Source organism: Vanellus vanellus, assembly GCF_965231255.1.
Source record: "Vanellus vanellus genome assembly, chromosome: 11".
In the NCBI taxonomy this organism is placed as follows: Eukaryota; Metazoa; Chordata; class Aves; order Charadriiformes; family Charadriidae; genus Vanellus; species Vanellus vanellus.
This window is the reverse complement of record NC_138916.1, coordinates 21358155-21430243: the sequence shown is the minus strand read 5'-3', so window position 1 is coordinate 21430243 and position 72089 is coordinate 21358155. Positions and strand designations below refer to the sequence as shown.

At 41.5% G+C, this 72089-nt stretch overlaps 2 protein-coding genes across 2 annotated transcripts; one reads left to right on the top strand and one right to left on the bottom strand.

Moving 5' to 3' along the window:
- Positions 1 to 28600: 28600 nt before the first annotated feature.
- ASB7 (ankyrin repeat and SOCS box containing 7) lies at positions 28601 to 57632 on the bottom strand. The gene is made up of 5 exons (XM_082488706.1): positions 57578 to 57632; positions 52007 to 52103; positions 47473 to 47733; positions 39739 to 40344; positions 28601 to 29354 (listed from the first exon to the last, which is right to left on the bottom strand). The coding sequence occupies exons 3-5, from the start codon at positions 47681 to 47683 to the stop codon at positions 29215 to 29217; spliced, it is 957 nt and encodes a 318-aa protein (XP_082344832.1). The 5' UTR covers positions 47684 to 47733; positions 52007 to 52103; positions 57578 to 57632; the 3' UTR covers positions 28601 to 29214.
- A 1318-nt stretch (positions 57633 to 58950) lies between these two features.
- LINS1 (lines homolog 1) lies at positions 58951 to 71879 on the top strand. The gene is made up of 7 exons (XM_082488705.1): positions 58951 to 58992; positions 63134 to 63677; positions 63774 to 63863; positions 65075 to 65216; positions 65481 to 66071; positions 69361 to 69541; positions 70545 to 71879. Exons 2-7 carry the CDS (start codon positions 63270 to 63272, stop codon positions 71440 to 71442), a joined length of 2310 nt encoding a protein of 769 aa, XP_082344831.1. The 5' UTR covers positions 58951 to 58992; positions 63134 to 63269; the 3' UTR covers positions 71443 to 71879.
- The last annotated feature ends 210 nt before the right edge of the window (positions 71880 to 72089 follow it).

The window sequence follows — 72089 nt, the reverse complement described above, 5'->3', positions numbered from 1 at the left end:
AACGGCTATCCTTCCGAGTACTTCACTTTCTGCAGGGTCCCCCGCTACTTGAGCCTTTAACAGTACTTGAACCTAATCCCACTCCCTATCCATCCCCCCCTCCCCCCCAAAAAAGACAAAAAAGGGGAGAAAATCGAGCAGAATATTCAGCAGTTTTATACAGCCCTAGATGGGACCAATTTCATCCTCACTGGCATCCATGAATCCAGGTTCCTCACGCTGCAGGAATGATGGAAACTGATTCACTGCAGGTTTGTGTCTTGTGTCCCAAATTTTTCCTCCTCACGCTTCGTATTCCTACTCCCGTTGTCCCCGGTGTTCGCGGAGCGTGTGGCTGGGTCGCTGCAGCTTGCTCAGCGCTGTGTGCGAACCGACCGTCTCCAGCGTCCCGAGCTGACTGGCATTTGATGGTTGAGGTGACCATCTGTGACCACTCGAGCTCCTCCAACCTCGTCTGTGATGGAAACGCCACAGCTGGGTCCCCACGATTCACTCACGTGCCGGTTCGACTGAAATCTGCCAAGGATGTTTTATCTTTGGGACCTCCATCCCTTTCTTACGTTGTTGACCTGGGTTTGTGGGTCCAAACACATTGGGAGAACTGATGGACAGAAACAAGCCCATTTGAAATTGGTTTCATTTTAAGGGAAAACTCAGATCGTCTCCTCAGTTCTGCACGGGAACAGCAATGTGCTTTTTTCTGTTTCAGCCCAACTTCTTGTTACCACCGTGCGGCCTCAAGGAAATTGGGTCAACGACAGGGCCACTCTGCAAGCGTGACCGTGGCAAAAGGGCAACAACGAACTACTAACCAGGTCTCTGTATGCCAGAGGCTTCTCCAGAGGACCAGGGAGATACTGTCTTCTCCAGCAAAGCTGTGCTGAAAGGTGTTCCAAGTAATCCTCAAAACCATACATTAACTTGCCACAACAGAAGAATTTATTCTAACGCCGAAAGATACCAACTCCAGCCTCTGGAGACAAGGAGCACTGTTAACTGGACAACCCCAAACTAAGCAGCCCAACTTCCTTGGATTTCTGTTCATTTAGGAAGGATGCAAGGTTATCAAAAGAGCAACGAGATGACAGCTTCAACAGCACAAACCCTATGCACCCATAGGTTGCACATTACTGTGTTCTATATACAATGGGTCAAGAGATCACAACTATAAGCTCCCAAAATCTGCCGGTTATGCCCAAGGATTCATTCCATACCTCTAAACACAATGATTTAGAATTCCGAACTTAAAAAAAAAAAAAAAAGACTAAGTTACAAGAGAGAAAGTGAAGAGATGTTTGTGTTTACTTTGTTTCGAAGAAGAAAGCAAAGCTTAGCATTTGTACCCAGTGAGTGCTTCTGGATCTATTATTACATCTGTTCTACCAGATTTCCCGGCAACGGTTCCTCTTATTTCCCCAGAACAATAAAAACCACGAACTGGATGCCAAGTGGCGAGTGTCCCATGACCTTCTCCAGCTACTAAGTTTGAAGCTACTGAGAGGTTTTGACAACTACTATGAAATGATGCAACCAACTCTTTCCACGTGCTAACTTTCAAGGTATCAAAAGAAGAACCATCTTGCAAGTATCATAAGAAGAGTAAATAAGGATGATTTTTTTCAGCCTCATTACGTCTTTCCTGATGCTGGAACAGCGAGCTAAAGTGTTTCTACAGCTTCTTCTGTAAACTTCTGTGCCTTTGAACATACTCTTACACCACAGTGAGGCTTTGATGCTCCCACAGAGGTCACAGAGAGCTGAAAGCATTGCCAGGGTTATCTACCAGCGGCTACCTGAGCACTGCAGTGGTGATCCACACATTCAGCTGCATCCGAAAGGCCACCCTTCCCACGGACTGGAGCTCTGAGCTTCCATGCAAGAGGTGGCATCACCAGATCTCAACAGCTTCCATGCAAGAGGTGGCATCACCAGATCTTAACACTGTAGTTCTGCTTTCGAACAGCCCTTTGAATAAATTTCTGAACAGCCAGAGAAGAGATTCACTTTCCTTTCTTTCTCAGCCACAATCCAGCAGGTTGACTTTTTGAATGACACTTCTGCAAGCTGTCAACTTTCATTGGCACTGCAACTGGAGCCCCACATTCATTTTAAGCTCGTCTAAGTACTGCCTGCTGACAACCAAGGCCAATCCTGGCCTCACCTCCTGCCTCCCTCCCTTCAGCCAGCACCAGATCTCACACAGTTAGTCAAAAAAAAAAAAAAACAACCAACACCAACCCCCCCCAAAAAACCCCCAAACCCCAAGCCTAGTGCTTACCAGCCTTCTGATGCCGACATGGGTACATGGGGTTTAGTGCTGGTGAGAGAGCAGGTGGAAATCCATGACGGGGAGGAAGAGGGAAAGAGAAACCTTTCCATCCGGCAGCACCTTGCCTTTTTATTAACTTGAACTGCTCAGAAAATACCACCTGAGGGACCGCAGTCACCGCCTGCTTTTTGCGAACTCAACCTTCTGCGAAGTTATGCAAACAAGAAGGGAGCTGGAATGGAGATGTAAGCAGCAAGTTCATTTTTCCAAGCCGCCAAGTAAACAACAAATTGTTTATTTTTCTTCATGCTCCAAACCAAGACTCAAAAAGCATCCTCTTCCATCTGGTTAATCCATCCCTGTTGCTAGTATGAGGAGTTACGCCCTACGGGAAAGGCTGCCCTCAATCGGCACACACAGCCATTTTAATAATATCACCTTTTTTGAAAAAACAAAACAAAACAAAACAACCACCACCACCAAACAACAAAAACCCTAAATCAGGAATACCTGAGCAAGTTTTCTGCCCTGGATCATGGTTGCATGGCTTCTGTCAAAATTCCCAGTGGCTTTAGACCAGAAAGAAGACACAAAGCTATTTTCCCTCACTGCTGACTACCATCGGCCAAAAGTTACCATCTTATTTAGCAACAAAAACCCCCAATTCTCATCGTTTCAGTGGATAACAATCCTTTTCAGCTGCTGCATCAACATCATACGAGGTCCCTCTTAAAAACAAAGGACTTTCCATAATACCGATCACTGAACTATTTGAACGCTTGCGCATACAATTGTATATTAACAACCTATTGTTAATATAATCTTCATTTAGCGCTACAATCGCAAGTAGTAATGAAAAGTATCAGAGCAGTTGTTCGTCTGCAAGTCATCTGTATTTTTCCAAAATAAATGAAGCGTACTCTGCTCTCTCCCCCTCTCCCTTTCAGCTTCCCCTGCCACAACCCCCACAACCAACCTCACGCAGGGAAGAACAAGCCATAATGCAGAACAAAACCAAAATAAAATTGAAACCTGATAAGGCCACATTCTCCGGGAGAAGCCATGTGTGAGATATTTTTGCTTAATTATTTCAAGAAATGTATGGCCCCTTGGCTGTCACCAAGGTTGGTCTTGTCAGGCTAATATCACGACGAACTATTGTGCAGGCAATTGCTGGATACTTCAAGTATTTGAGACCCAGCTAATCAGCTCACGTTTCTTTTTTTTTTTTTTACCCCCCAACTTTTACACTGAAATAGAGCCCTTGCTGTTTTGTATCAAGTCATTTTTCTGCTCTTATAGGTGTTCGAGAGATGTTGAGTGGCGGAGATGTGTCGGTTCGCACGCACACACTGCCGTCGCTGCTTCGAGAGCAAGTTCTCCTAAGGCTTTTCAGTCTCACCGGGTCTATAGAAAATGCAGTATGAAGTCTGATTGCAGATAAATAGTGACTGTAGATGATGCCTAAAGAAATAACTCGGCAGGAGGGCATTCCAGCCCCCGGGTTTCAGCCGGTCATGCCTCAGTGCCTTGTACATCTGCTTGAGAAGACAGGTGCTTTCAGTCCTAAATTATACAGGATATTGAAAAAGCGCCCACTGATGATATTAGAAAGGGAGCTGTCGGCTTTCCAAATAGGTCACCTTTGAGCTGAACTTGGTTTTAATATCTAGAGGGAATAATGATGTGATTTTTTCCTCTGTTACACAGTGGAGTACATAATAGAGACTGTTCAAGTAACCTGCGGTATGACTCAACTCTGTGTCCACGACAGCTTCAGTGCTCATCCGATGGAGAAGGCGAAGGAAAGCCCAGCTGGAACGCGCCAGAACACCTTACTGCATGGAAAGTCTCCCGGTAACCAACTTCATAAATGCACTAGCAATGGCAAAAAAACCAAGCCGACCACCAAACCATCCCCAGTCTGAGCTCATTAATGAGCTTTAACGTTTCTCGGTGAAGCAAATGGGGAAAGCGTGGCACTAATGAACAAAACAGCAAAAGAGACTTTATCATGGAGTGAGACAATGCAGGCGCACGAATGGCAAAAAGAGTCGAGAGCACTCACCTCCTGGCGAGCCGGGAAGCGGCGTTGCTGAGCTGACCCTGGCTATCGACGCTTGGGATTCAAAAGTCAAGTCAAATCATGGCTTTAGAGCTTTAAAAATCCGTTCAGGAACACTGTTGCTCTGCAGAGGATCAAAAATTCTGCAGTAGGAGAGGCAGATGATCGCTGGGAATGAGTGCTGAAAGCCACGCAAACACCACTAAAAGTGCCTTAAACAAAAAGTTTGGTTTCCAGCCACTGACCCACTCTGTAGCTGCATGAACGGCAGAAGGAAGGGAGCGCAACAGGGCAGCGGGGGCAGAAACCCCCCCAGCCACACCAGCACACCCACAAACTGGATTCCAGCACATGGATTCCAACTCCAGAAGCTAGGGGATGTTATCGTGAACAGCAGTAACAGCACAGAGGTGTCAACACTGCACTTTCTTTGGTACAAACCTACCTGGGACCTTGGTGTACGCTACTGCTCGCCCACCCCAAATAGCACCGGTTACAAGAGACTCGTCCATAAATGCGTACCCAGATCTAGTCTGGTAACAGAGCCTTAGGTGACACGTTACGGTTTTTATTTTCTTGGCTCTTACGGTGTTCTGTCACGATAACTGCCCAAACTTCTGTGTGAAGCCACACAAACCCTGGTTTGTAGTGCGTACAGAAGGCGGATAAACGAAGGCACGCTCAGCTCTTTTCATAAACAGGCAAACCCCACCATAATAAGTACTTGTTTAAACCTTATCCTGTGACAAAAAGTAAGTGCTAGGTGACAGCCTGAGTTAGAATCATAGAATTGTCTAGGTTGGAAGAGACCCTTGGGATCATCGAGTCCAACCATCTACCCTACTCTACAAAGTTCTCCCCTACACCATATATCCCCCAACACCACATCTAAACGTCTCTTAAACACATCCAGGGATGGTGACTCAACCACCTCCCTGGGCAGTCTATTCCAATGCCCGACCACTCTTTCTGTGAAAAAGTCTTTCCGAATGTTCAGTCTAAACCTACCCTGTTGGAGCTTGAAGCCATTCCCTCTTGTTCTGTCATTAATTACCTGTGAGCAGAGACCAGCACCAACCTCTCTACAGGGTCCTTTCAAATAGTTGTAGAGAGTGATGAGGTCTCCCCTCAGCCTCCTCCTCCTCAAACTAAACAGTCCCAGCATATGTTAGGGAACATACGCATGAAAACTAAAAATATGGCATCTACTAAGCTGGCAAACAAAGCCATTTTGGGGTAGAAATCTGAGTTTAATTAAGAAAGACTGAAAGCAGTAGTTTGGGTATTTTCCCACTCTTACAATCACTGCAGACTTTATTATCGCTTTATACTTTAGAGGTAAGCGTTTGCCGTGAAGTCAAAGGCGGATACTTCATGGAACAGCCTTAAGATGCTGAAGTTCAACACAAAGACAGTAACAATACACCTTTACCGCTGCGACTTTTTCACCATAAGCGGTAACACTGCACACTTGCACTTCTTAGAAGGGTGCGATAAAGGGTACGCTGTCACCAAACCCCACTTCTATTACAACGATAAAAGGACACAACCGCTGCGCTGTCAGAAGCGATGCCCTCGCTCCCCGATGCACTGCTGTGCTAAGGTCGGTGTTAGTCCTGCGCAGCGCAATGCAGGAATAAATCACTTTATAGCGAATAAGGAGAGGCTGCACAGGGTAACAGCAACGATGAGATCCCACAAGTGAAAACCGGAAAATTGCAGGCGAGCCCCGAAATCCGGCAGCACTTTTAGATGGAGAAATATAAAAGCGGAATGAAGCTTTGGATGGCACGAAGATCCGTCCGAAGGAAAAGGAAAAGAAACCCAGAGCTCTGCTCTCTGCGAAAGCGTATTCCAGGCAGTCCATTCTGGGGAGGAAACATGCCTTGGCGGAGGGAAGCGGGGAAGTCTGCAGAGTTTACAAACAATGTGTGAAGAGGTAGCTTGTAACCGGAGCGGTGCGGAATGTCCCTTGAGGAAAGGAAGGGTGGGGAAAAATGAAGAAATTTGGTAAATTAACTTCCTGGAATAATGCTTTTTAAATCTTTCTTAACGAGGCAAAGATTCTGCCTTGTAAAATGCGAAAATAAGGCCTCTGACAGTAAAAGGGCTATGAATACCAAACTCATTCTTCTTACGAAGCGCTCGCTATGGCAGCTACGTAGCAGCTGCCGGTATCGCTGCGCACACTTGAACACAAAGCCAAACACAGCTGCCCTGGGTAAAAATTGCATCCTGTGTTGTATTTTCAAACCAAACATTTAAAGAGGTCGCAGTTTTGTGGATGTATTTCATTTCCTTTGCACCACAGTAGCAACACTGGCATTCCCAACCCCTACAAACCAAACAAAACAATTCAGTCTGGTATCTGTGTTTTGTAAAAAAACGGGTCCCTGGTTTAATGCAGGAGTGGGTTCTATCGCTCACCCTACAGGATTATATGAAGATAATAAACGGATCTTGTAGTTAGTCAAAGAGCAAAAGCATCTATCAACTGACAAAAGCAAAGCTTAGCAACTCGGGTAACCAATTCAGAAGGTTCAAGCAGCTCATTCAGCCCTGGCTGTGTCAGAGCGTCCTTGAGGTAAGACCTCAAAAGCTCAGGTGCAAAAGGAATACCCTCCATTATATGTTGGAAAATTCAAGATGTCCAACACCCATCTGCTTCCTTTCCAACACAAGGTCTAAAATTCTTCTATGCTGAAGCTACTCGCCACCGGCGTTATCCTTACTACCAGGAGCTGGAATAGGGATATGATAGTTACCTCTTCTTTTCTTTTTTTTTTTTTTTTTTTTTTTTGAGACTTCGTCATCCCTTAAGTTGGGACTTTCAAACATCTTAAGTCACGCAAATATTCCCATTAAAATGTTTATCTGAGATATGGATTGACCAGTTGTTTCTTCACTTTGAGGTTTCTTTAAGCGACATACACTCTTGCCTACCACTACGCTATCGGCTCAAGTGGCCATCCAGAAACTGGACGGGACATCCAGGCACTTACGTTCCAAGCTTCACTCCTTGTCACGTGTACACGTACTTTTCTTGTTTATATCGCAAAAGATGAATTTCCACCCCAATGTACATCTAGTTTGTTTACGAGAAACTCCTTCGGTCTGCATGAATTTCCTCGCAGAAGCGAAGAGGTCCTGCCCTCCGATCCAGCCTGCTGAACTGCCAGGGGTTAGAGATTCCATTACCCGAACCCTTCCCATTAAACTCCGACTGAAGCAAAACAAAACACCCCACCGGAACAGAGGCAATAGTGCTTGAAGGAGCAGATGGAGCCCCTGGATTCCAGAAAAGATCTTAACCTAGCAACTTTAGTGGCTGACTGTATCTGATGGAGGAAAACACAAACACAAAGAGCCAGGCATATCCATCACCAGAAGAGCCCATCCTCAGCAGCCGCTGAGGGAAATCGCCTCTATTTCTTCTCTACTTTCCATCCAAGTACGTTGGCCGGCCGAATGGCAGCCAGCTCCCAAAATAGCAATTAAAGCCACCCCCGGCGAGCGCTACTTCTGCCCCTTTCCCATGAGCTGTGCCGCTTGTTTCTGGCTCAAAGCACCTCCTCGATCCCACGGCTTCTTCAGAGGCTGGAAGTCCCTGCTCCACTCTGGTTGCTATGAACTTGGCAGCCCGTTCCTTTAGTATTGATGTGTTCTTACCGAAAGCCCAAGTCTTGGCCTTTCCCATCCTCAGTCATTGAGGATGAGACATTACGAATGGTCCCCGTTCATAACTGGCTTGTAAGAGGGAACGCAAGGGCAATTAATCTTATCAATAGCGCAAAATCCTTCAGGGTATTCAAAACTACTGGGAAGTGTTGCAAAAATTTACGATACAGTGAATTTCATCTGCCTTTGTGCCACAATGGTAACGCCGGCAAAGTAACGCACACGGGAAAAACCACTACAGACAGTGGCGGTGACCAAATTACCTATTGCCACTAGCAAAAGAAGTCTCGCCGTTACAATGAGTAACGCTTTAAAAAAAGCGTTCAACGGCTGTCACAAATGCACAGAGAACAGAGAATCCAGCAAAAGAAGTGATGCTGTTCCGCTTTATAAACCCACAGCTCACCTGTGCCCTGAGCGTGGCCTTCAGCTCTAGAATCGCCCTTCCCTACACCTCAGGAGTTTGTAGTAAAACCAGAAAAGGGGTTAAAAAACAGGCAATGCCCAAAGAAAAGAGTATGTGAACGGTGACTGGAACTGGAGCTGAAGCAAGAAGGCAGCTCATCACATGAATTGAATGGAAAAGATGAAGAAATAACTCACTTCTTTCTCATAACGTGAAAAAATTCGGGGAAAACCAATGAAATAATCAGGCAGAAAAGGAAAGTATGTTTTTCTGCACAACAGTCTTTCAGTTGGGGAACTCACTGTCACGGAACGGTTTGTGTGCCAGATTATACGGGGATTCAAAAAAGAGTAGGGGAAGCAAGGGCAGATCCTGCAGGGAGGGCTGTTAAAGCACTGGGATGGAGATGCAACGAATCAGCAAGAGCCCCGAGAAGGGATCAGAGTTGATGAATGCCCTCTTCTTATTTTTTTGCTAAGCAACAGCCACTAGCCACTGTGGAGTTGTGCCTACAGAAAAGCTCCCAGAAATCTTGACCTCGAGTCATATCTTGCTGTTACTCATTCTTAATCACGTTACACCTGGACTACTGAAATATCTGTTTAAAATATTCCAGGAACTCTCCAGCTCACTTAAGCACTCAGGGTCTGGAATGCTTTGGCCAGGAACATCTCATTTTCCAGGAAATAGATGATATCATCCCATTATCTGTCAGCTGCGCTGCACTGCCCATCACCCCGAGCTTCACAGCTCTCTGCTGATTTACTCCCTCATCCACCCGCTTGACTCCAACATGAGCAGACGCAAGAAGTTACGACAGTTTGGATAAAATCCTGCCATTTTAAAGTATTTAGCCGAAGGCATCAAAACCTACCCCTACGTATTATCTTTGCTTTCCTTGGAACAGAGGAAGGGTGAGCACTGACCTCCTTTGGGACTCTGGAACGGTTGTGGTGCCCCTACATGTTTGGTTGATTGAGCAAATTACCCACATTAGAACTTCAATAGATTAATTGCAACACGAGGTTATTGCGTGAACAGCTGCTAGTCGTAGCCAGAGTTCTGCTGAGCCAACTTCAGGCAAGGTTTGGGGAGAAAAGCAGTAATTTGGGGCCCGTTCCTTCCCCTCAAAACTATTTAAGCCAAACTATTCGGAGGAATCGCTTTCCCTACAAACCCTGCCTTGCCTAAAAGCTCAAGAGACGGTGACTGTGACCGTACTGCACCAAACGCACTTCGGTGCCTCTACAGCAAGAGACCTGGGAGACGCAATGAAAAGCCTGTAACGCTCTTGGCAGCCGTCTCTCGGGAACCGCGCGTGTTGCAAAGCTCACTTTTTGACCCCACCATGGCCCGGACAGCGAGGAGCTGAGACCAGTCCCAGTTTTCCAGCATGCAAACTCTCTGCCGGGCTGATGCATCCGAGAAGTTTCTGCCAAGAAGGGCTTTGCAAAGGCACAACTCCTGAAAATCCACTTGTGAGAAAGGCAAAGACACGGGAACAGATGAGCGAGAGCAGGAAGTGGGTTTCTAACTTCTTATCTCACAGGGCTTTGGGGTTTTTTTTTGGAAATAAATAGCTAAATAGAGTTCATGGATACTAAATTCAGGACAACTAAAATGCGGCATTACTCACAAGAAAGCCGAATGTTCTGGGCTTTCCTTACCTAGGAATAGCAGCAGCATCTGGATTCTTGCAAATACACAAGATGACAGGGAATAGTGGGGAAGCCTGTACATTTTTTTTTTTTTTTTTTGAAATTTGTGGACGAAATTCCAATTCTGCAGAAGTGTGCCCGTAGAGAAAAGCGTGCCCTTTGATTCGGGCGATAAAGCACTGCACGCTCGGGCAACGGAAGAGATCCCGAACTCCGGTTTTAGCAGGATCACAGATTAAAGTAAAATACAGCAAAACCTCACCAGAGCGATGAGAAAAATGGCAGTGTCGCCAGGCAGCCAAATCGGGTCAGCGGGGCTACTGCACCGACCCCACCGCCATCCTTCCAGAGAGGCTATGCAGGACAGGGGGAAAGTCTTGGGAAAGCCTCAAGGGAAGGATCGCAATGGGATAATTCGTTCAAAACCATCTGCTGGGAGCACACCGCGATCAAGTCCATCTCTGGAGACATTCCAAAGCCGCCTGGACAACCTGCTCTAAGGTGGCCCTGCTCTGGCAGGGGGGTTGGACTAGATGATCTCCAGAGGCCCCTTCCAACCCTATGATTCTATGAAGTGTACGGGGTTACATCAGTCACCAACACAGCCCCTGGCAGCTAACCACACGGATCAGAAACATCTCCAGCCCACAGCTACGTGTGGCAATGCCATCACCAGAGCATTCCCTTAAACGTCTCGTTTGAGATGACTGCACAACGACTACCAACAAACAGCAGACCATCACCACATTTCACACCACACCTAAGCCTCACGTTAGGACAATTTACCCAGCAGCTCTTTTTTTTTTTTTTTTAAGGACAGCTTGTTTAAATAATTATTTATGGGTGTTCACGTTTTTTCATTTCACCCTTTTGGAACAAATTCCTTATTTATGCTCCTACTGTCCGCAGCTTATCTGAAAAGCTCCCCTGCCACTTGAAGCCAGCTGGTGTGACTGTGAGCGAAACATAATGACTCCTATTCTGGATCAGCTTTTACAGTCCCACCCTGGAGGTCTTTCTCCTTTATCTCCAACTCTTCCCTTTTTTTCAACATCTGGGGAGCTCTCCTGAGGCTCCAGAAGTACGCACTCACTATACATCCTGTTTCTCCACCCCCCGTGACATATTGTAACGAATACAGAAAACACATGCTCGAGTATAATTTGTTATCTCATGCAGAGACATTAGCATCAGCTTCCTTCCCTAGATGGACTCAAGTCGAGCTCATAGACAAGTTTTCCAGGTTGCGCATGCCACATATCTCCTTGCTCCTTCTCTCCCCCTCCTCCCAGTAGGGACGATCCTTCCTGCTTATCAAGCTCAAGTAAGAAGAGCCAAACTCTAGAGACCTCTTGAGATACTGATCTGCCTATCCAACAATGCAGAGCTTATTAGAGTCATTAGAACAACTCAAAAGCCACATAAAACCAACCCAGATTTCACTCATTCTCCCCAGCACTCCAGCACCTTGTGATTCCCAGTAATAAAAACGTAACGGCACTGATGGGACATAGTTTGGAAGCTCTCCAGCCTGTCTCAGGTGAGGAACGGAGGGATAACCCAGGGCTCTCATAGCTCTCACCAGACACTACAGGCACGAGGGATGGTGGAGAAGGATGGAAATCACCTACTCTGCAAACTTGAGGGATAGCCTCACTGCGAACCCAACAGATTCATATCCTCTACGCAAGGAAACTGAGCTTTGACACACTGGTCAGCGTGCTTCCTGTCCTCTTTTTTTTGCCAGAAGCGACAAAAACCGTTAATCTCTTCCATTTCCAGCTAGAGTGGCTGGCTCGTTCCCACAGGCAATGCTTCCAGCTCCTGAGGTCACTAGATCAACATTGATGCAGACGACAACGCAAGAGTTTCCAAAGCTCGACGATACTTTGGCTCTTGCGAGTTGGTTTTATTCACAACATAGAAAGAGCCTTCCCAACACGGGGAAGCTCATGGTGAAATCGGAGTGGTTGGTAACATCTTGCTTCTCTCCTTTCTCAGACCCAAGTCAGAAGCCCACCAGTGGCAATGGGAAGACCCGTTGACTTCACCAGGCTTTGGCATAAAGCCTCAGTACGGAGAACCCACGGGGATGAAGTTTCGGAAGCACGGAGGCAGCTGACAGATCACAGAACATGACAAAGCACCCACAGCATTTGCATACAAATGCTATTTGCTTGCTTATTGCTTCATTTGCTGCTCATAAGTCTTTCTAACACACCCTTTAATTCTGTTATGACAAAAAGAGTGGATGCAAATAACTGCCTGAAGTGAACTCAGGCAGGGAACAATCCATTAACCGCTGTGCCTACGTTCAAAAAAAGCGCTAGAAACCCTCAATAAGACATGGTGGTTTGAGGGGAAAACCCTCCAGATTCAAGCAATCGGTAAGTACGCGGCCCTGAGTTACAGGAGCCGGAAGGCAGAATTCAAAATGCAAACGTTCCAATTAAAACAGCCTGCTAATTAAGAGCAGGCTTCGTTATGGAGATTATACATCTTTAAAGACTCTTACTAGGCACGCACATTTTCATCCCCATGCCCAAACTAGCAAGCTCCAGTAAAATACTCGCCGTCTGAACCCGTTCGTTTCTCGTCCCTCCTGACCCTAACGGCCATTACACATCTCTTCTGTTTAGTCTAGAAAATTCAGGGTCAGCCTTTGCGGGGGAGCCATGAGAAAGGACCAGCGGTGGCAGGGCCAGATGGCACCACGTCCCGTCTCCAGCATGGGCAAGGACCGCGCGGGCGGCTGCCAGCAGCAGTCCAGCGCCGGTTCCCAGGCTTCCACGGGGCTCCTCGTCGTATTTAACAGCGTGAGAGCTGCAAAAACAACTCGCTAAAAAAAAAAAAAAAACCAAAACAAACCAAAACAAAAAAACCCCAAACGACCTTGTCTAAAGATTATCTGCCAGATCTCCTCCATTCCCTGCATTTTTAATGAAAAAAAAAAAAAAAAAAAGTATTTTCAATAGTAGAAATGTCAGGATTTTGGCCAGATAAACAAGCTACGGAGTCAGAGTGCTGAGTTTCATGGACGCAGACTGGTATATAATTAGGAACAAGTACTGAAGTGACTTGTCAGATTTTAACCCTTGAGAAATAAACTCAAACGTTGACGTAAGAAAAAAGTATTTCTCAAGTCACAGCCTCATGTTACTGCCATTATTTGCCTTCCTATTGCCACCTGTTATTTTGAGAACTGTTTAAATACAAGAAACACATAACCAAGAGTTATATAAAGCAGTTCAATCATATATGACATTATTTCTCTACTACTAAAAATGTCTTTTAAAAACATACAGTTAGTCCAGTGTACAGAAACTTGATGTACTAAAATAACTCGGCAGCTTGAACTCAGAGAGATCTTTCCGAACTTCAGAGAATTTCCTTGCTGTTGAACATTGGGTCTCAGACCTCTATAACTCATGTCCAAAACCAGGTAGACATCTTTCATAGACACATTAGATTGCTCTTAAAACTTCTCTTCCAAGACAAGACAATCAATCAAAAGGGAAAAAAAAAAATAAAGACTTGTCACATCGCCCCAAGTTGTATTACCTGAAGAAAAACTGTTGGTATCAGCCATAGTTCAGCAGAACGAGTTACAGAGAACAAAGTTGGAATAACCCGTGCAATCTGTGAAGCGTGGGGCAGTCTGTCATTGCGAGAGCAGCACACAAACACCCGCACTGAAAGAAGCCGCTCACTATCACAGTTAATGAGGGAAAGGTTATTTATTTAAAAATTATTTCTTGCCCAACTAAAACTACGACATGCCAAGTGTTTTCTTCTGCACCGATCACTCCTCCGAGAGGAAGCTCAGCCCCAGCCTACACCTAATCCCATCTCCACCTTTATTGCCTAACACGTAGGACTCAGTTTGATACACTGATATTTTTCAACTAGAAGCCTCCAATAACCTTATAGAAGATGAAAAACACAGAAAGAGCTTTTCCATTCTAGCCTTCAGAGGAGGTGTTGGCCTTTGGGTGGGAAAGGCGAAGGCGGTGGCAGGGCTCAAACGCTCCTAGGCTGCGCAGGCGCCCAACGGCACGCACGCAAACATGGATGGCTACTTTTTGTGTACTTCACCGAGTGACTTAGGAAAAAAAAATCTGGTTGGATTTAAAGTAAAGAAAAAAAAAAATCTTTTCGGCTGAAGGAACCAATGTCCTCACTCTACAACTTCTCTTTCCTTGCACATTACGAAACAGTTCTGGTAACTGAGAATAGACCATATACCCTCTTTGGAGCAAGACCACGTATCTGTGATTTACACTGAATTTGGAACTAAGCTACAGCCAGATTTGCAATCATAAGAATAAAATTCGACAAGGGCAACCATGGCTTCCTTCCGTTGGCATAAAAAGCCCAGCGATGCCATCAATGACAGTTGTATTTGCACAGACACACCTACTCTATATTCCTAACATAGCTATAGAACTGCCGCTGGATTTCAGCACCACGCACCTTTTTCACATCGTGCTGAGAACAGGGAACAACCATTTTGTTAATGGTTTGTTAATGGTTTTGTTAATTGTTAATCAATTTTGCAGGCTGAGAGAGTTGGGGCTGTTCAGCCTGGAGAAGAGAAGGCTCTGGGGAGACCTTTTTGCGGCCTTCCAGTCCCTAAAGGGGGCCTACAGGAGAGCTGGAGAGGGACTTTTTACAAGGGCACATAGCGATAGGATGAGGGGGAATGGCTTCAAACTGGAAGAAGGGAGATTTAGATTAAATATTAGGAAGAAATTTTTCACTCCGAGGTTGGTGAGGCACTGGAACAGGTTACTCAGAGAAGTTGTGGAAGCTCCATCCCTGGAGGCGTTCAAGGCCAGGTTGGACGGGGCTTGGAGCAACCTGAGCTGGTGGGAGGTGTCCCTGCCCAGGGTAGGGGGGTTGGAACTTTATGATCTGCAAGGTCCCTTCCAACCTAAACCATTCTATGATTCTATGATTTTGCTCACGAAACACTTGCAGCATGGGACAGAGAATGGGCACATTTTCATCTCTGTATCTGCTGAAGACTTTTGATGGGGCATAACTCAGAAGAACAAAGAAACAAAATACAGGTCTCTCTTCTGAGTACATACAATCACCATTGAACACGCTACCAATAATGAAGGCTGAATGCACAAACTGGTACTAAGAAGAACATCAGAAATTTTGTAAAGGCACAGGGAAATAAGTCATCGTGTTCAGCCGGTTCCTTCTTCTCTTACCTCCAAAGAGAGTAAAGCACATTCCTGCTGGCTTTTTTTTTTTCTCCAATTAGCTAACAGTAATTTTTCCTTGTATGGTAGAGATTCTTACTATTACAGCTATCGAGGACTCGGATCACACAGCATACCCCCAAGAATGAGTAATGGTCTCATTTTCCATCTGCGATACGGCACAAGAGCCAAGGGCAAGCCACCGACGCCGGAGTATTTAGACTGGGAGTTTCGTTTTTGCCTTCTGCTCTTGTCAAAGGGGCACTGTTGAAAGCCTCCAAATAAAACTTTATAAAAGCAGCTTTTCAACGTTCAATAGAAATTCAAATGAACTTATTTCCTTTGTGATGGATTTCTGAGTCAACTTTTCCAAGGGAGGGAAGAGGAAATATAATCAGAAAAGGAGGTTATTCCTATTCTAAAAGAGGAAGCAGATCTACACTAGTCATCCTTTATCTTGTCATCTTCCTGACCGCAGTATTGTGAAAAGCCCACAAGCAGAAACAGCAACAAACATCAATGTGCTCTTTATACCATTGAGTCCTGCAGCAAGGAGGAAGGGAAATCATAGCATCTTTCAACTCTGCCTTGTTACTCACACCACGACTTCTGGAAGGGACAGCACGCAAAACATTATGCAAAACCAAGTAATTCCTGGTAGCTTAGGAAGAAGTATTCATTATAAGGCAGAAAACTTTCATGTCGGTGTCTCTTTGGTGACTGAGCTGCCAAAACCTGAAAGAATCTGCCACAAGACCACAGCTGTCCTACGGTGGGGGTAAACGTTACACGCAGCATCAAACAGTCCTGCTCTGCCCCCGCCATAAACTTCTTCGCCGGAGTACACCGTAGCTCCCAAGACCAGGAATTTAGATGCATGGGGAGATGGTGGTGGGCCTGAGGGAAGGTTGTATCTAGCCCTGGGTCCTACCAGGCATGCAGGTCAGGTGAAGTCACAACCCCCAAAACTCACTGGTGCCACTCTCCGCAACAGGTAACGATGCTGCTCTGCGCCGAAACTGGGGTTACCTCCACAGCTTCTGAGCTCTTCCCTTTAAGACACATGTTCCGGGAATCTGCCCATCTGGGAGCATCATCACACCAGATACTGGAAGAGCACAGTGCTTTCTAGTGAAAGTTTAAAAACAAAACCCACCCTCTCTCGATAACTGGAAGGAAGGCCGATTTGAATTTCTAGACTGCACATTTCCTTTACTTTCCTTCTAAAACAAAGAGTATTCAGATGCAAGGGTGTCAAGCGATATGAATCATCTTTAAAGTATTCAGTTTAATTAGACAAGGATAAAGAGGTTTAAACAATGCCACTGAAATCTAATTCTCTGTATTAACCTCTGTCATAAAGAAGAAGGGTGAAATCAGTAAGAGTGAAAAAGCGATGGTTTAGCTAAGCTTATTTGTTACAGCCACTGCTCTTGAACAAAGTGATTTTTATGGCCATGAACCTCCGTAAGAGCAGAAGTCAAGGTCACGATAGCAATACATCATTCTGGGGGAAGAACTGCACTGTAACCTCACATCTGTGCGCTGCAGGAATAAAAGGCAGCTGTGAGTAGCGACTTCCAGAATAAATCCTGCTTACAAAACATGACGTATCTACGCTGCCGTACGTTCTGGTAAGACGGATGAGTCAAGGGAACTTCACTGAGCGTCAGCTCATCTCCTGTCTTTACAAGGGCTCGCACTACACAGGGACCATCAGCAACCTGTGGAGCCGTATCCGGACTTCATTTACTCTCTATAATAAAAACCTAAATTTTTAATAGTATACAAAATAGATATTTAGGATTTCACTTCAAAGATGATTTTTTTTTTGTTGCAGAATAATTGGCTTTCCTGATGCTGTAGTACATTTGGGAAAAAGAGATGGGATAGGACACGGATGAGGACAGGAAACGAGAGATGAGGCTTCAAAAATGAGCTCTGTGTTTTCTTCTGTGTGGATAGAAAGAGACAGCACTTAAATGCTATTTCAATTCAAGATCAGAACAGCTTTCTGCTTCAACGAGAGTCTTCCAGCACCAGCTCTGAGCGTGGCTCTTATGCAAGGAAAAATTTTAGGGGTAAGAAATCAGAGCACCCTCCAAGATTTCTGCTTACAGGCGCACCTTTGCTTAGAGCACTTGATGTTCTCTTGACCTAGCAGATAGGCTGGAGGGGAAAAAAACCAAAACAAACCAAAAACAACCAAACACCCAAACCCAAAGTCCATCCATTTTTAGTGTTCTTCTCTGGGCAGCCAAGTGGCACTGCTTCTCCGTTACTTCACAAACAAGAGAATCCTCCAAAGATGGTTTGGTTTTATAGTGCCTTGTCAGAATCGAACAGCCTCAGTAAAGAACCGGTAGGTCTATACCACGCAAACGTTCCAGAAAGAGTATGGCATAAGAGATGACAGCAACGAAAACAATGTGGGGAGTGAGAGACACAAACTCTTTTAAGTCTCATTTTAAAGAGGAAGTCTGAATAGTAATCATTTACTATCCCCATGATTATACCAGAAAATGATGTCATCAGCAAGATGAAAGACTTTCCCGAGACACAGCACCATTCATTACTTCCCAGCTGAAATCAGAAAGTCTCAACCTGGAAAGAAAAGCTTCAGCTCCTCTGCGGTAGGGTAATCAAACACAGAAGTGGCTGCACAGTAAAGACTCTTGATTTGCCGTCATATGGACCTTAAAGGTGCATTCAAACTTCTTTCCCGAAGATAAACTTTCATCCATTTATCGGGATAGACTATTTGGCTCAAGTAGATGGAAGTCTGAATTTCCCTTCTGCTTTCCCATGACCCTTTGAAAAAAATGGGAACTACACCCAGAGGTCAACATTCCCGCAATAATTTTGGCCGCCTATTAAAGAGTCGAGGTCATACCACCTTTGGAGCTTTAGTGTTCTTGTCCACAGCAGAAAGGCCCGGGGGGGGTGAAGCGTGGCACTTGTGCTAGGAAAAGGCTGGCGAGGTACGGTTTCTGACTCCGAGCCACGGGCAAAGAGTCTTTGTAGCGTAAAGTACAAAGTATTACACAGTCCAGATGTAGCTCATAACAATGACAACCAAATTCTCACTGGAGGGATACAGCTTTGCATGGCATAATTCACTACAAGTGAAAACTATGCAAGCCAAGAGAAAGAAATAATCTAATTATTTCGGGTTTCTCAGGACCGAAGGAGAGAGGGAAATTTAAAAGCAAACAACGCCGCGTTGCTCAATATGGAGTGCTGCAATATAAAGAAGTGAAAATTAAAGCACTGCAAAAAACATGTCAATTTTCAATAGATATGGCACTAACCTATATTAATACTTCTGACAAGCCAAGAATGTCAGATTTCTAAGCACAATATGAATCACATTAGAATGAAGAACAGCTGAGCCTGCACAACAGATTATAGAAGTATTTCTGAAGCACAGGAAATCCTCGAAGCCGGCAAGTTCAGCTGTATATACCAATATGACTAATAACTGTTACACTACATGTATCTGATAAAAAGCAACTTTATTGACAAGATAACTACAAATTAACAAAGTACTAGATAAGACACTGAACATCTGGGTGAAATGTAGGGGCCATTAAAAAATGCCCTTTAAAACAAGGGGTCTGCTCTCATGAAAAGCTGTTCTCGTACCAAGGCAGAAGGAAGGCCAATGAATTGCGAAAGCAATTCAAGTTCAGCAAAGTTTTGTTTGTTTTTTTTTGTTTGTTTGTTTTTTTTTTTTTTTTTTTTTCCTCAAAATGGTACATTTCAAGAAAATTGGCAAAAAGTCTTGGGGGGAAAAATAATCAGTGTTGTACCCAAGCTTGGGAAGCAGAAAACACAAGACTCAATTAGCAGTAGGGGTTATCTGAAGCTATTTACCAGATAAGATCAAAATTGCTCATATCTGGATCGTCTTTCAAAGAAGGCTTATTTGGAATCGTTTAAAGTGTTTTCTAATATTGGTTGATAACAACTGATGAGGCTCTTAAAGACAGCCACTTAATTTAATTTACTTGGCCATGAGCAAATTAAAAGCAGTTACAGGATACAGTACTAATAATGCAGATATGTCACCATAAGATTTTGTTGTGCCCGTAGTCAGTTTGAGCCATTAAAATAGTAACTGGTTGCCATGAGAAAGAAGTTTGCTAAGGGGTTTTGAGTCTTAAAACACCACCACAAGATAAATCAGTGATCTGGGATGAAAATATAAATATATAAAAGGGGGAATGTCATGAGGATGGAGCCAGGCTCTTCTCAGTAGCAACCAATGATAGGACAAGGGGTAATGGATTCAAGCTGGAACACAAGAGGTTCCACTTAAATTTGAGAAGAAACTTCTTCTCAGTGAGGGTGACAGACACTGGAACAGGCTGCCCAGGGAGGTTGTGGAGTCTCCTTCTCTGGAGACATTCAAAACTCGCCTGGACGCCTTCCTGTGCAACCTCATCTAGGTGTTCCTGCTCCGACAGGGGGATTGGACTAGATGATCTTTTGAGGTCCCTTCCAATCCCTAGCATACTGTGATACTGTGAAACATTGGAACTGAAGTAAATGAAAACGCAGGGTAAGATATCTTCGGTTTGTAAAAAAGAAAAGTATTGATCCTTCAGCCAAGCAAGCAGATTAAAAGAAAATAAACCCAAAGGGCATAGGAGTCCTGCGCAGTATCACAAAAACTAGCACCGCTTTAGATTTTTCACGTAGATTAACAGCAGATCAACAGCAAACTCAGCTACACTGCAACAGAGGTGTCATCTTTCCCCCCGGTGACTGCTCGAGGCACACATCAGTATTATCACTGCCACCTTCCTTATCATCCCCTGTCTCCTCTTCCTCACCACCTTTCCTTTTCAAGCTACTCTGCCTTTGTACGGTGAGGAAACCGCAGAAGAGGCTGACACAGCAGGAAAGTAACGTCCCCGAGACAGGCAAAGGACAGAGGGGACCGCATTAAGGCTGACACACTACATCCACAATATCCCAAAGTTGTGGTGACGTTCCTCTCACTGAAGGACTGGAGATGTAAGATGCCGCACACTTCGAAATGACAACAGTAAATACATTTCAGACAATATCCTCCCTCCCCTTCTCAGTCCTGCTCTGCACATCTCAATTAACATTTGCTTTGTATCTGCTTTCACAGCATCCCGCACTCTTCGGTCCATGCTCCTGGAAGCCACCTCAGCTGCCCGCCCTACTCACACACTCAACTTACACAAATAAGTACGTATTCATTCTTTTCAGACTCGGCCTAAATATCCGTTGTCCCGGTTTGAGCGACACAGGACTAATTTCTCTTTCAGTAATTTTACTTTTCAGTACAGTCTCTTCTAGTGCTTGGGAGACCTGCACTTTTAGAAGACTCTAGTGTCTGAATTGGTGAAAATATTTACTCCATGGCCAGCTATGGTGTGTGGGTTTCAAGGTCTCGGCGTTTTCGAGCTCGCCAGGTGTGGGGATGAGGAGGAGTGAGACCCGGGCACTTGACCCAAGCTGTGGCCAACAGGCTTATTTCATACCATGGACGTCACATTCAATATAAATTAGAAATTTTGCTGAGGAGTTCTCTCTCCCTTGATGGCTGCCACCCTGAGGAATCCTTGCTCCGGTGCCGGAGCCCTGAGCCCTTCCCTTCCTCCCAAAGCCGCAGCGCTCACAGTGTCCCACATTTGCTGTCACTGCTGGGAGTGCACAGCTTCCCACGGATAGAATGGGCTGAGTATAATCCCCGTGTATTTTATATTGGTATCGGGATCAACAGTGGTTCTTTAGTGTTATTAATGTTAATTATCTAGTCTTATTCTATTAAATCCATTTATATTTCAACTGTTGGATTTCCTTGGATTTTTCCCCCGATTCCCCTTCCCAGGTGGGGAGGGGTCATCAGGTGAGAGAATCATAGAATGGTTTAGGTTGGAAAGGACCTTGAAGATCATCTCTTTCCAACCCCCCTGCCATAGGCAGGGACACCTCCCACTAAACCAGGTTGCCCAAGGCCACGTCCAGCCTGGCCTTGAACACCTCCAGGGATGGGGCCTCAACAACCTCTCTGGGCAACCTGTTCCAGTGCCTCACCACCCTCAGAGTGAATAATTGTCTAAACAACAATACATTGTTGTGGGTTCCTCAAACCGTAACATCCTTCCATACACCTCACCCAGACTCCTTCCCTCTTTCAGATGCCTGCAGAGATCACCCCGTCCATTCCTCTGGGGTTCTGAGCACTGCCGAGCACTAGACTTGGGACTGGCAAATGTCACCGCTACGCCACGCCTGAAATCCCACCACTCAATCCACCCACGAGGGCAGTATCCCTCGGAGCAAGGAAGGGCTCATTCCCTGCCCTCGTCAGAGACCTGGTGTGGAGGACAGGTTGTGAAGAGGAAGAGAAGGTCAACACTAACATCAAAGTCTAGAGCTGGAAGCAGGCGGGTGCCCATAAATACAAACACCACCAGAGCTCAAGGTAAGGTGCTCAGGGAACCAGAAGAGGTCTGAATTATTTTTTCCAGGTAGATTAAAACTAAGTAGGGACAAAAGAAACCCCACCAGAATCAGTCATTTGTTCACACGCGCGAGAGACGCAAGGGTGAGCTCCATCCAGCCAGGTACCTGCTCCGAGTGACTTTTCAGGGTCAACCTTGGAGATTGTGTAACGGTTTTGTTGCACTCTCTCTCTCTGTGGCACAATTTTACAACCCTGTAATCACAGCACTAAAAGGTGGGAACGCGAGTGCAAATCCCCATCCTTAATTGCTTTGCCTGGTTCAGAGTGGGAACTTTAATTCAAGTCTTCCACTTATCAGGAGGGGGTCTGAACCACCAGAAAACAGTGATTTTTTCTGGCTCACTAACCATTAAACAGCTCACACAGAGTAGAAAAGGAACAGACTCAAATACTCATGCAGATTATTTTATATTAAGGACATTCAAACTTCTGAGCCCAACAACCCGCATACCAAACATTTCTGTAAGATCAAAAGCCACATTTTCTGCTCTCTCACACACAAAATCCCACATCTCGGCTTCATCCTCCTCCCAAACAGCCCGGGCACTTCATTTTCAGACTGGCTGCTCTCTAAAAATTATTGGGTTTTGCTTGCTAACAGCTATACTAAACCCCATTACGAGACGAGCAATATCCAGACAGTTAAGGTACAGCTCTCGGGCCGAGCTGCCCGAGACAGGCATGGCTTGGAAGCCACCTTGCAATAACCCACGTCCTGCAGCTGGCCACTCTCTGAGGTTTAGAAATCAAGCACGAGGTGAAGCCGAATCTAAATTTCTATTATCCCACGCAAATGCTGTAGTTGGGCAGTAACAGAGGAGAACCTAAAAAAAAAAAAAAATCACACAGAATTGGCGTGTGACTCAACAGGCGGAGACACAGCGGTGACAATGACAGCTCTCACCATTTTGGCCAACGAGACGCCACTCAAATTCGCGAGCTAGTATTCCGAAGAGGTTTGGAACGCAGACTGCCGGCTGCAAGCAAGCATGCACGCACTCAGCAAAGAACGGAAGAACCTGCCATTACACTGATGTATATAAAATTTAACCTGTTAAGGCTTTAAAATGAATTGAGCCGTTAAAATGAAACGAGTTGACATTTTGCTGCAGATCTACCGTAACTAATCTGCTGCATTAGAGAATAAGCAGACACCTTAAGCTTCTCGAGATACAAAACGGACGATCAAACTGCACCGTCTCTCACCAACTCAGGACTCGATATCAACGCATTTAAGCAACTCTATCAAAACAGGCCATGGTTTTGATTTTTTTTTGGCGGGGGGGAGGAATTGCCTACTGGTTGCTTGTAAATTTGGCCCCAACTGCAGAATCTCTCTTAGCACTCCTCCACAAGTTGTTTTGCAAATACTCGCCAAAAATAGTCTCCTCCTCAGGCCACAAAGGAAGGAGCAGGACTGCAAACTGGCCATCCAAATCAATTATTTGCTCTTTCACACTGGATTAAATGTTGAGTAACCACCACCTTCAGTGGAGTAACAATGGTCGAGTCAGAAACGAGGACAGGATTTAGTTCAATACATCCATTAACTTTTAGTTACTTGTGACAGAAGAGGAGGAGATGATCTTCTGATATATTTGCAGAGTACCAAGACTGTAATTAAACGGTATTTTTGCAAGTCAGAACAGACGAGTTATGGCCAATTTTGTGCTCTCTAACAAAGAATAGATGTTCTTTGCTGTACATCAGTTGTTTACAGACTTAAATTTTCTCTGAAAAGCATTTACCCTCGTAGAACTTACTGCCTATAAGCTTGCTTTTCGTTCACCTTTCCCAGACCTTTTAGGAATATTTCACGGCTGCTGAGGGGGTCTGCGAAACACTGCAAGAGATCAAGTCAAAGTCTGGGAAATACTCCCGCCCCGCAGCACCCACTGCTCTCAAACAGACCTGCTGTAAGACTACGCAAACGCCATCCTACGGCAACACCGACCAAGTTTAGAGAAGGCATAGAAATGCTTTCAGACCCTTTACAAGCGCCCTCTGCAGATGCGTCAAACACCCTTCGCGCAGACACGAAGACAAGCCTTAGCGGCATTTAAAACTTACCTGGGACCTGACAAACAGCAGTCAGCAGCACTAGAGGTGCCAGATGCGGAGGAAACAGCTGGAGTTCCGATTGCTTCGACAGCTGGAGATTTCCCAATAAAAGTCAACGCAGCTTTCGATCCCAACTTTTTGCTGTTCCAGCTGCGCACTGCGGATCCCTGGGGAAGGCACTGGCTGAGGAATTCCCGGTAGCACGGTTTCATAAAGCAATGTATATATCTGGCTTGTTTCTTATGGTCATGGGATTAAATCACGTGTAGAGCTTTACTTTGGCTAATAACATAAGTCAAGACGTAGAATCATACAGAAGAGATTCAATATGCCAGCGATATAGGAAAAGAACAAACTTTAGCTTTTCAATACTACTCCAGTTTCAAAGAACAGTAGAAAACCTTTGAGGCGGTGGTACCCCAACCAAAGCAGAGAGGAGAGACTAGAGCAAAGAGAATTTCAATGCTTCAGTCCAGGCTGTTTGGGGAAAGACATGGCAGAGCCTGCTCTTTGCTTGTTTTCATCAGCTCCATTACCTTTGCTTTCAAAGGTACAAAAGTTTTGTTATACGCTACAGGTTAAAAAAAAAAAAAAAAAAAAAAAAAAAAAGAAGAAAAAAAGTGTTTTGCCATATAAAATAAATACGCTTCCTTATCGCACACTTATACCAATATATGGAAAGATTGTATATTCTAAACATGTCACTTCTCAACAGCTTGTAAATCAGTTGTTTTTTTTTTTAAGTAGTAACATTAGTCATTAGTTGTTTTTAACTTAACAAGCGAACACTCAAACAGGAAATATGATACATAAACAGGAACAAAGTCTTAACACAGCATTCAGTAAATACACCAGTCAAAGTCCGGCCAGTCTGTTAGTAACCATCATCAACAGCTCGAAACACAACTGCTGCTTGTAGAGCGTATGTATTCCCAGTGATGGCTGTAGAGTTTGCTACTGAGCAATGGAAAACATATTTTTTTTCCCTACTACCCTTTAGCAGTAATGGCTTTAAATCTACTCTCCTTCCTCTCCAAATTTTTAGGGTCCAAAACGTTACCGCAACTTTTGGTGGTACATGACTCTTGTGACTGAAAGCAAACGCTTCCAGGTCCCATTTGTGTGTCAGGAATATTCATATACATCCCCCTTATTCAACTTTTCTCAGCAGCAAATGGACACCAAACAGATTCAACTGCAAAATATGACCTCTATTTGGTCCATTTTTGTATCTTTGTCAGTACGTGAACTTGAGGAGGAAAGGTGAGCCATTCGCAAAACCCCGAAATGGCTGCACGGGAATCTGAGCAGGGAAAACCCAATTAGTCATAGCTAATGACGAGGTTGCTCCCCCTTCTGAAGTCCAACTCTAGAGCGAGTTTCGTGCTCATATTTACTGCTAAAAATCACACTACAGTTCATGAGACACCCGACCTCCTATTTGCAGGGGCGAAATTTGAGTACCAACTGCGTTACCAGAATCATGTGCACTGGAGACGGGAAAAGGAGTAGAAGAGACAGACAAACATTGAGAGAAAATGTGTAAAGTGTTATGTTATTAAAACATTACATTAGAAATAAATAGAACATAAACCCAAAAGAAGGTTTGAACCAGGTTTAACTTTTTTCTTTTTTTTTTTTTTTTTTTTTTTTGAAATTCGAATTGACCCAAAGCAAAAAACTTACATTGCAAAGGAAGAACAAAATACACGACGATATCGGTAACACGGCGTTGCATGGAAGGTAGACTTGTGGGTAGGTCGCAAGTTGCTCTTGTCACAACGTCATTGGGGACTCTCGACAGATTTAACCGAGAAAGGTAGGATCCAAGTTTCTCATCTAGCCCAGGTCTGCTCCGGTAAACACGCTACATATTCTCTTTTGCCTCTGGTTATTTAATCTGATGAGTTTGTCCAGATGTGTTCTTCTACAATTGCCAACTAGAGCCAGAAAACTGAATTTTCCACGCAATCCCAAGGAAGCCAGAGTTATTCCAAGCATGAGTGATAATGAATTTAAAAAAAAAAAAAAAAAAAAAAAAAGAAAAACACAAACCGAAAAAACACTCAAGAGCTTTTCAAACTAACAAGTATTGTCTATAATGTAAATAGTTTAGAAATATGGTAATTAAATAATCTAAAAAACACTCTTACTCTGCTGTACATTTATAAACATAAATATTTACAAAAACTTTCTGCTTTGTTTTAAAGGATGAGGTTTGCAGTTTGTTAGTGATCAGAGTCCTTTACTCATATTGATTCTTTGGTGTATTTGCCAATTTTTTAAGGTTTATTAAAAGCGTTCAGCTGTGAATTTTAAGGTAACGGAACTAGGCTACATAACAAGACGGTATTATGCACTTCTCCTTCCACGTTCTCGTCCGGATGAAAACCAAAGTTCTGTTTGTTCTTCAAAGTATTTGCGCACAATAGTTAAAGTAATAAAAAAAAGACCAAATTCCCCATTATTGAAATTTGGATAGGATTATCACGAATAATCCTACTTCACTCGCGCTCCAGCACATGTATAACTTAAGATAGCGACCAGGACTGTCCGTCGGTTCAGAGACGCACAGGTGCCGGGGTGCTTTGCAGAATCAAGGTCAGAGAAACCAGCTGCAAGAGACGGCTTAGCACCCCAAGAAAGGGCGAGGGCTGCCCTCCACCTTGGGGAGGGGAGAGAGGACAGGATGAAAATGAATTTAAAAGAAAGGCTTTTTACTGGCCTGAAATGTACGCGTGTTCCCTTCAGGTGTCAGTTACTTAAAAGAAATAACCAAAAAACAAACCTCAAGCAATAAATAATGGAATTACACATTTCTTCATTAAATAGCATTCTGTTACCAACAAAGTCTTCCATAATTGTCTTCAGTCACAGCAACAGACAGAACAAATAATTTGCCTTAATATAGATTGCAACTAAAATATACTCTAGATTACCTTAGAAAATATTACTGTAAAAATTCATTGGGGAAGGACATTGGTTTAGACCAACTTACAAATGTAGTGAACAATACTAAGTATTTTTTTTTAAAAAAAAACAACCAACCAAACAAAAGAAAGCCATTTTCAGGTTCTGCTCTCATGTCGCCAAACTGAAGATTCACACTTAACGCCTGTCCTCTCTCGGTACCGGCGAGCTCAAAGACCGCACCACCTGATCTTCCAGGAGGAGCTGACAGACGCCATCACGCCCCCGTTGCGCGCGCACACCCCACCCGTGCTCTCAGGTTGGCCCTGTTACAATGCCACCACCGCTACACACAACCTGGAGGAAGCACTCTAAAGCTCTACCGCCTGGAGGTGACCACCGCTGGCCCCGCGTGGTGGGAAGGTCGGACGTTACTTGCTCGCTCACGCTGCCGAGACGGGAACTTTAGGTCACTCGTCACAACCAGGCTGGACTTGAACCGATACAAGTTGGAGATAAAAAGGTTCAACATCTCATTACCAAGCCGCTGAGCCCTGAATCCCCCCAAATCACTAATTGTTTGGAAACCTGATGCAATGCCAGGCACAACAGGGAGAGATAATCCTCCTGTTTGCCAGAGTTCCGGTGCATCCACTATCAGCGATAAGGTTCGTGCTCAAGGAACTGCGGTCCGGGGTTATAAGACATTAAAAGGAACTAGCACAGTTAAATAATATGAGTATACCTGCTTCACCTTGCTTTTCATATTTTTAATATGAAATATTTTGAAAGTGACAGTGTTAAATTTAAAAGCCACCACCGCTCCTTTCATCTCCCCGCTTCCACTGGTGTAATCGGTACAAAAGCACTCCCGATATCAGAGAGGCTCTTTGGGAGCCAGGACGATGGCAAAACAAAGGTAGAGGACACTGGCAAGAACCCTGTGATGACTCCATAATCCCCTCAAAATAAAGAGAGTGAAACAACTGCACATTTTGGCCCAATCTTTTTTTTGATAGTGAGAACTTCATGTTTTTTATGATCAGAAACAAAACTCTTTAACGATCTTTTTAATACCTAGTATGAAAAACACATTCAGTAGCCGAATTTCAATACTCCTTTCAGTTGCTGCTTTCAGATTAATTGCAAAATTTAAACTTCCAATATGAATGGGGCTTTTCTTGTTAGTGCACACGTAAAACGCATCTGAATAACTTACGTGCACTTCCCACTCTCTAACCTGAAACAAACCGAATTTCAGAGCAACAACAACAACAAAATAATAAAATCCATCACTGCCTTTAAAGTAAAAGGATTTGGCCAATTTCTTTTCTTTTTTTTTTTTTTTTTTTTCTTCTTCTTTTAAGGGGACACAATTTGGCCGAGAACCCGTAGATAAAATTTCAACTGAAAGTGAAATAAAGCAGGTTATACATTCATGAAATTCAGGGAGTAATAACGAACGGCAACTGCCGCACCACTTCAGTAATGTCACGTCAACACTAGAGCGAGGCAGCAGTTCCCATTCTCACACGTAATGCACTGAGACTAAATGAGGAACAGCGTGTGGGGGGGAATCACACATAAAGGAAAAATACATCAGAAAGATTATTGCACAGGAGGCACTGTATGAGAAACAGAATACATTGGCTTAAAAAAAAAAAATCATCTAAATTTGTTTACTTTTAAGTTAATGTAAAAAATACCGAGGCTATGCCTCTTTGTAGTGTACTGTCACTGTTAAAAATAGACTTACAAACAGCCGCCCATTTAACAGGAAATGTTAGGAAAGAAGAGGGCCCGAATTTTATGGGCATCCCAACTACAGGAATTAGGAAAACAATAATATAAAAAGAGCCAATGTATAGACCCTCAAATGGAATAGGGTAACTGCATTTTTTCCTTTATTTCCAAATTATATCACAGTACCCTAGGACATGTTGATTATCAACTCTTCCCTCGATCCTGCAAAAAGATACACCCCGGCAGAGACAAGAGTCCCAACAGACAAACGGGGCTCTGAGGGCCTTTCTATGGGTACCCTTTTGCAGGACCGGTGCCTTGATTTCCAAACTTTCTTTTCTTGAACAACTGCTCAGCATGCCAAATTCAACCCAACCACTTCCCTTGAGAGGCCACCTTCCCGCTCCACTGCAAGCCTGCACGCCCAATGTGAAAACAAACAAACGAAAAAAAAAAAAAAAACAACAGCAATTTTTAAAACGTCCTATTGTATAGAAAGCTTGGACCTTGGAAACTTGGACCAAGAAACCAAAAATTAAGACCTTCTAGCGTGTGGTATAAAAAACCCAAGGAAGTGTATACCTGCCTTCTGACTTCACAGAAAAATCAGAATTTGCATAGGATATACTTTGTGCAAGGCAACAAGCCTCTTCAGTATCTGGAATATAACTAATCTTGCTCAGAGTTCTCGTCTTCATGGATATCAGATATCATCAAATTTGTGTTTTAAGTAGTCTTTCATGACCTTGGCAATGGGTAGTTCGTCAAGTAGTTTTAGGTTTTGAAGGCCTATACACTGACGGATTTTAATTCGGCATAGATCTTGCAAGTTTCTGGGCTGTCCTGAAAAGACAAAAGGAACACATAGAAGTAAAATGATCGCATTTTAAACATACTTTAAGAGATCATTTACTCAAATAAAATCACAGACGTTTGCCGTTTTCTAAGAGGCAGAGGGAAGGGAAAAATTACAAGAGAAAAAAGGGTGGAAGTTAATACCTTTCTAACGAACAACAATTCAAAGAAATCAAGGGACGCATCCTAAAAAACATTCTTTACACGCACATAACTTTACTGATGCCAGCGTGAAGCGACATTATCCACGTGAGGATTCTCACCAGGTGGCAACATACGCTTGAGCGCCGCAGAACAGCGTAACTCCTCCATTTAACTTTTTGTGGATTATTTTTTTTTTTTTTTTTTTCTGTCCTTGTAACGCCTGGGGAAAAACCCCCTCGGTCTCACTTCTTTTCAAACATGACAAAACCTTCCTGTGATAGGACTAGGCACTTTCCTTACAGAGTGAGGCTTTATAAAAGGTATTTGAGGATCGCGTGGCAGAGTTAAAGGTTATCTTTCCCTTCCAATGAAACGATGAAGCCTTTAGGCTTTGGATACAGCCACAACCTCGTCCAACAGAGAGATGAAAATATGGGTTAACCACAGAGGAAAAGCTTTACTGACATCACATGAACTTCAGAGTTTCTGGCAAGGGTTTTCCAAAATAACCGGTTCCTTTTCAAACTCATTCTTAAGGGGAAAGCGTTCAAAGTCAGACACCTTGAAAAATGGTCCCCCACGCAACATCCCATAAGGAAGATTAATCTAGCCTTGTATCTGGAAGTACCCAGCGATGGAGCCCAAGGAAGAAGAAAAGAGCAGAACAACAGACATTGAGAAATCCTGTCCCAATATACCCTTCCAGCTTTCAGCACCGGTGCCTTTGGGCCTTCCTAAACCAGAGATTGCACACAGATCTATGTCTTTAATAGCTGTGAATGGCCTGCCCTTTGTAAATCTGTTTAATGTTTTTTTGAACCCATTCATACTTTCAGTATCCAAAACATCCTGTGGCAACAAATTTCACAATATAATTAGGCGTCGGCTGGAAAACTACAAAGTGCTTTTATTTATTTTAGATCTGCTTCCTGATCGCTTCATTGCGTGCCTACCATTCTTTGAGTTACAAAAAAACCCACCCCAAACGAGTAATTGTTCTCACGCCAGTCATGATTTTACATACCTTTATATTATTCTCCGTCCTCCACTCACGCTCGGTACCTCTCTCCAAAGCTGAAGACATCCGCTCTATTTAACAACCTCCCACCACGGGAACCGCTCCAAACCTCTGACCAAACTAGCTGCCTGCCTTTGGGCTTTTTTTTTTGCCCTTTTTTTTCCCCCCCCCCCCTCATTCTGCTCTATCTTTTTTGAAACTACCCAAATAACACACCGAGGGTGCGCTAGGCAATATTTTGATCATTGACTTAACTATGCCATGGCCTGGAGGAGGGAAGGGGGAAGAAAAAGATGCTTACGCAGTTATGGCACCCGATGGCCGCCTGAGCCAAAATACTGAACAATGCAAAGCAACGTGAACAATGCAGGTGCTTATGCCGGTATCAAGATAATCTGTCGCCAACAGAGCAACTTATTGCAGTCTTCTATTATCTGTATAATCGTTAATGGTAAAAGACAGTGCTTGCTTTTGCGAAGAAAGGCATGGTGAGTTTATTCAGCTGACTGCTTGAATCGATCATTTCTTTAAAAAGCAATACACAACAACTAAAGTGACTTTAGGTAACTTAGATGGACGTTTCCAATTAGCTTTCCTGAGCTGCCACCAATTAAGCAGGACGTTTTCGAAAGAGGAAATGCCTTCCGAACGGGGCTGCGACACGGGCCGGATCTACGGTGGACAGTAGGATGCTGTCAGCTCAGCGGGGACAAACCTGTTCGGAGGGGACGGGAGGGTTTTTCTTGCCGGAGTCAGCCCCAGAGCTGCTTCGGGCCCCTTCCCTTCTTCCATCCTCCTCCTAAGTCAGCAACAAACCTTCTATCAGCTAAATAGACATTGACGTTACGAGTTTATTAGACTTTACTGGTAAGTACAGAGTAAAGAGATTATGAAACTATTTCCTGTTTTCTACTTTGGGCATTTTGTACATGGTTTCAGTCACCCTTTATAGCGAGTTCCCCCTTTTTTCCCCCCCCTGCATGGGTTGTCCTACAGAAATGGGCTGACAGACAGGTATACACTGGGATTTATCTTAAGCACTAAAATTATCCAAGGTAAGCTAGCAGAAGTAATGCACGAAAATAGTCTCAGTCTGTTTTTAAAGGAATTAGATTTGAAATTAAAGAGCATGAAATTTGAGTTTCCTTCATAAGTTTAAAATACTTTTATTACACTTATCCCCACAGTATCTAAATGTCCATTTATTTTTAATTATATCCTTCAGCCGTGACTTAGAATACAGATCATTAGTTACTTTGTCCACTGGTGGCTTCTTCTTAGCAATTTTTTTTTTTCCACCTGAAGGAATGAATTTATACAACTCGGACAACAGCTGAATGCTGGAGCTTCGGGGAAAGAAAAGTTACTTTTGGAAAGAAACCAAGCAGAATCTTTATGGTGATAAAGAAATAGTTCTAATGCTTTAAATGCGAATGCGAGCAGGGTTGAGAAAGGATGCACCTTTTCAAAAGTTAACTGCAAACAGCAGCGTTAGAGGGTATAAAGAACTACAGATCTACATGTGTATTTTCTGTGTTAGAGTACACAATAATACAGCTGTGAGACACTGATTTCTGGTTTCAGAAATTAATGCCTTTTAATTAACATCCTACGGGTTTTTTGAGAACAAACTGGAACAGACAACTTAAAATACCCAGAAGAAATTGGTCATCAGTTAATTCAAAAAGACCCGATTATCAAACGTATGACATTTTCCGCTGATAAGCCTAAAAATATTTCCTGGGAATGTGTTAACAATGGACATTGCCAGTGTTAAGCACCAGTTGCTACATCTAGTGGCTGTTAGTGTCTTAGGTCACGCCTTGCAAATTCCGGGGTTATTAATGCATTCGTGATTTATTAGAACCGGTGTCTACAACACTTACTCATTCTTGGTTGCATCTGAATGAAAAAGGAAAAAAATAAAGGATTACAGACTGATGTCAGTGAACCTTGGTTTGGCAAATGAAAAATGTTATTAGTAATTTGGCAGAGTAAGACAAGTTAAATAATGAATAAAGTTCTGTTTAAAAACAATTAGGAAGTAGCAACTTTGGTTATATCCTGCATCACAAGCCTGCAAAGTTATTTAGGCAAATAAGCTAGAAAGGAAGAGAATTAAAAAGAAAAAAAAAAACAAAACAAAACCATAAAAGGCAAGATTGACCTGATTACCACCACCACACAAAACAGTGATATAAAACTACTGATTACCTTCAGAAAAAAAAAAAAAAAACCAAAACCACCCCAAATGCATCCCTGATCCGGTCTCAATGGGAGCCCTTGGTGACAGCAGCGGTGTTATTCCGGAGCAGGGGGGTGTTGTTAGGCTGTTATATCAGGGCAGCAAAAACCTGCCCCTGTTGTAGAGCTGAAGGTTTGCTAACGTGTTCACCAGAACAAGTCAGAAAACTTCAGTCGATTTATTTTGCAAGCTTTATAGCCATAACCGAATACATTAGAAGTATTAATTACAGGAAAAAGAGATGTCTAGTTCATCTTTTGTCTTCCACAGCTCATGCTACGTGCTGTAATGGAAAGCAGAAATCCCCACCAACGCACTTCTTGTGTATAGTTTCCCAAACATAACAAAAAAGTTTCTTCCAAACAGAAGAAATGTAAAACGTAGGGTTATAAAATAAAGAGGAATTGTTTTTCAATTTTTTTTCCTCTCTAGAGGTAGCAGACTTCAGTACGTATCAAATTTAAACATTTTCCTAATTCAGTTCTTCAACTGCTAACAAAATAAGTTCCTGAGCTTCCCCCTGCCTTAAATAATTAATAATTATTTTACTTATATAATGAAATAAGCCTTTTAAGTTATTATTAATAGATTTGCCTTCTCTGGTGAAGCAAGGGAAAAAAAATGCATGTTTTAATGGGAAGAAATTATTACAGTTAATCCTGAATTTCCACTCAATACTCCACTCCATTCCTTTTTTGCGGTTTCAACATTTTTCTGCTGGTCTGTCTGGGAGTTTGCTGTTTTATCCCAGAGACGGACAAAACCTACATTTCGGATTTACTACCTATAACAAGAACTGTATGTCACTGTTACCACTGCTCCGCAGCTTATACATTTAGACCCGCGCCTGCCCGTTTCTCCTAGGCAGACCATGCTCCCCCCAAAATAAAACACTAACTCACCTAATAGGTCTATATTTAAGGATCATTAAGGTGTAACATTAGACCTAGTACCTCTGACAACACTGTAGGGACTCTCACCCAGTTTTAGGCAAAGGCGTCGTATAGGTGGAAAGGGGGAATCCCGACCACTTTCCTCCACTGAAGATACAAGAGCATCTGCGCGAAGCAAAAATCATGAACTAACCCGTTCTCTTACCCAAGAGAAAACTTAGGTATAACTGAAATTAATACTCTTGTAGGCTGCGAGGAGATCCTCTCTGATGTATTGTTCTACCTACTTAAAAAAAAAAAAAAAAAAAAAAGTACTTTTAAAAGCAAACAATCGGTGTCATTGATTTGAAGGGGAAAGGCAGTTTCTGAAGAAGTTGAAAAATAACAGCAGTGATGTATTTCAGAAGCCGCCCACAGTTTTCTCTGCATTATTAATACATTTCTTCAGAAAAAAGCTTACAGTGATATTGCTCAAATTGAGCCTCTGCATCCCCTGGGAATTGTTAAAGGCCGAAAACAGTAGCAAGAAACCACTTGGTAGTTTCTTTTTAGCTACAAAGGAAACTTAAAAAGAAAAGTTTTGTGAAACATTAAAAAAAAAAGTCAAAACCAGGCTGATGTATGGCTGGCAGCAGCTCAGTTCCTCTAGAGTATCGGAATAAGTACTTCTATGTGCAGCTAACTATTAAATCCATCCCTTATTTCACAACTGTGAAGGAAATCAGCTACTGCCAGCAATCAAATTTAGTTATGATTTTGTTGGCTTGGGGGGGGGGGGGGGGGGAGGGGGGAATTAAAAAAGATAATTAAACTTATCAATTGGAAAACTCACACCCACCAGCCGAGAAACCCATTGATGAGGATGGGCAGACAAAGAGACAAAGAGGCTCATACTGAAAGGATGCCATCACCTGGCAAACGGCTGTTGCGGAGCTGAACGGGAATTCAGCTGTTCATCGCAACAGGAGCGGGTCGGCGTTTAGGAAACGCGTTGTCTTGTACTCTGTAAAAAACAACAGCAGAATAACTAGAGGGGATATCTGGTTTTCCGGCATTCAAAATGCCAGAAAAAAAACCCCAAACTGCTATCAAAAATCTATAGGTCTGAAATATTCCTATAAGACAGGCAGGGCTCAATTTCAAGAGAGAATGACAGAGGGTTCGCCGAGAAGGTGAACAAACTCCTTGAAGCAGTATGCAGCTCAACAGGGCAAAGAGCGCTTTTACTTAACTGGATATTATACGAGTTATTTCAAAAGTTCTAGTTCAATTTTGTGTTCAGTACGGCTCCTTTAGAATTCTCGAGCTCGAAGTATGTTTTCGTTGCTCTTTGAAAAATAATTCTCCACAGTGAGTTTTAGATGTCTGTTCAATTTCAAGATTTTTGGCACAGAAAGTATGTAGCAAGGAAGAGCGTATTTTAGACCGAAAATTTATATCTGGAAAAGCAGAGTGCCATTAAAGCTCAATGTTAAGTCTAACAGGTGTATTTAGCAATGAAACTGAGATTTTAATATGCTTGTAGAAGATTTTTTTTTTTAATATTTTGTAACTTTTCTATAAATTCAGTCTTACTGAAATTGCTATGAAAACTCAGCTAAGAATGTCAATACCATAATGTTTATCTATTTTTAGGAGACAGTAAGTAAAGTGCTTTGAACATAAAGACAGGCTTAAGATGCATTGTTACACTATTTTTACATGGTAACAGAGTAGGGTATAGGTGTGCAAGTGAGAGTGGGGTTGGCTGTACCTTACATGCCACATGTAAAAATATAGATTTTTAAATTTTTTTTTTTTTTTTTTACATAGGCATCTTCAAATAAAACTCTTCCAAAGTATACATGTGTATATAGATCTATAAAAAGGACTCGACTGCTTAATATAAACAGTCAAATGCGCTCTGATTTAGTAGCTACATTTTTCAAAATCACACTCGGCAATTCTGAGTTGAGAGTTAAACAGTTATTTGAAAGGTACCTCTCTTCTTTCTAGAAAGAAAAATTAGGCTGTGTCTTTATAAAGGTATCAAAAACTATACTGGTCTTTAACAAACAGGTACCTGCGATCTGCAGAAAGTAATCAGGATTCAGACGGTATTTGCTTATCGCCGAGTCAGATAAAATGAAAACTATAAAAGAACCCTCTTGCCCCAGTTTTCTGCGTAACTCTGGGTGACAAAGCAGACAACGTTCATCAGCGCAACACCTCCAGCAGCACCCGAGGAAGCAGACAAAGCTTGCAATTCCAGTAGAGTTCTTCTACATTATAACGAACAGGAAGATACTGTTTCTTTTGCAATTATCTATGTAATAAAATATGTAGAAATCTACTTAATTCCCCGTGACACTTCTGTATTCGTAAAAGTTTAAACTATGCAGAGACCCTTTTTAAAATGTTCTTCCAGTAAAAATAAAATAAATCCTGCTTGAGTTATCTTTATTTAGCAAAGGAATAGAGACGAAAAATGTATAAGAATTTCCTTAGCAGGAAATTTGTCTAAATTTTTCTGCACATTTACAGTGCTATATAAATCTAAACACAAAATTACACTCTAGCCAAAGCCAGAGATTCGCCCTTTGAAAAATTTTAAAAAAAGGAATGCAGATGAAATATTTGTAGTTTAATTCATTTGGTGACCTTTAGATCTTGTTCCAGATCTGAAACGAGTTCTTTGATACCTGTTAACATACATGTCATATTACACTGCTGTGGCCGTATCCATTTACTTCGCTATTCGCCTCGACACAGACAAGCAACTCGCGTAGCTACTCACAGACTCTCTTGGCTGCAACATTATCCGAACTGTGATTAAATTAAATGGGGAGGGGGAAGGGTTCAAGCCTTTTTATTCCCCTTTCTGAGATCATAATTGAATTTTTTGTATCTTAACGTTTATTTAAATTTTTAAGTATTTTTCTAATACTTGCATTTTTTCCTACCTCCAGCATTCTCTTTATAAGTTTTAATATTCTCAAATCCCATTCAACATCACCTTCAACATAAATCATTCCATCCAGGACTGCAATTGCACACGTTAATTCTGTAGACATACACGCTACCAAAAAAATAAAAAATAAATGTATCTCTATCTTCATATATATCTTATATACATGCATTTCTATTTTACTTTTGCATTAGTGTATTCCAGGCTTAACCACCGACACTCCTGAAGAGGCAGGTTCACAACTCATAGAACTGAAGCGTTATACCGTAGTGCTCCAAAACAACTATTTATCAGATGATCTCGGGTACTGTGGTGGTTGCCAATAAATGTTTTTTGGAGTAGAAAAGCGTAATACATATAAGGAAAAGGAAGGTGATTAATAAGATCCTTGAGAAATTTTCACCTTCAATATTGTTGCGGGTTTTTTTCCACGGGGAGACTTTACTCATTTTTGTATTGTAAAAAAGAAAGGGGGAGGGAAGAAAAAAAAACAACAAAAAACAAAAAACAAAAAGACATGAGTGACCATCTAAACATTAAGTCAACAGCAGACTCACAATGAAAAACTTTGTCGTTCCGAACTTCCAGCTTTGTGCTTAAATAGCGAGACACAACTAGAGCATAACTTCCTTCCTCTTGGAATTATTCTAAGAGCAAAGGAATCTCTACCTGTAACCAGGAAGAATATCAGACCTTCGGGGTCAAAGCCCAAAATCCAATATCTTCTTGCAGACTCTCAGGGCCAATACTGAGTATTTCTGAGAGCTCGGGTTCTTGCCTGTTAGCCACAACTGGCGACCTGGGCTAAAGGCTGCGATTATTACCGATTACAATACCTACCAAAACAAAAAGAAATTCACATATAATGTTTTCTGAAGAACTGACACTGTATAAATACGTTTTCTGAGTATGAAAAAAATCAGCTACTTACATCTTACATTTCTGTGAAGCACGCAACTGCTTGCATTTGAAGACACGGACTGGTTTGATAACTTTCCTAATTCACATATATTAATTTTTAAGCTTAAAAATTTTAAGCTGCTGCAAAAGTAAAAAGTAATTCCTGTTTTACTACCAAATATACTCTTGAAAACTTCGGATGCACGTATAAAACTTACAGCTATGGGCTTCTATACTAAGCACTTGGCAAAACGTTCAAATAAACAAACTAGAAATTCCCGTTAAGCCCTACGACCGAGGCACTGTTACCAACCCCAAGAGATAATTTCAGGAAGACTTGCACTAGAAGAATTCTCTAAAAATTGTGTAAATTTTTCTTCTAGTAAGTACAAATTGCAACAGACTCGGAAACAAGATTCTTCCCCGAAGTGCTGCTGTGTGAGATCTCAACAATTCCCTGTACAGTCTCTGATCTAATTGGGAACTCTGCTACCGAAATCCCAGCTCGCTCTTTATGCGTTTCATCTCTCCTACACCGTCTTATTAAAGCGATTACTCACGAAAACCGTGGAAGACAGCGTTTGGATATTTATAATAAGGGCAGCAGTCTCTGTTTATAGCTGTTTGTAAACATATATTCATAATAATTTTGCTCCGAAGTACAAAGCTGAAGTGTTTCTGTCAGCACTAGTGCTCCCTGCTTTCCCAGTTCTCCCTCCAACAGCACAAAACTGGGACAGTTTCAACACCGTTACATTAGCCACAAATTTAAGCTACCTTTCTGAAGGAGAACTTACTTCTCACTTAACATTAAACCCTTAAGGTATGGAATCTGCAACCTACAAGTAAGTTACAGTACCTGTTTCCAACTTTCCGAATTAGTTTTTAGACATCGAGGAAACGCCGAAGCGGTGTAAGCCTTCATGCTTACCGATACCTCCCAAGACTGTGGAAAATTGCAAGTCTGGATATTACATCACCTGCTAAGAACTCTGAAGGTGCTACTAGATAGTGACGGGCTTCCAAAAAGGAAACCAGAAAGAAAAGCGTTTGAATGAGAAGGGGCGGGCGAATTAACCCAAAATCTATTAGTTGCACGTACTTCTTATTATCAATGTCTACCTTTCCAAAAATACTCTTTAGATTTCAGATAAAAGCAAAAATAACACCGCAAATCACGAAGACAAAAGTGAAATTCCAAGTGCTTATTTGTGTCATCTACTGACAGTAGATCTCAGCTGATTTACCCCCAGCCCACACTGAAGTTCACTTTCCTTACAGAGCACATAGGGTGCTTAATTTGCATTAAAAACTACCACATCCCAAAAAAATAAAAGGATCTGGAGGGGGGAAAAAAAGCATATATGAAATACCCCATTCTCTGCAGCGCAAAGATCAACCTAGCAGGATGGTAATTTATCAGGCCATCTGAACACGTCTGAATTAGCAAACTCCTGCCAATTGCTAATCAGCAATTCCTAAATGCTTTAGGCAATACCGTAATTACGAAACCAGGTTGAACGAGAGAGGAAGAGAAAACTTTCAGTAGATCTAGTACACCAAAACCCGATAATCAAAAGTGACCAGAATATTAGGAGCCTAATGCTTTTTTTCAATACCAGAAGTCACGATGAGTTAAAATCTCTTTCGTATTTCAAAGACATCAACAAAATCAAATCAAAGCTACACAGACACGAAACCCCTTCAAGTCGCCGGAACGAACTATGCCATGTTGTTGTCTGGGGTAGGGGGGAGCAGGAAAGAGAATGGGGGAGAACACAAAGCCAAAAAAGCTCTTTTCTGCCCTAGTCGTAGCGCCAGATGCAAGAGCCAACAACTGCAGGGTATTCGCATGACGATTAAAAAAAGGAAATAGCAAAAGACACTGAACCCCCCCCCCCAACAACAAAGCAAAGCCCCAAACCCCACACATCTCACGTGCTAAGGCCATTAATAAAATGAGATTTTTACAGTTCACTTTTTAAAAATGAATGCTTCCTGTAGATATTTAAACAGAACTAATTTAAACGAAAATATACTTAACATTAGCACCTTTGCTGAGCAAGAGACTCCCAGTATCACAATCCCTTCACCTTCCCAGAAATTTTCTAGTGCATTTAAATAGCATCAAGGGGCAGAGAGGAAGCATTTCTTTCTGGGGCTAAATACAAAGAAGGCTTTTAGAGGACACTGTGTCCTGTGATTAACTTCTCTTACATACATACTTGTCACTTCTTGTAAGAAATCCAGACAGGGTCGGCTACTTCCAGAAATACTTATTGAAACAGCCAGTGGGGTCTGTCCTTCATAGTTCCTTGTGTTAGTGTCTGCTCCGTAATTATACAACATTTGTGCACAAAGCACATCATCTCTAAGAGCAGACAAGTGTAAGGGTGTCTGTCCATCTTCCAAGCGACCCAAGTTTGTATCCGCCCCTCTCTGAAGAAACATTCGGCAGTACGAGTGATTGCTTTTGATCACAGCGTATCGTAACAGGAAACCATTTTGAATGTCGATGTTGGCATTGTGATCCAGAAGGATTTTCACACAGCTTGACCTCTCTCGGATAATGGCCAGCTGAAGCGGTGTAGTACCTTTATCACTGAGCGGATCAACCTCAGCCTTGAACTCCAACAGGAGCCTGACAAATGAGTCTCTGCCATAGTGGGCTGCTACATGGAGGGGAGTCCAACCATCGTTGCTTTTTGCATTAATAATGTCACTTCTATATTCAGATTCCAACATCAAGCGCGCAATCCTCGCTCGGCCATGCATGGCTGCATAATGCAGAGCAGTGAAGCCTCCAATTAAGTCCTTAACTGTGGGATCAGCTGAAGTTAAAATAAAATTAAAAAATAATTAGAAGGCATTACAGTAATCCAGTGCTGCAAAAAAAAAAAAATAAAAAAAATCATCAAACGGTTGAATGTTAGTCTTTTCAGGCATAGCATGACAGGATTTTTTGTACTTCCTACTAATTCTTGCTTTCATGAACATGCTATTTTTAAGAAAAAGTTAAATTATATTTAAGAAAGTTACACAAAAAAGACTTTGTCTTTGACATACATATGTTTCCATTTGACAAATAGTTTTCCACATCTTCTTAGCACTCTTAGGCTAATTACTCAAATCTCTCTGTCCATCCAGTTTTCCTCCAGCTCTATAATATTACATTTCTTTCTCAATGTTCAGCGTTTTTATTTTCCCTTGTGTTGCTTCTTGGTCTTAAAAAGAAGCATGTGTAGAAACATCTGCTGTCCCAAACTGCGGATGTTTTGTGGTCTGGCAGGACTGTATTGTTTTTAGGGTGTAATACTCTATTAGGTAAAATGTTTCTCTGTGGTCTGCAGGATTTCCAAAGCATGTAGGATATATGTTATTTTAGATTATCTTGATAAAGTCTGTTTTTAAAGATGATGGATCTGTTCTGAATTTATAGTTTTACAGAAATTTAAGGTTTTACAAGAATGTAAGCATCCACGTACGGAAGGAGTCACGAAAAATGTTAGTGCAGAGTACAAGTGATTACACAGGTTATATTTTTCCCCCCAACATGGCACAAAAACTCAGTCTGATTTATGAATTTAAAAATGAAAATAAACAAATCCATTTACTTAATTTCCTCAATACACCCAGACTTCTAAAGCAAGTAACTACTCCTGTGTACCTAATTAATTAGCAAAGGAAAGGCGCCTGCCTCGTTACCATTTCTCAGCTAGAGAACATGCCAGGCTGTGAGGTGTCTCCTTCCACCGTCCGTAGATGTTGCCTGTCGGATTCTAAAAGTTACAAGCTACAGTTTGGAAGTTTGAGGCGCTTTCCTAACCTAAGTCTCCCAGCCGGTAAAGAGAGATCCTACCTGCACAAGACACTAGCCTTAAGCTGACGTGTTTTCAGTGCCCCTGTGTATCTACTGGAACAACTGCTGGGGTCTGTCCTTCGCAGTTGCTTGTGTTGCTGTCTGCTCTGTAACCATACAACACTTGTGCACAAAGCACATCATCTCCAAGTGCAGACAGGCGTAAGGGTGTCTGTCCACCTTCCGTAACCTTGACAGCCCTGTCTTTGCATCCTGGCACACTGAATTCGTTTTCATTTCCTCATCTATACATACTGCATTTAAAGGAAAGCAGCAGTGGTCTAGAGGGGAAAAAAAAAAAAAAGAAAGAAGGGAAAAAAAAAATAGGACATTGTGACCATGCAGGTTTAAAACAAACTTGGCTGAAGGGTATAAATACCCAACGCTCATGCTCATTGCTCAAGAGGAGCACTTGCTCTCCTGTACCACATAGAGAGGGCAGTTTTCTGCTCGGTTGCCACCACTCAAACAGGATAGGGGAAGAGGGTGAGAACTTGCGTCTCAAAATTCAGACCTACTGTAAGTTAAGCTCACAATACAATAAAAATTGCAAGCTAGTTTGGGCTGAACACACAAATGTGCTAACACAAAACAACAGGAATAAGTTTCCCAATACGGACGTACTGTGACCGTATCCAGCTAACACACACAAATAGATATCATACCCAAATAAAAGGACTGGCAAGGAAGAGCACAGAATACAGTTGCAAAGGTCATCCAGCAACTTTAAAGGTTTTTATAAATTTAAAGTGAAGAGTGAGGGGAGGAATACAAACAAAAAAACCCATCCAACACACAAACTAACGCAGCCTGACTACACAGAGCAATAAAATGTGAGAACTGCCTCTAGTGTATAGAGTAGGAACCTAGAAATAACGAGAGAAAGGTTAAGGAAAGTTTAGTCCTTCGGTAGTGACAGCCTGCCTAGTCTTCTGCGAAAAGCAGAAGCTCCAGCACTCTCTGAAGGGACACTAACCTGAGTTAAAGTAACTGACGAAGCATCCACGGGCTGGCAGGAAAACGAAGTCAGTGACTGAACAGGTCACCTAACCTGCACTACGATGATGTCCAAAACACAGTAAAGAATCAGTACAACCCACAGAGTCATTAAAGACAAAGATACTATTTCAAAGTGATTTTTGCTGCTCCCAGGGTCTCTTTCTTCGCGCTGTTCTACATTATCTCCTGACTGGTGATAAATGAAGTGAGTAGCACAACCATGAGAATTAAGATGCAGAGGGATGATACATTCTGAGGGGCAGACTTAGGGAGAAAGATGGACATAATAGAAAGCAGACAGCAGCAGCCAGGGCCATTTTCCACAGAAAAAAAAGCTTAAAAAGAAAATAAATTCGTGTTGTGCCTTTTCTCTTCCACGCTGCATAGGGTAAGCAAGTCAATCACTTCTACCTCCCAGCTGAGGGGGAGGACACTGCCGCTAGCTTGTTTAGCCTACGCTATTTCCAAATTCAATCAGATATGCCCCAACGTTTGTGTGTGCACGTAGATGTATTTTTATACACGTTGTTGTAATCCAAACCCAACAATTTCTTGCAACATAAGGATGCCCTTTACCTATAGCTTTAAGTAACTTTCCATGCCCTCCCTCCACCCAAAATTTCACTGCTTTTGACCACTAAAGTGAACCAAACCCGATACTAAGTCATGTAAGAGAAACGTCTCCACAAGAATAGGGAAAAAAGGCTCTCAGTTGGGCAACCAAGCAACACAAACAACTAACCTTCCAAAAGTAAACCCGGTAGCAAAACCTTATGATAAAAATATTCTAATTCCCATTAAGATTATGGGCTTGTAGTGAGCGATAGTACCAGTCTCCCCCTTCATTGGGGAAACAATTTTAACAAGTCCAAAACTTTGCCTGTTGCTACTCATTCAATGTTTTGCTGCCATCTCCTGGAAAACTTTTGAACTTCACAAGGGCTTTTAGCAGAAGTCGGACCTGCACCACGCTGCATACAATTTCCGTCCTTTCAAGTCCCTGTGTTAGTAAAAGTAATGCTACAAAGTTGGTGTTGCCTTAAGAATTTGGGTTGTTGTGTTGGTTTTCGTTTGTTTGTTTTTTTTTTTTTGTTGTTTTTTTGTTTGGTTTTTTTTTTTTTTTTTTTTTTTAAAAAGGCTTCGGTATTGGTATCTTGCTGTAAAGTAACTCTATGCCCCTGGAACACAAGCAAGGTAGAAATGAATTGGGAATGACTCATAGCTTCCCTTTCAGAATGTGCAGGGGGGTTAAAAAAAAAAAAAAAAAAAAAAAAAGAGTACCTGGTACAAGCGTATTTAACTAGGAAGGGATGAAGCCAGCACTTGCCAGCATTTCTTTACCTTGCCTCCATCCTGATTGCCAAACAATTATAGTTATTTCTTCTCTTCTCAAGCTTCCAATTAATTTGGGGATAGCAGAATCTAGAAATAGGAACAGCTGCATTTGGTCACTTCTAATGTTCTTAAATATAAGGCAGGGGCATAGAGGGGCATAAACCTTTCACTGCTTATCAAGGGTACCAAATTACTGCAATCAATCTCACCCGAGACTGAAAATTTGCAACACTGAATGATATTCAGAGTATTTTATTTTGTATTAAAGTCGGGCACCTAACCTAGCCATTGAAACTCTACTATTAATGAAAATATTTTCTAATACTGTAATCTAGAGGATATATAGATTCCAAAACAAGAGCCTAATATTTCAGAGTTTCAATTCACAGCTCAGTGGGATGGTTTCCCTTCTTTCATGACACCTTCGTTAGGTTACTCTATCACAGTCTAATTTGGGAAGCCAAGAAAGCAACGCTTCTGGCTTCATAAAGTACTGCTATCATTTCAAGCTTACTTCCCCCAGCTAGGCCTTAATTCTGACCACAAGGCTCAGAAACATGGCTACATATAGCTTCTGTTTTGAATTTTCTAGGACAACATCGATACAAAAGACCTCCGGGAAAGCATTACTGTTCAGACACAGAAACACTTTATGAGCTGGTTTAGGGGGATGAGCATTTGGCATTCTCCAGTTTCTCCTGGATTCTGCACAACCTTACCAAAATTTAGATACCTCGCAGCCAAGACTAAAAATAAACAAACACATCTGTTTGGCTACTTCCTTCTGTTACTCTTCAATTTCTAGGAGCTTTAGTAAATAATTTCTTCACTTTAATACAAGTAACCAGAAACTGTCCTGCTAAATTAGTATTGAGAAGATATCGCCAAGGGACAGCTAACTAGACACTTTCAAGACTTTAGCTGGTTGTAATGTTAACAGTGGTGGTTGGGGATTAATAAAACATAGTTCTTGTCCAGCGTTGGATTGTCTGCCTCAATATGTCATTTTGAAAGTTAAAACAAAAAGAAAAGTACACTACAGGGAAAAAAAGGCTTGTTACTGAAAACTACACTCCCTATTTTTGTATTGCTTTCCTGTTGAGCTTTGTGACTCTAGACTGTTTCTATGGACAGAGCTGGCTTCATGGAATCTTCACTTTATTAAAATGAGACAAATACACTAAGAAAGTCAAATTCGCAGCTTTTCATTAAAACTAAGTTTCTCCATGGTTCTGATCAACTTTCTGCATTTCATCTCTTGCTAAAGAATATTTATTATCTGACCTGCTACCTCTGTATCTAGGTGGTATTTCTGCTGGCTTCATCCTTTAGTCTGGACTGGGATTTTTTTTTATGCATTTTCCCAATCTGTCTATGTCTCCTTGCTCAGCAGATAATAAAAAGCTTCCTCCTATTCCACCACCTCCACTCAAATCAGCCAATCTGCATGTACAACGCTGTCCCGTGGCTCTTTTCTTTGCTGGTGAGCAATGATGAAAGAGAAGAAAAAGAGCAAAAGCAGGAGGCAGCCAGGTCATGACTCCCGTAAGAAGCTACCTTTTATTTCCAGGTCAGCGACCAGATTCCTTCTCAGCCTCTATTAGCCAAACTCCATCCCCATCTCACCACCATTCAAGACTATGTCAGTAGTCTTCCAGCATCTCAGATCTGAGGCACAGCACTCTACCCTCAGCAACAGTCCAGTGCCGTTTTCTCATTCCTGTACCGTGGCAATATTTCCAGCTCTGCTAAGCTTCACCATCCCTCTAAACAGCCGCAGCTATCAGCACTTGCCCCATCCTTCCCGCTGACATCTCAGTTCCCTCTTCCCTCCAGAACTCCAACCACTCCCTCTCTCCATCTTCTTTAACACTAATATATAGTCAGTTCAATACTCTGTTTACCATAAGATTCACACCAGAAAATTACTTTCTCCTTCACCCCAGTATCATTTTGGTCCACAGGGATTAAGCTCCAACATCAAAACAATTCACTTCTTCAGAGGGAGGAAGGTGGAGACTTCGTGAGGAAAGGTAGACTCAAACCTCTCACTAATGAGGCAGGCATGATTAACTTGGCTTTTAGGAGTCAGCTCATTCCCTGCTTAATAGCTCATTTGTGACATTACTATGTTTTAAATACTCATTATCTTTTATGCCTCTGTTTTGAGGGAAAACAAGGCAAGGCACAAAACAGCGCCAATTTTCTGAAGCGAGGCTCAGCTACAGGAAAGCTGCTGTAGATGACTAACCCTCACACTATTTGTTACTCAACTTTCTAGTCCTGGTGATTAAACGCAATACTGCTTCCAGAACAAGGATGTTTCATTACAGGCAGTTTTCACGAGGCATCAGATTCAGCTGGTACTTCATATAGGAAAGAGTAAGAACAAAAATAAAAAACAAACCCTGCATCAGCAGCTATTTAATATCATAACCTACACAGTGAAAATACATAGGAATAGATACGGTGGTTTTTTTTCAGTTCATCTTCAAGTTTATAGAGCTAAACTCAACACATTTCAAGACTTACAGCCTAAAAAAAAAAAATTATCAAAAAAAGTAGAATTTAAAGTTATTTATTAGTGCAATTTAGTAACTTTTTCTCCCTCTTCCAATAAGGACACGAGGGTCTGCCGATACTATATGGTGAGAATCCATAGTAGGTGTATCAACAGGGTCCAGTTGTTCAGGCTGTGTTTCATTATTCCTCTTAAGGAACATACCACTAATTGTGCAAATACCACAACCTATTAATGCCATTCAGTTTTAAGGATGATCCATATATCCTACAAATACTGTGATACACATAAGGGGCCCACATGGCCTCAGATATGTAAAGCATCAAAATGATAATTTCAGTTTCCTTGGGACTGGAAACATTTTAGTTCCTAACTCATTTGTGATACAAACAGCACTAGAAAAGAGGATGCTGTTCTTTTAAAGGCACTAATCAGAATGGGGAGAACATCTACTAATTTTAATTTTTCCTCTCTGGTAACACATTAGAAGATTAAGACTATCCATTTCTAAAACTTTAGGTGGCCTTGAAAAAATATATAGCAAAAAGAAATTCTGACTGTACCATTTGAGGGGCAGTAATCACCATCCAAGCGAGTATATCACTTAAACCAACAAAACTCAATCAGTTCTTGAAATAAAGCTTCACTACGGATGGATGTAAGAGAACTGTAAACTCAACCAGACTAGCTCACACTAAAGTCCTTTCGCAAAGAGTACTGTTTTCATAAAGTTTAGCAGACTGTGTTAAAGCCCATACAGAAACTTAGTCTTTAATATGACTTGTTAACTGGCTCAAGAATTATGAAACAAACTTCCCGAGGATTTCAACTCAAGGATCTGCCTTCCTCTAATAATACCGCCTAACAGAGAATAAAAGCACTCGTGTGAGTGCTGTGAGTGCTTTAATTTTATAATGAGCCCTCCTGCCCCATTTTCATAATGCTTATTCATTCTTTTAACAATTCCTAGGCAATCAGAAAAAAACCAACACAACAACAACAAAAAACCCCACAAAAAAAGCAGTAAGGTATTAAGATATAAAGCTGATCTATTACCTCATTCACTGACTATGCATCAGAAGGAAAGAGAGATGAAATACTATTCCAAAGAAATGAAAACAAAGAATTAAAAAAAAATAATCAGAAGTAGTCTGATACCTAACTGGTGCTGGGAAGCCCTACAATGGAAACTGGGATAGAAAGCTGTGAGATGGGTATTGAGATTTTTCTCTCTAGGCAACTCACCTCCATGTTCAAGAAAAACACGGACACATCTCTCTTTCCCTCTTGCTGCAGAGAAATGAAGCAAGGTCCAGCCATTGGCATCTCGACCATTTGGAGAATATCCTTGCTCCAACATCTTGCGCACGGTGTGAACATCGCCAGCAGCAACTGCAGCCTGAATCTGCAACTCTTCCTGTAGTTCAGGGTTTCTCCGACAGTGATGGTGTAACATCCTAGCTGAATCTGCCTTTTACAGAAGCGTCATGAGGTCACACTAGACACCTTGAATCAATATAAAGCATGAATAAATTAGGATTGGGACCAGGATCCTGAAAAGAAGTCAGTACTACTGGAGAAACTGGCTGCTCAAGGCTTGTTTGAGTGTGTGCTTCACTGGGCAAAAAACGGGCTAGCTGGCCAGGCCCAAAAAGTTGTGGTGAATGGGGTTAAATCCAGTTGGTGGCCGGTCACAAGTGGTGATACCCAGGGCTCAATATTGGGGCCTGTTTTGTTTAATATCTTTATCAATGATCTGGACAAGGGGATCGAGTGCACCCTCAGTAAGTTTGCAGACAACACCAAGTTAGGCAGGAGCGTTGATCTGCTTGAGGACAGGAAGGCTCTACAGAGGGATCTGGACAGGCTGGATCGATGGGCCAAGGCCAACGGTGTGAGGTTCAACAAGGCCAAGTGCCGGGTCCTGCACTTGGGTCACAACAACCCCATGCAGCACTTCAGGCATGGGGAAGAGTGGCTGGAAAGCTGCCCGGCAGAAAAGCACCCGGGGGTGTTGGTCGGCAGCCAGCTGAATATGAGCCAGCGGTGTGCTCAGGTGGCCAAGAAGGCCAACAGCATCCTGGCCTGTATGAGGAATAGTGTGGCCAGCAGGACTGGGGAAGCGATTGTCCCCCTGTACTCGGCACTGGTGAGGCCCCACCTCGAGTGCTGCCTTCAGTTTTGGCCCCCTCACTGCAGGAGGGACATTGAGGTGCTGGAGCGAGTCCAGAGAGGGGCAACGGAGCTGGTGAGGGGTCTGGAGCACACTTCTGGTGAGGAGCGGCTGAGGGAACTGGGGGTGTTCAGCCTGGAGAAAAGGAGGCCGAGGGGAGACCTTCTTGCTCTCTACAACTACCTGAAAGGAGGTTGGAGCGAGGTGGGGGTCAGTCTCGTCTCCCTAGTAGGAGGTGATAGGAGAGAGGAAATTGCCTCAAATGGTGCCAGGGGAGGTTTAGATTGGATATGAGGAAAAATTTCTTTAGTGAAAGGGTTATCGGGCATTGGAACAGGCTGCCCAGGGAAATGGTGGAGTCGCCATCCCTGGAGGTATTTAAAAGACGGGCAGAGGTAGTGCTGAGGGACATGGTTTAGCGGTGGACTTGGCAGTGTTAGGTTAACAGTTGGACTTAATAATCTTACAGGTCTCTTCCAACCAAAATGATTCTATGATTCTAATGAAAAGGAATGCTAAGTTTTACTCTCTATATGCAAAGTCCTCTTATACATAGAATAAAAAAACCCAAACAATCTCACTGTTGCTAGCAAAATCATAGTACATGGTTCACATCACTGAACTGCAAAAGAAAAGGGCACTTACACATTATAAATAGTAAACATTTTCTTCAGAAATGACAGCATCAAACAGCAATCCACAATTAAAGCATCTGAGCAATAAGCAAAATGAAAAATGTCCAGAACCCAATATTAATTTCAAAATCACAACACGGTTAGTATCACTAACTCCAGAGATACTGGTTAAAGAGATGATGTAAACTGTTGCATGAAACAGCACTGCATTGCTAGAGCAACTGAACCGTGATATTCTTTTTTTTTTTCCTAGAAATGTATCACCTCTAAGCTTCAATGAAAATATTTTCGTCTTACTAATATGATCTTTTCCTGTGACCTACTGCACATGAATATTAGTAACATTCATATTCAAACTGAAAACCTTAATTTTCCTTTTTCTTTTTCTCCTGTCCTTTTTTCTTTCTAAATTAGAGTGTACTGTCTGCACTTTGGCTTGTGGACTTCTTTATTAGTACATAAGGACTGCAAAGAACCTCTATACTCCAAAAATCAAACACAAAGATGATAATACACGAGACCTGAAAACAAATAAGTGCAGTTAATATAGCCCTGTCAAACACCACGAGAACATATACCGGAACAATTCAATTTATAATTACTTTGATACAGTATGCGAGAGCTGGGCCAAACAGCTATCTAAAATAGCCACCGTAAGAGAGCCTAGATACAAGCACACATGGAAAGAAAGAAGTACTATACTGCATGCTTTGTTTGAAAAGTACTCATCTGCAGTTCTACTTGCTTCCCCGCTGGAGAAAAGAAAAAAAAAAAAACAAACAGGTATTTAGGGATTCTTCCACAGTACACCAAGTCCATTAAGTGTTTACGTTCTCACATACATTGTGTATCATATCCCCTTAACAGGTATTCCTAGAATGGAAAGGAATATCAGAAGAAAGAGAATAAAAGCAGGGTATTAGAAAGGCAACGCTGAGCAATAGGAGTCTCAGAAAATATTCAAAAACCGTTGCAATGGATATTAAAACAGAACTAGAAGATAAAAAGGAGAGAGAAAAATGCATTTAGACTCCTGTAAAGTAAATCAAGGTTAAAGTACAAGGAAAAGTTCTAAAGACGAAAATTAATTTTAAGCAAAACGTAAAATTTACAGCAGCCTTGTTTTATTAGGACGTCAACCCACATCATCACCTAAACCTTCTTTTACGTTTTCCAGATCCTCATGACTCATAGGTCATTCAAAAGACATTGCAATCAACTCCCTACATCCCACTGGGCACTTGTTTTCCTGTGATCCAGATATACACATAGACAAGAGAAAAGTGAAAACATCACTCACTGCCATCTTTCCAGATAAAGGCATAGCTATCTATTCACTCTTCTATAACCTGGTTGTGCCCATTGCAAAAAAGTCATTTATCTGCTTCTTGGAGAGATATAAACTCATAATTAACAGGTGGCTACAATGACCCTACTTACATTGCAAATATGGAAATTACATACGGCAAATGCCTGTCTTTGACATTTATAAATGCTTCTACTTACCATGTATGGCAGCAATCGCTATTTCAGCACAGGGTTATGAAAGAAGACATTTTAGCTCAATAGGTAATACATGGCTTAGGTACTGGCTTTGTTTTGTTTTATAGTATGAACTCCATTATCTGACACTGGAAGAAAAGGGGATTTACAAACCAGCAACTGCTAACTCAATAGTTCAGCTTTAGCAGCATATTCCAAAATCAAACTTGGTTAATCTGATGACAATGGAAGTATTTCTATTGACTCTAATAAGCTTTTGCTAAGCTCTTTTCTAAACTCCAATTAGCACTTCGGAACACACTCACCTATAAGACAGGGAGCTTGACTTCATTCTGGATCACACCACTAATAGTACTGTTAATGAAATTCCAACTACACAAACAAGGTCTTTCTTTGGAAAACGGACAGCAGAACGTGACCGATAATAACTATAAGCCAGGGGGAGGGCCTTAAAAAAAAATAAAAATAAATCAAGTGTGCCACTTTAGCCCTACTTTCTGAATGTGTACAAAACCAAGATATGAAAACTTTTCTCTCAAACTGCGAATATCTGATCGAAAGTCGATATAAACAAACTTTCTACTGCCATTTTTACAGTCCCTTCTTGTAAAGGACTAATATTTGCAAGATCTCATGTGATCCTGAAAATTAAGGTGAAACTAGCTGCCCAAAGTGCTACAGAAAGAGATCGGATCCCTAAACAGATGAAGAGAAACAGGATTTCTCATTTAAGGGGACAGCAGTATCCCCCCTGCAAATATCTATGAAGACAGTTGGTTAAGAAAAAGCAAAGCGCTTTATATCACACTTCTCAGCTGGTGGGTATATTTGTAATGCAGCATTATAAAAAGTTGGCACTGGCCCCATATGTTGCATGTGACTAGCAGAGCTTATTCAAATTAGCTAGTACTAAAGTACATAAGTACTAAAACATACAAAGCAGAAGACAAAGTCAGGCATAAGCAGCTCCTTTTATCACTTGCACAGTTTCTGTAAATATCTACTCTTCTATCTCACCCCTATGGCAAGCAATGAAATTCAAATTACAAGAATACGGAACTGTAACATTAAAGGTTTCTGGATAGCGCTAAGTACACACCAGCTTCGAAAATATTTTCACTTCTGCTCCACAGTTCATTTAAAATTCCTGTTCGCAAATCCCCATTTACAGCATCAATCTTTGGAGAAGGAAGGGAAGACTACTGGAAGTCATTAGCCATTTGGCATTTAATATTTAATGTTTTGCAACTGTAATCAATCTCATTCAGAACACAGTATGCATTTTGATTGCTACATATTGGCTTTCTACACGCAAGTAAAAAAATGAAGTGAAGAGGGTGGGGAGGAAATGTACCTTTACATTCTTGGTTATAACGATTGTATCTTGCCATGAAAGTAGAGGACAACAACAACTACTTAATTGATTTTGCAAGTACAATAGGGTAAATTCAATGTGTTCCTGAATTACCTTATAAGTGGTTGTTACTCTTTGATGGATGTCCCACTCTTCATTGTCTTCACTATTCATAATCATGTGTGCCCATGTGTATCAAAACCTGCTACCCCTTAAAAAAAAAAGATATTTCTTATTAGTTGCAAAGAGTAAAAGTTAGTGGTTTACTTACTTTTACTTTGTACTTGTGCTAGAATGCTACATTTTAATGCAGTTATGCCAGAAAAGGCCCTGAAGTGCGGTTTTTTTCGTTATCAGACAGTCCTCCAGAGGTTGGGGTGGAGAGAGTTTTCTTCTGCCAGATGAGGAAAAGGCTACGGAGAATATTTTATGGAAAACAAGAAATGAGAGATGCGCAATTTCTCTGGAGTAAACCTTGAAGAAACAATCTAAACTCTTCTCTAAGGATTATGCGAACCTGCTTCTGCTGTGGAACAAGAATGGATGCGAAGGTTACAGTAGGTATTTCTGCCTGACTGCTCAACATCTCCCTGTGGGAGTCAGATGCCAGGAAAAACCTTCAGGATCCATTTAGTTCCTCCCAACCCATTTTTGTAGGGGTTTTTTGTTTGTTTGTTTGTTTTTTAAGTCTCCATCCCATCTATGCTTCCCTATCTAAAGGATAAAACCTGACAACATCGAGCATTGACTTCTCTGTCCTTCAACTGGACTTCTGGTGCCACCAGTTGTCTCTCCCTCACACAACACATCAGGCTAACACACACACACTGCATTTCACAAACAGGTAAAGAAACCTTCACAATACAAGCAATACCATCACCTCAAACATCTTCACTCTTTTCTTCATATATAAAAACCGTCCTTTTAGTATCAGAGTTTACTGAACTCCAGTTACAACTCCTGTGCAGTTGCCTTCTTCAGACTAGTCTTCCTTATCCTCCTTCCTTGTCATCTACAGTTAACAGGATCAGTCCCAACGTTTGACCGTTTCTGACTAATCAATGCTATTTCATTAATTCTTTGTACACTTCTGTCCCTCTGACCTTTCCTTCACTTTGGCTGCAAACTTCTTGCGACAGGACCCCTTATCATATGTGAGCACTGCGATAAACACAATAAATAATAAAAGCATTAATTACTTCATTTTACAGCAGATCACACAAAACCCACAGTGACTTGTTTCTTCTGCAAATGTGTTGCACTGGAACAATTACATGAACGGTGCGGCTTTTAGCTCAAGGTAAAATTTGTGTCACTTAATGCAACATAAAATCTTGCTTTCCTCACGATAGCTGAGAAGAGGAGGATGAAAAAAGCTCTTTTCATCCCTCTTATGCACATTTTCCAAGAGCTTTGCTTCCTAAGATAAAACATACAATGTCTGCAGATATGCTCACAGCCCTGCACAGAATTGCACTGCCATGACCTAATTTGATCACATTTCTAGCCTTGTTTTTTTTGCATAGATGATCAGTCGTTACTTCACCTTTTTTTTTTTTATTTTTGCATGATTTTCACTTTAAAACCCACACATTTTTTATTAGCTGATGCAAATTAGAATTGCACTGACTTCACAGACTACAGACAAGGTAACAGATTGCTCCACTAAAAAAGTAACAAGCTTTTTTCCCCCCAAAAGGAAAATTAGCTGCATATGGCAAGAGTAAGATCTGTAACTTTAATAAAAAGAAGTCATATTTAGTGAAAGTAAAGCTCACTTACTCAATGACTTAACAAAGTTTGCTTAAAATACTAATAATGGTAGTAGAAGTAGCACACAAAAAAATAAGATAAGCATCTTCATTATCTATTGATAACGTCTCATGTTGTCAAAGAGATCTGAGACTTCTCTACATCAATGTGTCACTTCATTAAAGTCATTGCAAACATCATGTGGAAAATTAATTCCAACATATGTATGGACTTACTTTAAAGAAAGTTCAAGGCTGGTACTAAAAGCAAGACCTTATAACACAGTATTTTGCTCATTCAGCTGAGCTAACAGATAGACCTGATCCCTAAACTGTAAGATTACACATCCAAGAGCAGAATAAGGACCATAATTTACTGATGTTAGCCTAACTCTATACAACAAGGAAAGTGTACCACTACACACAGCATTTAATATCTAGCACAGACCTAATCAGTGTAGATCCTAGCTGTCTGTGGTTGAAGTATTTCAAGGCATTTAAATCAAATAAAAGAAAAAAAGCAAGCCCTGTGGAATAAGGATAATCACATTAGCATTCATTACTCTCACGACCCACTTCTCCCACCCATTTCAAAACTCGAACAAGCTAAATGTGTTCTCACTCAAATGGAATTTTAAAAATGGTCAATATGCGTTTGACAAAGAAACTAAATGCAACTATCATCTTCATATGTCACTCAGCTTCCTATTTCAGGAGCTCTTCAGACAAGACAGTAAGGCAAACAATCATTTTATTATTTGTGTTCTCATACCACAACCACAAAGTTTGCAAATAACATGTGGAATACTAAAATGTCACAGAGCTCTATAATCCTGAACGTATTTTCTGCTAGATGTTTTATGCTACCTCCCAGACAGACATCAAGCAAGGTATCCAAGTGGCCGAGATGAAAATCGCCAAGCAACACATGCGAATTGCTGGGTCTGAAAGCAACGAGTTAACAGTGCATGAATCCAAAACATCACAGAGGAACTGCTACTTCAAAGGAAAGAAGCCTTAACTCTTCTTCCTAAGCGGTCATTAAAAGTTACGCGTTTCTCATCAGGGTTTCTATAATACCATTTCATAGCTTGGACGTACTAAATTTAAAATAACCAGAAGAGTTAATCTAAAAGTCTTCCATCAACTTCAAGTGTTTATAGCACCGTATGATGCTGACTGGTGGTGTCATACACTAATAAGCAGCTGTTGTGTTGTCGCATGTTGCAGGTGGCTGAAACTGAAGTACAGAGGTATCATTTTACCAACTATTATCCATTTCACGAAGAGATTTGCGAGGTCTGACTTTTGGGCCTGCTGGGAGAACTAGTGACATCACCCAGCTCAAACTGGAGAGCATCATCTTCAGAAAACACTGGTAACACATCAGCGATTAACCATCCTCAAATTTCCCACCCATACATTGGCAACCTTAAGCACAAGCAGAGTCCAGCGAAGAAAATATCACAAATCCTTCCAAATCAAGGACCTCAATGCTAGTGCTGAAGCAAGGCCTGACGGACCTCTTTCAGCAGAGAATGCTGCATCAGGTTCGCACAGCCACAACTCTCCTCCCTCAAGATATGCACCGACAAACCGCAGGGAGCTTGTGCTCTGCAGCATGCTTGGACATCCTCTCGTCCCAAGCATAAAATACAATCTCTTTTAACTTACAGTGCTGCTGCTTCTAAGTTTTAAACAGGTAAAGTCAGATGACAGCTTAGCCTTAAAAGTAAGTAAGAATTCGTAGCAAGTGTCGATGTGTAAGATTTATGTATTTTAACATGACTTGCTATCACTAAAGAATCAAAACACCAATATTTCGCAGAATGACAGAAGCAGAAAGCAATGGCTAGTTCAAACCACATTAGAGCAGTTACTTCAGTGCTTATACTTGTAGCACCGCTGATGAACAAAATGAGTGCCACTTACAGAGCTTAATTCATTCAACAATCTGTGGAAGACTCATATTTGCTCTGCATTTTTTTTAATATAACCTAAAAGAATCCAAGTGGACAAAATTCATTGGATGACTTCAGTGGATAAAGCAAGTTTTTCACTGTGATAGTATCATTCAGTAAGCAAATGCTGGAACAATGGAAAACAACCTCTCGGACAGCGCATTTCCTTTAAGGGTTTAGAATTCACAACAAGGAGAAAAAAAAAAACAACAACATCACCAACAAAATCAACAACAAAATGAGTATATAGCCTGAAGATGGAAAAAAAAAAAAAGGACACAAAAATTTATCTAAGGGGCTAGCTATACTTGCAATGTGCTGCATTTCTTCCTGAGATCAAGAGCAGGACTTCAGCATATCATTTATCTCTCTTTCTTGTTTTGACCATGTGCAAATTTCTGACAGAAGCTAATTCCCTGATTCCTGTGTACTCAAGTCCAGTCTCTGCATCTGAATCAAACTTTGCTGCACTGACATTTCACATCAGGAAGGAGCTTAACAAATCAAACAAAAACCTACATTTCCTTCCATTAATAAATCCCAAAGATCTTAAGACTTATTGGCACCAAGAGGTGTCCTGTTGGAGTAGCTACATTAATGCAAGTCCTGACGTCAGATGCACCGGATGGGTTATAAAAGAGGGTGTTGTAATAAACCAACTTCAGATGAAACAGGTGTGCCATAACTGTACTGGTAAGTTTGTACTAATGCACATCTGTCTCCCCTATTAGCATAAAATTCCCTCCTGCAATCACACTGGGCATAACCACATGTTCCACTATTACTCATGGTTTTGCAGTACGCTACCAAAATAACACGGAATATTTCTTCCCTGTACTTTCAAAACGCATCTCAGAATTCGTTGTACTTGTGTTACTGGGGGATTTTCTATTTAATCTTTGATGTGTAACAGCTACTTTTTATCATACGCCTAAGATGCCTATATTAGAAAAATGGTCCACCCTTGACCAAGACTGTTGGCAACAGGTACTGGTCTTTCACCTGCAACTAAAGCTAAAAAATAATTTATTGGTGACAATAAAAAATATTCTGGTACAGCCAACGACATTACTGATAACATGACAAAGACCAGAGGGACCTATATAGAGGCTATATTTGCCAAAATAACACAAACTTATCTACATTTGAAACAGATTAGAACGGATTTGAGACAGACTTTGCATTAAAAGAATGCGCAGAAACTCTATTATTTGGAACACACAAACAGTAGGATGCAGAAAAAGGCTGACTGACATCATTCACCCCCCACTCTCTCTCCTTCTAGAACGCATCTCTTCATCTTACCACGTAAAACAAGCAATTCTGCCTATGAACCGCTCTCCCCCTGAAACCAAACGTTCCTCCTACCAGCAGGATTCAATTTTTGATTACACCTTTCATTTTTTCCCTTAAGCACCTAACAGCATTATCTCCTTCTGTGATCTGAACCCAAAAACGTAAGTACTTGTAAACAAACACCACCCAATTAAATGAATTTCAATTTTTGCAGCTCCGTTACAATACAAAAACCCATGCAAAAGTTAGGTACAACTAAACCAACATAATGCAATTACCATGACCTACTCAAATATACATTTTAGAATCAGATCAGAAACCAACCCAGTGTTGCACCCATAAATTTGTGAAAAGGCCCTTTTAACTACTGGGAGTGAACTAATTTCAAGTGACATTCCTGAGATGAGGAAACACAAAAAAATATTAAGTAGTTATTTCTAATCAAAATAACGTTTGCAGATTAAATTGAGAAAATGCAAACTGTTACAAGAAGAGGAACCGTGCTTTAAATGGGCTTCAGAGCTTTCAAACTTTTAAAACTCAATGACAAGTAGGTTTTAAGGGAACAAAGAAATCTAATGCTACCTATTCAAATCCATCAAAAACATAACAAGAGGCCCCAATCCCATCCAAACCATGTGTCTAGGACGATTCTGAGAGTCTACATGAATTATCACCTTTCTGGGGCTTTTTTGAGTGCTGTTTTCTCTCTTCTGTCTTACTTTGTTCTTTGGAGTCACAATTTTTAATTCTCCTTTAAGGCAGCTTAAACCTAAAAAAAATAATAAAAGTAGAACTGAGCCGCGCAATGTCATGAAAGAGTGAAACGGAGAGCCAAAACGGTTAATCCCAAAGCAGGTCGAAATGGGAAAGAAGCTTCAAAAAACATGAGGAAGGAAAAGGTTATTTACCTAAATCGGGATCTTCAGGGGAAAAAGAAGGGCACTCTCTCGGGATACCGGGGAGCGGGGGGGGGGGGGGGGAGCGGACAGGACCGTTGCCCCGTCAATCCGGCTCCTGCGGGGCACTGAAGTAAGAGATAAGTACTGAAGAACGGGACAGGAAGTAACCCAGAAAGCGGAGCTGCTGGGAAATCAAAATCACTCCTTTGCAGGAGTTCGTGCTTCAGGAGCCGTCAAGCGCACACACACACCACACACACACACCCCCAGCCGACCCCGGCGCTGAGTTTCCAGGCCCGGCGGGGGGGGGGGGGGGGGGGGGAAGGCAAGGCAGGGCGCCGCCGGGGCTGGGGACGCGCTCCGGAGGGGCCCGAGGCTCCCCTCCGCCCTCACCGCCCGGGGGGCCCCTCTCCGCCGGCGGCGGGCCCGGTGCCGGCCGGGGTGGCCCGGAGCCCGCCTGTCCGCCGCAGCCCGGGGGGAGGGAGGGGGGGGGGGGAAGAGCCGGCGTGGGGGCCAGCACCCCTTCCCGACGGGGGGTAGGAAGGGGGGAAGCCCCCTCGCAGCCCGCCGAGGGGCAGCGGGGCGGGGCAGGCCGGCGGCGAGCCCCGCCGGAGGGGCTGCCGGGCAGCGGCGAGGCGAGGCCCCGCGGCGGGCCATGGGGTCGCGCCTCCCCCCCTTCCTCCCCCCGCCCCACCCCCCCCTCCCCCGTGAAGGAGTCTGGGGGCAGACGGGGCTCTGCCGCCGTTACCTGTCTGCCGCCGGCGGCGGTTGGGGGGTGGGGGGGCCGGCGCGCACCCGTGCGCGGCCGCCCCCCGCGCTGGCGGCGGCGGCGGGGCGGGGGGAGCGGCGGGGCCGGCGGCGGGAGGGGGCCGAGCCGTGTGGGGACACTTTGCACCGAGCCGCCCCCCTCGGCTGGCTCCGCGGGGTCAGCGGGCAGGGACTGACCCCCGCCGCCGCCAATCCGCTGCCGCCGCGCTGGGCCCGCCCCCAAGCGCGCGCCGCCGCCGCGGCTGATTGGGCGCCGGACTGACGGCGGCTCCGCCCGTGGCTCTTCCCCCTTGCCGTAAAGGCGTGGGGGAGGGGGAGGGCTTTGCGACAAGGGAGGTGATTGGGAAGGGGGCGGTTGCGGCGGTTCCGGCGTTGGGACGGAGTAGAGTTGGGCCTTACGGCGTCCTGTCTCCCGGGGGCGGGTGAGTCGCGGCGGTTGCCTAGCAGCGGTCGCCTAGTAGCGGGGCGGGGCCCGCGCGCACGGCGGCTCGGGGTGACTAAGCGGGGCCGCGGGCTTCTAGGTTGGGGGGGCGGGGCCGGCGGTCGCGCGCCTCCGAGGGGAAGGGGCGGGGCCTCGGCGGCGGCGGCGGGTTGAGGGGAGCCGGGCTGAGGGGGCGGCGGGCAGGCGAAGGGCCGGCCGGCGGGTTGACGAGGGCTCGGAGCTGGCTTAGTTTGGGTGAAGGAGCGCGGAGCCGCGCCGGTTGAGGGGTGGTAAGCGGCGCTGAGGGGAGCGGCGGCGCAGAAGGCCTCTGGTAGCCTTCGGGGCGGGCGGGGTTTGTGGAGGCCGATTGGGGCCTTCTGGAGGGGGGTAACGGGGAGAGGGGCTGCGGGCCGGGAGGCTCCTCCTCAGGCTGGAGGGTTGTTTTTAGGGGGACCTTCCTGCCACTAACCCATTGCTGAAACACGTTCCTGAAACGCCGCTGTGAGAGGTACAATAAGGGACTGGTGAGGTGGAATTGAGTCCGTCTAGTCCTGTCTCCAGTGGCTAAGGATGCTCGCAGAAGAGCGGATTAGGCATCTGGCAACGCTTAGGTGTCAAAGTTAACACTCAGGGATTGGGCAGCTCGCAGCAGAGGTTATTTGCAACCTCTGGAATGAAATTACATTACTTTTAGAGGCTTTTACAGTATTTCAGGACTGAGCGGAAGTATATTCTTTATTGAGAGATGGGCCTACAAAGTCATGGCAGGTACAAGTAGTCCAAATATATTTTGTTTCTTAAATGATTCAACTGTTGTGTTGTAAAGAGATCCAGAGCCTTCAGGCATGGACAGTCACAGACTGTGGTTTCATTTTGCTTTATCTGATTTATTTTTTTAATGAAAATAAGGTTTTTAGGATAGTTTGTTTTCTCCCAGTTGCTAGTCATGCAATGAACATTTAATAGTGTATATAACAGGGAAAGACTAATATAGGGACTTGAGAATAGCTTTCTCTAATATCTCTGAGTTATTGAATGTCATCATAAGCCATTTGTGTTAGTAAAAAAAAAATGTGAAATTTAATATCAACAGTGCTAGTCCATGCAAATCGATGCTTTTTATGACTTTGTGCTAAATTAAGTATCCCACCCTGGAATTACACACATATTTTATAATTCTGATTCAGGATATGCTGGCAGCGTTTGGAACTGCTTGAATTTCCCTTGCTTGGTTTATGATGGTCCTTAAACCTTCCAGGCTTCAGCTGCCATTTTCAGTTCTTTATTTCCTTCAGTTTCTTCTCTTGTTCTGTTTGCAGCTCCATGTGACTTTGTTTTTTATTTTAAGGCTTAACTAAAGCAGTCATGAAAATAACGTATAACAAAATATTTATGTGTTTGTTTTTCTGTATAGTTTTCCTTCCTGTCTTTTGCCTGATCAATCTATATATAAGGTTTTTAGGTCTGTTTCATGCTCTTTATGCAGGAGTCTGGCACTAAAAACCTTAATTGGTTTTTAGATGCTGTTGTGAATAACTCAAATAAATAATACAAGTAAGGCTTGGAGTTTGTCACTTATGTGTGAATGTGATTGCTTTTCTTTGCTGTTCAGCTTTGAGCTTTTCACTTACTCTGTCTGCTATCTTACTATGTCTGCAACAAATTTAGTCATTGTCTGACATATTCCCCCTCTTTGAAGTAAATTTCTTCAAACTAAACCCCCTCATATTTCATTTCCTTTAATGACTTCTATTCACAAACTGTTGTCATGTGTGAGTGAGACACATCTTATAGATGTTTCTGTAAAGTATTCTGCAAATTAATGGTATAATATAAATGTATTATGGTGGGATCAGGGAAAGGACAAACAATATCATGTGGTGAAGGTAAAATCTCATAGTGCATGTCCTAGAGGAGTTCTAAATCTCTCCTGCCTTAACAACCTTGCTGTTTCTTGTGAATTTGTGCATGAGAGGTCTGTTCATTTACCATGTAGGATGATAATTCAAGTTGATCTTGGAACACAGAAGTAAATGTGTTACGATAATTTTACTTTATTAGGTATTCATTTAGGAAGAAATGAAACTCAAAGATAGGAACAATAGCTATGTAAAATATTCAGAGTGATTTCTGAAGAAATTTTACAAGGTTTCAGGTCATAAATTTCCACCTCAAGTAGAATTCCAAATAGATTCTGCAAATGAAGAAGTAATTTATTGTCTGAAGTATCAGATTTATTCTTAACATCTAAAATGTGCAGTATGGAAAAGGATGAGGGAAGGGTTCTTAGTTCTGTCAGGTGAGGCACATACGATAACATTTTGGAGTTGTCAGGTAAGCCATTGCTGAATATGTCTTTAAAAATACCATACCAGATGGAGTTGTAGATCACTCCCTGCAGGCAACTTCTTATTCTCTAATTTTAGATTATATTCTGAAGGAAATACTGCCTAATTGTGGAAGAAGTGAGGAGTCTGGATAGCATATCTTAGTCTACCCCTAATCCTTTGTAGCTTTGGGAAGCCATCTTGCCAATGCATACTTCAGTTGCAATTAAAAAGTCAAATTGTAAAAATGAAGGTCTAATTATCAATGATGTTTTATAGTGTTTTAAAAACTTGTGACGACTATAAAGTAAAAAAAAAAAAGCCTTATATACTGAATTTTAGTTTCATTGTTTTCTAATTTTCTGCTAAAAAGCAACAATAATTCAAAATACTTGGTCTGATGATAAATGCAGGTGTAATTGATACATAGATGGGATGATATTTAGAATTTCTTACCAGCTGAGAGGGTGAGCTGTGTTCTTTCTTTGGTAAGAAAGGGGAAATGTTACATTTGAATAAAAGCCAACTACAAACAGATGGCTTCAGGAACCTACCTGGAAGTCTACCTGGTTTTTATGGCAGATTTAAACGAAAGAGATCCAAAAAACACACGAAAAGAAAATTCCTATAAGCGATGTAAGTCCCACTCCTAATTTCAAAGTAGGTAAAAGTAATGAGTTTGGTTTTGTTTTTGTTTTTAATTAAAAGGGTTGTGGTTAGAGAACATGTTAAAACTGTCCTAAAAAGATAAACGTGACAGATTAGCATCAGTTTTAATACAGATGAAAAAGAAACCCTGATGTTCTTAAGTATATCCTTTTTGTTTTCTGGGGACATGATATCTGCCTAGCCATTTATATAATGGTTAGAAAATTGTGGGTGCTTAGGTGCTCAGGTGCTCATACTGTAAAGAGAGGTTTGAGTTCTTAATAGCTGTTCTTTTTAAGCTAGCGTGAATATTCCAGTGTTGTGGTTGAAAGATATGTTCCACTGACTTTGTGATAAGGATTTTTTTTATACCTTTCCTGAATTCCTAAGTATTTTTATTAGCTTTTAATAAGCTTGGTTTTTAAGTATTTTTTAATTTTAAACTCAGTCACTGGGCCCTTGCAACCAGCCCTATGGCACTGTTGGTCCTTTGCATTGTCTGAAAACCTGATCTGGGTTTCAAGATTTAGCTGCTCAGAACAAGAGTTCTGCACATGTAGACATAAAGGAATTCTTTGGTCCTCATTACTAAATTCTCCAGTTCTCCCAGCTCTCCTCACCTTTATATTCATGCTACTTACCTTACCTTACTTGAGCCTATGTGCAGCGGAAGATAAGACTTCTCCTTTGGTTTCCTTTTTTTTTTTTTTGAGAGGTGTTGCCATACCCAACCTTAGTGGAGCAATAAACATTGCCAGTTCAGATGAAAATTTTCAATTGAAACTTTTTGGAGGAATTTGTCACAAAAGAACTGAGATATTAGTAGTTCTAGCAATGAAGAGAAAGATTTGATCCAAGTTCTCATATCTTTTAGAACTAGTCCCTAGTAATAGTAATTTGGTTTTGTTGATTCCAGTAAATCAACGTTGGTATCAGTAGTATAATATTGGAACTGTAAACTTCTTCACCACATAGCAATTCTTGTATCCTTTGAATGTCTCACTGGGACAATTTAGTGTAACTATCACTCTTGCTGTTTTCAAACAGTGAATTTGTATTTTCAAAGTAAGTTTAATGATGGTCATATTAACTCTAAAATATGTGTTACTCTTTTGTATCTCTCTAGTTATCTGTTAAGTTCAGTAATAGCAAAATATTTATTTTTAGGTAACTCAGAAGAGAAATCCCTGATAGCGCTTCTATTTCTGTTACTGGACAGAAATAACTTTGACGCTGACTTGCAGTGGCCATGGATAATCAGTGAAGACATACATCATATTCTGGAGTATTGAATGTTCTCATAATGAAGATCTCTCTTCTGCAGCAGATGTATAAGGATGTACTGGTAGGCATTCCGCTAGCAAAGGAAAGCCATCATTATACGTCTTTACTTAATCTGTGTATCGAGCAGTCACCAGAAAAAGATGAATCGTGTAATTGGATGCATCTGCTATCTACTAATGGTGGTATTAGGAGCCATCAGGACACTGATATGTCAGATGCGGTTGTCCCTACAACAGATGATAAATCAAATAGCTTTGCAAACATGAACTCCTCATTCTGTCCACGAGAAGTGATGCTGCTTCAGTTAACGTTGATCAAGATGATGGTTGCTAAAGCAGAGTCCCAGGAAATTGAATTCAATATGAGGCAGAAGTACTGTGAAATCTTAGTCCTTATTCTGAAGGAGGCAAAAATTGACTCAAAATTGGTAAGATTTTATAAACTTTTGAAAGATTTTTATGAAAGGAGGAAAAAAAAAAAAAAGAACATGCCTTAGATACTGTTTCTTTTTATATGTCTGCAGATTTGTCTGCTCAGTAGTTATGATCACCTGTTATCTCACATGGCTACAAAAAGTTTAGCGTCTCTAGTGTATTTCCAGCTGAAGGAAGAGGTGAGTATGGCATAACTTTTCACAGGTTAAAAATGACGTAGGGAGTATATGCCTCAAGCTGTTGCATTTAACTTTAGAGCCAACTTTTTATAGTGTTTACCTGGCACAAAAGCAGTCACTACATGACTCCGGTAAAATCTAAAAGTATTTCTGAAGATGCTCATATCATAAGTAGACCCACAGAGCAACATCAGAACTGCTCTTTTCCTCCATCTGTTGCCTGCATGTCTACTCTGCTTCATCTGTCCTTCTGAAAGGCACATCCGTGGTCTGCTGGTGGTTTAGCATACAGACTGTTAGTCCCCTCAAAATGCCACACGGTTTTGTGGAAGTGTGTTTAGCTCCAGTATGGGAACAATGTGAAGGTTGTACAAGATAATACTATGTGATAGTTCTCCCATTAAATGTGTTAAGTGTCTTAAGGGGCTTTGGGTTGTAACAGATGGATAGGAAAATGTGTAATAAATATTCCAAGAGAGTATTTCAAGCATGTTTGGACGGGCATAGAGTGTAGAAAGGAGATTAGATGTGTAACAGAAGTTTGTAATGAGAGGTGGAATGTCTTTATATATAAAAATCTGGGATTTTATGAAACTGTTTAAAGGTAAAATGTGTCTAGATGACAAGAAATACTGTTTTTAATGTTGCAGTACAGGTGTTTCAGAAAACCAATAATCTACAGTATCAATATTTTTACAGTTACTTGAGATCTGTTCAGTGATGCAGTAGATAAAAATAGGTCATAATCTATTGAAAGTTAATCAAATGCTTTTCTCTATTTTCTTGTTTGAAATTCCAGTTACTTGAGGGTGTTTTTTACTTGCTATATATTTGGTGACTATATATTGTAGCCTCCACAGTAGCATCTCTGAGCATAGATTTTTTTTTTTCCTCAAAAATATGTTTTTAATATTTCTTGCAAATTCGTCTGGGAATTATGAATTCAAGTATGGTCTGTCTAGAGTATTACCTGATTTTGGGTAGGTCACATGACATTGGGAGGTTGCATGCATATGTGACTTCATGTTTGTAAATAAAGGCCTACGTACTTAAAAGGCACTGGAAAGATATATTCTTTCTATTTATGTTTTGGTTTTGCTTACATTTGAATCTCTTAATGTACAATTTTAAATCAATGTATTATGATTTAATTTAAGTCGCGTAGCAATTATAAAGCATACCTGATTGGTTTTTTGAACTAATTTTCTTAGAATGCACTAAATGTCACCTGGCTCACCTTTAGTTTGAAGACTCTTTCAGGATTCTCTGGGAATACTAAGGTAGCAGAATGTCTGTGGACTCTTACAACTATTATCAAGGACATACTGAAAGATAAAGTTTTACCCAAAGCAGGTACTGTAGCAATTTTATGGTGGTATTGATACAGGAGTGCCCACTAGGGGGAGGAATGTTCCTTGTAATCTCATCTGGAGCAGCCTGTTTATAAAGAACACTTACGTTCTTCGTTATAAAGTGGGTGACAAAGTACTGTTAAAAACGGTGGTTTAAACATGCTTAAGAACTGAGAATGGTCACAATCACCTGTTTTCTGCTTAATTGATGATTTAGCTGACTGTGTTACACTCCAACTCCATAACGTTCTTCTTGTTGCTGTAGGTATTTTGAAGAAGTTATTGGCTCCTCTTGATCCTGTGCTTGAAGGATTTTATAATTCCATTCTGTTCCATCGTTTTGACAGTCATCACTATACTTCACCTTATTCTGAAGCTGCAAACAATTTGATCAGTTTTATAGATCTGCTTGAAGCACTTTTGGCTTCCAGAATTGAATTAGAACAACCGCTGAGATGCCAGAGAGTATTATTTTTGAAAGTTTCTTATGTCCTGAACCTCATTAGCTCATCAATTCACTATTTAATCAAGAAGAAGTTCATTATGCTCCTTAAAACCTGTGTCCTTTACAAGTCTAGAGAAGATGCTAAAAGTGCATCACTGTTCTTACAAAGCCCATCTTTATATGAGGATATGGGTGCACTGAGTAATGCTGTTCTGCAGGTTGTGACTTTGACTTGGCTTAATCAGATCCCGCTCAGTGGAAAGGCCAGCTACTTTGGAGGCAGCGAAGCCGCTCCTGGAGGCGATACTCAAGGTGGTTCTGACCAACCTGTTCTCAGAGCCCTAAGTCTGGTTGTGCTTAAAGCACTGGAATTCAAGTGTCAGAACTCTGCTACAGAAGCTGAAATCAGAGGTAATAGTCTCTTTTAGTTTTGTTCATTAAGCAGCAAGAGTTGTAAAGCTTTCATATTTTATAGTTGTAGGTCCTTAAGACTGTAAATAGAATTCAGCTGGATTAGTGGTGGTAGGAGGGAGGAAAGAAGAGACCCGCCCAAGAAGCTTTCTGTCACTGTGTCCTGACTAATTAGTTGTTTCCTTGCATTTTATCCTGTCCTTAGCCCTGCAATATGGGGGGCTTGGAACAGCTGCATTTGAGATTCAAAACTTTTCCTGTTACAAACGTGTTAATATTTGAAATAGTTGAGCCAGCTTGGGCACACCAGGCTCTTCTCTGTTTGAGAAAGAAGAGAGCCCATAGCACAAGCCTCTACCCTGTTCAGGGTGGGGAACTAAAAGGAACTGCAGGTAACACTCTCCTGTTTTCTAATGTGGAGGCAGAACTATAGGTAAGTACCATTATGCACTTGTCTTGGTTGAAGGTACTAGACTTTACTGTCAGACAAAAAATGTAATATAGATAATAAAGCTATAAAGTAAGAGACAAGAAAACTGGGGGACTTGGCAGAGTATAGTGGTTGTGACTTACAGGTCTAGTCCTTTGAATTAGTAGTTGTGAGGCATACTTCTCATACCTGATGACTTGAGTACGTTTGTTCTACTGAACAGGTGAATTGGATTAGTAGAAGAGCAGATCTGGCTCTTGTGCTGGGGCTATGCCACAAGGCAGGCAGTGGGATGGCAAGGGAATGCTGTGTAACTTGTGTTCCTAATGGAAGAGAGTGCGTTGCTGTGTCACGCTGGTAGCCAGTTAGTAGTCTTCTATGCTGTAATGAAGTGGTGGGGTAAGGCTTTTTGCCTGAAAGACACTCTGGAATCCCATCTTCCCACTTGCTTTTTTACATCTGAGAGGCACATGATGCACGTCTTCTGATGCTAATCCATGTGAATGTGGATGTGCAAATCCTATGATCAAAGCAGCTTGCTGTCCCTGGATTACAGGCTGCACGGCAAAAATGGAAAGGCAGTTCTGAAGCAGTGTTTCTAGTCAAATACAAGTGCAAATGGGTGTTCCTTATGTCAGCCAATTGATGATGTGACAAAAAGTAAAAAAATAATTTATTTCTTTTTAAACAAGGCTGAAACTTTACAGCATTTTAAGTATATTGAGGCATTTTAATACAAGTTCTAGATATAAATCTTATTTTACTTTTTATATTTCTACGTTATGTAGCAAGCATAAAAATCATTAATCATTTAATTCATATGACTGTGCAAAAGAGCTACAGACTTCTGTAAGACAGCTTCTGACACTTTCCAGATTTTGGAAGATGTTATATTTGTGATGCCCGTTGCATTCTTGGAGTTTAAGTACATGTAGCAAATATTTTACTTATGATCTACATTCTGAAAAATGTATAGGCACTGAGATGGTCTAAGAACAAGGGAATAGGGAAAAATGTAGCTTAAATCTATTTTGGATGTCTCTATGAAAATTTTTTCTCAAAGAAAAGATTCTCCTTTCTTGTTCAGATTCATGACACAAAAATGAGTTCTTTAATTAGACTCAAATACCTCAACTGTCAAGAGGAATTTCGAGTTGAAAGGAATGATGCTTCTGTTTTAGTGACATTAAATTAAGTGGTTAAAACAAGCACCAAAATGCTTTAATATGCTAACTTCCCTTCCGGGAAGCTAGTTGATCTTATCTTTTTTTTTTTAACATGAATTACAGTGGCTTAACTTTAACTCATTTCAATTTTGAGATTAATGTCCAGATAGTTTTGATTTATAGGGAAGAATGTCAGTCTGAATAGTAACTATTAATAGCAAAGATAACTTTCAGATCCTATTATTTGCTAAGAGGAAAAGCAAATCTTAAAGCCAAATATTAAGAAAAACTACATAACAATGTGGTAAGTAAAATTGATTCCCATGTTGAAGGAAACTTTTCAAAAGCGGTAATCACTGTTTCTATAAATGATGCAACTGTGCTCTTCAAAGCATAGTGTACTTCCAACAGCATTAGAGTTCTTATTTAAGGAGTACCTTTGGGTTAAGATATATGTCACTATATCTTTTCTGTTTTCTAAACATGGAATGTATGCCATGTTACATGAAAAACTGGTACCTAGTACCATACTACCGTATGTCGTTAATGTTGAAGAGATGAGTTTCTTGACTTAAGGGAAAGAATCTGTCTGTCTTATGAATGCAAAGTTATTTTTGAGTAAGCTACTGCACTAAAATGGCATAAATTTTGAGGTGCTTTTCCCATCCAGGAGTGCAGTGTTTAGAGGGAAGGGAAAAAAGATTTGCAGGAAAACTGCTGCTTACATTAATCCTTCCAGCAAGGATTTTATACCATCTCGTGAAAGTACCTTTATCCCAAGCCTATATGTATGAAAATGTACATCATCTATGAAGAACTTATTTTATAAAGAATATGGCTATACTACAAGGTTCATACTTTGTCTTATTGCAGAAATGACAATTTATTCCCATCAACTATAGATCACTGCAGTTAATTTCTACAGTGAATTGCACTGGGTGGTTTAGCTTCAGTCCTATCAAAACATTACAGTTGTATTATTATTTCATGTGGGAAGAAGTACCTGAGATGAAATCTCAGCAAAGTACTCATATTGGATCATTATATCTATGGCATTGACTTGATTACAATGCACCTTTCTTTAGTTGCAGTGTACCAATGAAGCTACCTAATTGGGATGCTAAAGGAAAGTATAAATCCCAGCTGTGTAAGCATAGTCACATTTTTGTAGGTTTCTTGATATATATTGTTCATTAGTCTGCAAGCTTAGGTGTGAGAGGATTCACCCTGTTGTACCCAAAACTTTCTAGGTCACCTCTCATTATTCTTCCTTGAACTTCAAGGGAATCAAGAATGCTGTTAGAGGAATAAATTGTGTCATTAAGTTTTATCTGTCTTGTGGGGAAGGAGCTTGGGCAGGGGAAGTCCTGTACCTAATGAGTGAAGTAATTTTCTGCAGGTTAACATTGACATGAAACATTGATATGTTTAGAGTTTAATAGAGTACCCATTCACATTGAATTTAAGGTTAAATAACTGCCTATGGTTTTCTGCAAAGTATTTCTTGATTTATTTGGTACCGAGAAGCAAGAACTAATGAATAAAATTTGATGCTGTGTTAAATCAGTTGAGCTAAGGGATGATAAATGCATTCATGAACTGTTATGCACTGCTAATTTAAAAAATAAAAAGTAGGTGTTGTTTGGTAACCAAAAAATGTATAGCAAAATTCATGGTTACTTCTTTTTTTCAGGAGACTTTCAGAGTTCCATGGCCCAGTTGTTGATATTCTGGAGGAGTCATCTGAAGTCTTCCCCACAGTCTCACCCAGTTGTACATCACTGTGAATGGCTCTCCTTGATTTTCATAGAGCAAGATGATGATATGTGGGAAGCTGCTAAAGCTTTATTACTCATTTATTTAAAATTTGATAGGTTAGTGTACATTTTATTCGACAGAATTATGAAGAATTGTAATTTACTGAGGTTATTATAATATATATACCTTTTCCATTGATTATTTTTGTATAAAGAAAAATATTTTTAATAATTAAAAAAATGACCTCAGGATGATGTAATAACATGTAGTGTAAGAGCAGTTAACTTTGCTGATAATTTGAATAAGTGGGGTTTTATTATTGAAATGAGGGAGTTGTGCAAGAGTTTCCTATTAGATACTTTATCACATCCTGTAATTCAGAATAATTGACTTCACAATCTGAAATAGTGGTTAGAGACAGATAAAAGGCGAGAATGTTTTCTTTAAACACTGAGAGTTTGAAAGGAATGTGATGTTATAATTAAACTTCAAGAATTCAGGGACTTCTGGTAAAGTGACCCTCTTAGGGTTGGACAAGCTAAGTTGGTAAAAACTGTTACTGCTAATAGCTGAAATGTGTTCTTCATGAATTTGTCCTGGACATTCACTGCTTCACTGCTGTTTAGATAAAATATTATCCTAATTTATAAAAGGTCCCTCAAGCTTCAAATTTAAAGATGTTGCAAGTAGTATCTTAGATATGTAAAATTCTTCTTAGACACCTAAATAAAAGTGGGCCACTTTTTTCCAATGTGCTTAGCATCCTGAAAATGAGTCTATGTTCAGTTTTACAAAAATATTAAAATAACAATTCACATATTGTAAGTGACTTTGTTTATTCCAGAATGTTTCCTAAGGAGGAGTGCTGTTTTAGAAGGCCTGCTTTAAGCTTTCTAAATTGTCTGATCTACCCCACCTGCCTTCATTCTTTCTCATTCTAATATGAAAACTACTTTTTTGGTTTTTACTTTTTGGCAAAATCAAAAAAGATCAAGAATACCACTTTCTGGACATACCTTAAAAAAAAAAAAAAAAAAAAAAAAAAAAACAAACAGAAAAACAAACAATAACACTGTAAACTTCCATTGTATTTAATCTCTTTTATGACTTACTTTTCAGGTTATGGCATGATGCTGCTGATAACTTAAGCCAAAAAGAGGAGGAAACCTGGAACTTCCTTACGCATGCAAGTGGATATAATCCTCACTGTATCTTTTTATTTTTTCTAGAAAAAATTGCATTTGATTCCTCAGTACTTCTAGATTTTTTGATTTCTTCAGAAACTTGCTTTCTGGAGTACTTGGTAATGTACTTAAAGCTTCTGGGAAAAGACTGGCATCAGTTTGTAGATGTCTGTAACCATTTTGATAGCAAACATGGCACTTTTCAATCAATTTCCTCTGTCCACCCACCCCATCAAGAAAAACAAAGCTGTATGACTGAGAGTTTGCAAAATGCTTGTTGTGAACAAGAACCGCAGACTTTGATATCTTTGGCTTCTTCTCACAATTACTTAGTGTTTACAACAGAGCAATGTGATAATGAAGTTGCAGAGTCTAACCAGTCTAACTCATTGATATGCACCGATAGTACGTCTCTGCTGGGTTCTTTTCAAAGCCTTGTTAATTATGACAGCTCAGACGACTCTGAACTAGAATCAGATGGAAAAGAGTGCTTGGTAAACACAAAGCAGGTGCCTTTAAATGATGAGAGTGAAATGAGGATAAGGGAAACTGGATTTAGCTACACAGATGATAAACGGAACACACTCAAGTCTGAAGTGTTGCCTCTGAAAAAAATGGGATCTAATACCTCATCCTGTGTGACATGTATGGTGTCTTCAGATAACATCGTTCCCCTAAGAGTAATGATTTACAAATCAACAACATGTTTGGACGAACTGCAAAAAGCTATTTCTAGGTTACAGAGAAGAAATCTTTTCCCATATAATCCATCTGCATTGTTGAAACTACTGAGCCACGTTGAGAAGATCAGTAAGAACGTGAACCCACAATAATCCAAGAATGTGTTCTAGTAATTTTTTTAACTAGTACACTAGGGAATGTTTCCATGAGATTAATGACTGCTAAAGCTCATGCCTTTTGCACCTGTCAGTGTATTTAACCTGAAACAGGATAAAGGTGTGTTTGGTTGACACCTTAAAAATCTGCAATCTGTGATACAATCCATTTCCTTGGGGTCCTAAGCTTATTCATGGTATGTATGTCAGTGTACGCTATATACGGATTAATTGTTAGGTACTCAAAATTTGATAATAAATGACTAATGTGAAAGCATATCAACAAGGTATGATACTTAAAGTATTGTCAGCTATACTTAATGTCATTCTATATAGGCATTCATTGCCAGATTTCTAGTGATTTATGGACTGCAGTGGAGCGTTAATGCAACACTTGACTGCTTAGAGGTTGAGCTAAATAAAATATTTTGGCTTGGGAAAGCATTGGTGTTTTTGGTGCCTTGCTCTAAGTGGATGTTCAGATGTGCCACACTGGTCTTGGCTGAAGTGCTTAACTGATGTCTAGGGTAAGCTTTTTTAGCTTTTACTGTTTGCCTGATGTAATTGGCAGTGTTGTCATTTCACTGAAAAATTAGTTTTTCTTCATAGTTTATGGTATATTCCTTTAATTAAAAGGAAGGGTT

What these genes read in the sequence shown, in the direction of transcription:
- ASB7 (XM_082488706.1), bottom strand. Translation starts at nt 47,683, where the DNA reads ATGTTACACCATCACTGTCGGAGAAACCCTGAACTACAGGAAGAGTTG. An exon ending in TGTTTTTCTTGAACATGGAG is followed by an intron (nt 40,345 to 47,472) that starts GTGAGTTGCCTA and finishes TTTTAACTTCAG; the next exon opens with CTGATCCCACAGTTAAGGAC. An exon ending in TTTCTTACAAGAAGTGACAA is followed by an intron (nt 29,355 to 39,738) that starts GTATGTATGTAA and finishes TTGTCTTTTCAG; the next exon opens with GACAGCCCAGAAACTTGCAA.
- LINS1 (XM_082488705.1), top strand. Translation starts at nt 63,270, where the DNA reads ATGAAGATCTCTCTTCTGCAGCAGATGTATAAGGATGTACTGGTAGGC. An exon ending in CAAAAATTGACTCAAAATTG is followed by an intron (nt 63,678 to 63,773) that starts GTAAGATTTTAT and finishes ATATGTCTGCAG; the next exon opens with ATTTGTCTGCTCAGTAGTTA. An exon ending in ATTTATTTAAAATTTGATAG is followed by an intron (nt 69,542 to 70,544) that starts GTTAGTGTACAT and finishes CTTACTTTTCAG; the next exon opens with GTTATGGCATGATGCTGCTG.